The 69746-nt window shown below is 42.8% G+C and overlaps 4 protein-coding genes across 5 annotated transcripts; 1 reads left to right on the plus strand and 3 right to left on the minus strand.

Annotated features, from left to right (window-relative positions):
- Positions 1-1396: 1396 nt before the first annotated feature.
- On the minus strand, positions 1397-21663 carry ints1 (integrator complex subunit 1). Of its 2 annotated transcripts, none has more exons than XM_047572318.1 (48): positions 21503-21663; positions 21032-21148; positions 20661-20951; positions 20351-20547; positions 19996-20133; positions 19741-19900; positions 19535-19640; positions 19051-19237; positions 17733-17878; positions 17513-17654; positions 17242-17418; positions 17052-17160; positions 16843-16963; positions 16669-16746; positions 16413-16570; positions 16039-16135; positions 15857-15948; positions 15708-15768; positions 15438-15635; positions 14307-14436; positions 13726-13905; positions 13455-13604; positions 13188-13367; positions 13000-13104; positions 12695-12862; positions 12093-12204; positions 11862-12020; positions 11611-11757; positions 11415-11513; positions 11130-11254; positions 10796-11050; positions 10541-10700; positions 10328-10459; positions 9652-9820; positions 8172-8298; positions 7946-8061; positions 7777-7864; positions 7432-7682; positions 5989-6118; positions 3848-3981; positions 3564-3756; positions 3331-3455; positions 3139-3248; positions 2879-2992; positions 2697-2767; positions 2501-2592; positions 2281-2390; positions 1397-2185 (listed from the first exon to the last, which is right to left on the minus strand). In XM_047572318.1, the coding sequence occupies exons 2-48, from the start codon at positions 21084-21086 to the stop codon at positions 2070-2072; spliced, it is 6561 nt and encodes a 2186-aa protein (XP_047428274.1). In that variant the 5' UTR covers positions 21087-21148; positions 21503-21663; the 3' UTR covers positions 1397-2069. The 2 variants fall into 2 exon arrangements, with proteins under 2 accessions (XP_047428274.1, XP_047428273.1); XM_047572317.1 differs by having other exon boundaries at positions 12991-13104.
- Positions 21664-27928: 6265 nt separating this feature from the next.
- Positions 27929-38293, plus strand: mafk (v-maf avian musculoaponeurotic fibrosarcoma oncogene homolog K). Its single transcript, XM_047571374.1, has 3 exons — positions 27929-28103; positions 33764-33842; positions 33928-38293. The coding sequence occupies exons 2-3, from the start codon at positions 33807-33809 to the stop codon at positions 34363-34365; spliced, it is 474 nt and encodes a 157-aa protein (XP_047427330.1). The 5' UTR covers positions 27929-28103; positions 33764-33806; the 3' UTR covers positions 34366-38293.
- Positions 38294-38398: 105 nt separating this feature from the next.
- Positions 38399-55969, minus strand: tmem184a (transmembrane protein 184a). Its single transcript, XM_047571373.1, has 9 exons — positions 55543-55969; positions 55086-55307; positions 50074-50239; positions 49155-49245; positions 46780-46855; positions 43085-43176; positions 41725-41894; positions 41440-41637; positions 38399-39805 (listed from the first exon to the last, which is right to left on the minus strand). The coding sequence occupies exons 2-9, from the start codon at positions 55305-55307 to the stop codon at positions 39576-39578; spliced, it is 1245 nt and encodes a 414-aa protein (XP_047427329.1). The 5' UTR covers positions 55543-55969; the 3' UTR covers positions 38399-39575.
- Positions 55970-57360: 1391 nt separating this feature from the next.
- psmg3 (proteasome (prosome, macropain) assembly chaperone 3) lies at positions 57361-59828 on the minus strand. Its single transcript, XM_047571966.1, has 3 exons — positions 59677-59828; positions 58691-58913; positions 57361-57901 (listed from the first exon to the last, which is right to left on the minus strand). The coding sequence occupies exons 2-3, from the start codon at positions 58901-58903 to the stop codon at positions 57749-57751; spliced, it is 366 nt and encodes a 121-aa protein (XP_047427922.1). The 5' UTR covers positions 58904-58913; positions 59677-59828; the 3' UTR covers positions 57361-57748.
- Between the last annotated feature and the right edge of the window lie 9918 nt (positions 59829-69746).

Raw genomic sequence — 69746 nt, forward strand, 5'->3', positions numbered from 1 at the left:
CCTTTTGTGGTAACTCTTAATTTTAAGAATGCCACGGCAGCTCAAACCACGCGGCGGAGCGTTCAGCGCGGACAAATAAGCAGTTGGTCTTCAGCAGCTGCGTTTATGGGCATCCAGCCTGGTACGATGAATAAAGGCAGCGGCTGTTAACTTGTCAGTGGTCCATCACGCCATTCAGCAGCGGGCCGAGGCCCCCGCTCTCGCTCCCACCACTTCCTCGTTAGCTGTCACTCATCTCTGTTCCGCCTCACCGCTGCCCGGCCAATGGGATGCTGGCGCCCGACCAAGAGCCCAAGCTGCTGGGACTTGTGTCGTAAGCTGATTGATAACCGTAAACAGTGCTTTTGGGGTAGTTATAGGACACCATACAGGTGCAATTAACACATCAAACAGAAACGGCATTGAGAGATGAGCAGGAGCGGCCGCTTGATGGGTAGGACGTGGTTCTGCAGACGCATTATGTATTAGCGTGAATTCTATCTTTTGTTTTTTCTGGTTTGCAGTGATTTTATTCAATAAATCCACCTTAAGTTGGCAGTTGTGGCTAAAATTTAGAGGCGCTTCAACTTCTACACTCATTTGCTTTAACTGAAAACCATAGTATGGAGCGTTTTAAGGCGTCCTGGCCGTGCATCTCACTGAGTGTCTGTTATTTCTGAGTGACAGATTCCACTGACCCACCAGTGTGGACATGCCTTCCCACCGGTTGAGGATCCTCAGCCGTGCCATGGCTCCATAAGCATGTCCTCCTATGTAACAAAACACCAGCAGCCGCCTGCGCTTCGAGACGCCCTACCCGCACCGCATCTTCAAACAGCCCTTTGGTCTGCGTGATTGAACAATTATCGCCACGGTTAATTTGGCGTCAACGGGGACGTTCACTTTCCCGGGTTTTACGAGCGCGCCTACACATTGTTTAGCTTATCCCTCTGACTCCATCAAGAGCCTTTCAGGTTTCAGTCACTGGCACCGGGGCAAAACAACTCGCACTTTCATGGCAAAATGGTTTCCATCACAGCGTGCGCATCGCGCCTTTAATTTGTCTGTTACACCCCAGTGAAGAGCGAGCGTACCTGTGACAGCCGTTTCCAGTTTTATCAGGATCCAAGAATTATTGGAATGAAATGAAACCTTTCACCGTTTATTTCCCCCTCCTTCAATCTTTTTTTTTTTTTTTTTTGAGGTTTCAACAAGGTTTATTTTGAAAGGTAATTATGTGTTTGCTAAATTTCATTTTTTTTTTTTTTTATAATTTCAACATTAAACTGCAGCAAAACTTGTGCACTGAGCATAAAGACGATAATAGTAGAGTGATGAAATGTTATGGAGCTCATTTTCTGTCGGGGTCAATTTGAAGAAAAAAAAAATATATATATGTATATATAAAAAAACAAACATGTTCCAAAATGTATTTTATTAAGTTTACACTAAGGCTGATGCGATGGTGTCCAGGTATTCAAAGAATTTAGATTATTGGTTTGAAGTTTGGGATTTTTGGCTTCGTAAATTTAATACTGAAAAACGAGTGGTTACTCACAGACAAATGACCAGTGACCACTCGACTCGTTAGAAAATAAATCTTATTCTTTCTCAATAATTTGTGATGGAGAAGAGAGGATGACATGGCACGCTATAAGACAAAAGCCTCTGTCTCTTAGATAAAAATAAACTACGACAAATGTTGCGTGAAGTCTTCAAGCTATTAAAAATACGAAGCCAAAAGCTGTGTTGAAAACATTTTTCTCTTGGAGCTCTGGGAGAATAACGCAGCTGGTGATAATTCACTGACTCCAAAAAATGCAAAAATACCACCAAAATAAAGAAGAATTAAGAAGAATGTCAAAACTATTTCCATAATTATTATGTAACATTTAATATACATATTTGCGTTTTAATTTGTTTCAGATTCCAACTCATTTAGGGGGAGTTTTGAAAGCGTTCTTTGAAGTCACTAAATTACCCCAGAGTTATTGCTGCACCGGCCGCTGTGTTAATCTGAGAAACGTTTGAACTAAAACCATCGAGGTCCGGAATGTGGAGAACGCTACTTTGGGTGAGACGTGGAGCCGCTACGTCGTCGCTTCCATGTGAAGGACCTTCATGGACTCTGCAATCATTGAACTGGTATCGATCTGCCCGTAGATACCCACCAAAAACGCCTTGTGGAGCAAGATGTCTGCGTGTTCTGGAGAGAGAGAAGAGTATTTTAAGTATGTGACGCAAAATATTTCACGGCCATGTTTTTGTAAAAGAAAAAAAAAACTTGATGTGGCGTCTGACCCTGGCAGAGAAGCACGTATTCGGGGAGGTTCCTTAGAGCCGTCTGCACCACGTCGAAGTTGCCGCTGCCCATGCAGTACATGAAAGTGGGCAGGAAGTCTGTGGCCAGGCTGCGGCACAAAAAAAACAAGCTCTCATACAATGTCAATACAAAGCTGACCTGTTCTTTTCTTCTCAGGTATCCAGCATGCTTTCTGAGCTCCTCACGTTCCACACTTACCAGGGATTGTTCTGGATGCAGCGCAGGGCCAGGCTGAAGGCCATGTTCCGACACAACTCCTCAGACGAAGTCATGAGTCTCTGCAGGTCGTTCTAGAAACAACACAACAAGGCGACGACCGACTCGTTACGTGACGACACAATCCTTGGCTGTTTTTCGTGTGTGTGTGTGTGTCTCTCTGTCGTCTGTGACTCACAGTGAAGTACTGTATGATCTCCGGGCTCCTCCTCGACTTCTCATCCACCTCCGTCAACACCTCCAACACATCTATAGCAGATCGGCATATTACTCATTACGGGTTAAGATAACAAACGGCGCATTCGTCAGGGTGATTCTGGAGGTAAACAAATGAACGTGCCGCACAGGTATGTTACTTACCTTCCACTGCCTCTCCTCTCGACATCTTCTTCAGGTACATTGTCATGTCTGCGGCGCTCAGGGAAAATGAGGCAGATATGTTGACTAAGGGCAGGGAACCAGTGGACAAGTCATCTGGTGAAGAGAAAAGGGAAAAGCGAGTGCCTCTTTATAACGTGTAATTTGAAAGAAAAGAAAACGGGACCCTGTCTTCAGACATGCACTGGGTTTATTTTTGATTTACAAGGCCTGTGTGAGAGCTCTCAAACAACTGCACTTACCGTCTCTCTCTTCTGCTGGAACCTCTGAAGATGAGCTTTTCACTGGCAAAGTGAGTCCAGCCAGCAAAGATTTTAGCTGCACCAAGTCTGGATTTTCTGCAGACATACACCTGAAAAGAGGAAAAAGAAAATAAAACTTTAGCCATCGCTGCGTTCAAACCGTCAGAAACGCATTCAAACGTTTCCACTTACTGTAAGATGTCCGAGTGCTTCTGTAGGTAAGGAATGGCGGCCGCTGCGTCGTGCGTTATGTACTTCTGCGTGAACTGCAGAAACTTGTTGATGAAGACCAGCGGAGACCGAGTCCTCTGAAAGTTCTACGGGACGACAGATGCACGCACACACATGAACACGAGCAAAACCCTCAATGAAAACGTGTCTGATCTCGACCCCGAATCCTCCAGCGAAGCACCTGAGCTGCCCACCTGAAGGATCCTCATGAAGGACAGAAGGCAGTCCTGAAGCGCCCTCTGGTGGTCGCCGTGGAAAACGAGCGGCTGCAGCAGCTCCAGGATGGCCAGCACGTTGCTGAAGAACGTCATGTGGTTCTGCTGCCGGAACTCGTGGATGTTCAGGTGCATGCGGCCGTGCAGGAGACCCGCAATCATGGGCAGGTGCCTGGGGACGAAAAAGAAACACGGGCGCTCGTCTTTTGCTGCTCCACTGCGGCAGATAATCTTTAAAGCATTTTCTTTTTTTTTAAATCCACCTGAGTAAAAGGACGGGGTGCGACACGGCCAGCTTCCTGCAGGCGAGGTTGGCATCAGACACGCGGCCCTCTGCGGACTTCGAGTCTCCTATGTCGGCAAGCAGCGTGACCAGGCGGTGGACCAGGACGTCCAGCTGATAATGAGAATAATTAAACAGTTTATCCTGTAGCATTGTGGTGACATAGGGGTTAAAAAAAATAAATAAAAATCACAGAAATACCATGTGAGTTGACTGAGACCTAAAAAACTAATTTAATGAACACAAGACGGATTAGGAAACTAGCCCAATTTTTGGCCCTATAAGGGAACGTGAAACACTGTATGAAGGTATGTGACCTATTTTGTGAGACACGGTGTAATATGTCAGTGTGTACTGCTGCTTGTACGTAATTTATTACACTTTAGAAAATCATTTTTTTCACTTAGTAAAATTTCAGGCTAAACTAAATTTAGCCTGAGGTATAGCCTCTGGTCTAAGCATGACATCTACATGACTATTATATATACAGTGGGGGAAATAAGTATTTGATCCCCTGCTGAATTTGTAAGTTTGCCCACTTCCATAGAAATGATCAGACTCTGGTTTTTATGGTTGTTTACTGGTTATGGGTATAGACAGAATATCAGTCGAAAATGCATAAAAAACACCAATCTAAAAGTTATAAATTGTTATGTATTTTATTAAGGGAAATAAGTATTTGATCCCCAACAATTCACTTAGAATTCAGGCTCCTACAGATTGGCTGGTGCGCATGTGGCACACAGCTGTGCTCAGTCAACTAATTACCAATACTCCTGATCTTAACTCGTCATGTATATAAAGCACACCTGCTCTAAGAATCAGTTTCTTACATTCCAACTTCTACAGCACCATGGGCAAGACCAAAGAGCTGTCAAAAGATGTCAGGGACAAGATTGTAGACCTGCACAAGGCTTGTATAGGTTACAAAACCATCAGCAAAAGGCTTGGTGAGAAGGTGACAACTATTGGTGCCATTATTCGCAAGTGGAAGACCCATAAAAGGATCATCAACTGTCCTCGGTCTGGAGCTCCCCGCAAAATCTCGCCTCATGGAGTGAGGATGATGATGAGAAAGGTGAGGGAGCAGCCTAAAACAACACGGCAGGAGCTTGTTAATGATCTGGAAGCAGTTGGGACCTCCGTCACCAAGAAAACAGTTGGCAACACACTGCGCCGTTATGGATTGAACTCTTGCAGTGCCCGCAAGGTCCCCCTGCTCAAGAAGGCACATGTACAGGCCCGCCTTAAGTTTGCCAGTGAACATCTAAATGACTCAGAGAAGGCTTGGGAGAAAGTGCTGTGGTCTGACGAAACCAAAGTTGAGCTATTTGGCATTAACTCGACCCGCCGTGTTTGGAGGATGAAAAAACGTGAGTATGACCCAAAGAACACCATACCCACGGTTAAGCATGGAGGTGGAAAATCATGTTTTGGGGCTGTTTTTCAGCAAAGGGTACAGGGCAACTTCACCGCATTATGGGGCCAATGAATGCAGCCATGTTCTGTAACATCTTGGACAAAAACCTTCTTTCCTCAGCAAGAACACTGAAGATGCCTCGTGGGTGGGTTTTCCAACATGACAATGACCCAAAACATACTGCCAGGACAACAAAGGAGTGGCTCAAGAAGAAGCATATTAAGGTCATGGAGTGGCCTAGTCAGTCTCCAGACCTTAACCCGATCGAAAACCTGTGGAGGGAGCTGAAGCTCCGAGTTTCCAAGAGGCAGCCAAGAAACTTGAAGGATTTAGAGACTGTCTGTAAAGATGAATGGGCCAAAATCCCTCCTGCGCTGTGTGCAAACCTGGTGACCAACTACAAGTAACGTCTCATCGCTGTGCTTGCCAACAAAGGTTTCTCTACAAAGTACTGACTTGTGTTGTGCTTGGGGATCAAATACTTATTTCCCTTAATAAAATACATAACAATTTATAACTTTTAGATTGTGTGTTTTTTATGCATTTTCGACTGATATTCTGTCTATACCCATAACCAGTAAACAACCATAAAAACCAGAGTCTGATCATTTCTATGGAAGTGGGCAAACTTACAAATTCAGCAGGGGATCAAATACTTATTTCCCCCACTGTATATATATATATGTATGTAGGTATATTACCTTGCAGCTGATGCCGTCTGATGCCCCTCCACTGCTCAACGTGCCTTCGGGCAGAGTGACGTGCTGGATGACCTCAGGGAAGTGCAGATAGATCTGCAGCAGCAAGTTCTGGCAGCGCTTGCTCATCGCACTGAAAGCCAAAAGAAACAAAAAGCTAAGTGTTCTGTGTTGTGCAGTTTAGGCGACCAAAGCGTGTGCCATTCACTTCAGGGGAAACAAACTTTCTTATTGTCTTAGGACGGTTCGGCCGTCCGTCGCAGACAGTAATCCCTGTCGTTATTGAGTCGTGTAGCCGGAGGCTATCGAGCTGGTGGACCAGTATTGTGCTGCCACCGAGCGCTTGTCCTCGCTCCTCCGGTCAAATGAGCGTCTCCGAGCGGCCGTGCTAACAATTCGAAGCAGTTCCACTCACTTTTGTTTCACTTTCTCCATTTCCTTCGACGGATTATACACACAGCCGATGCGAGATCAGAGATTAGGGATTACTTCTCAGTTATTTCAACAATAATTATTGTTCATTAACACAAACCGGGGACGTGACTGGCATAATGTGATCCAGAGGTATTTCCGTCAAGTCACTGCAGTTTTTTGTAAAATCCTCTTACTGGCTAAGGCTCTCGCCAAAGGTTACACTCTCCACCGACTGGAGTTTATTACAGCAGCACATTAATCAAATCAGAGCGACCTTGACCGAGAGTGAGACTCCGCGCGTCGTTCAATAGTATGTGCGCAATTGGAATAAAACACCGGCTTATCTGACAACAAGCGCTCGCGAGAAGAATGCTTAATACACAATCAAGTGTTTACTCAACACAAGGCCGGAGCCCTTTACTTTCAACGCGTTTTCATCCCGCCACGTTTTCACCAGTGACTATTTCACCAGACAGCTTAGCTGCGCTTAAAACACGGTAATTCTGAAGCTAATTTTTGCTTGACCTTGGCCGAAGTTTCCTCATTAAAGCGGTTTAATAACCAAAGACACATTCATGAAAGGAGGGTTTGCCTCCACAAAGAGCTGCACCCTGATCTCTGACAGCCCGAGTCAGAGCAGGAACTCACAACACAGGCGAGTTTGGAGCTTCAGCCGTAATCCTCTTGCCTTCATTAAAACACACTGAGCTTTTAAAGAGATCACGGTACAGACGACTTCTGCTGGTTTTAATTTCACACCAATAGACCTAATTATCGAGCTTTCCCCGGCCCCGCAGCATTGTGGCTGACAGAGGAAGTCTGAAAAGTTCATCTGCACCGAGAGGGGAAAATCTTGTGCGATTTACTCCGAGTTTATCGTCGCACAATAACGGGAAGAAAAATGACGTTCAGAATTCGGGCTAATTAGGGAGAATGTTTCCAAATAGAGTGGTCGGGCACGTGAGAAACTACGGCTGGATGGGCAAAATGAAAAATAAAAACGTTCAGATATTTAACGAATGCACGTCCCACCTGTCCTCCCACTTCTTTGTGCAGTTGATGAGATAATCTGCTACTTTCTTGATGTTCTCCAGGTCTCCGTTGCAGTAAGAGTGAAGGAGCGGCAGCCTGGACTGGATGAGGGAGCTGGAGGCCTGGTCCACGCTGCCTCTGTCGTCGTGGGGCGAGTCGCGGCTGTTGAGGTCGGACTCCGACAGGATCAGGTCCACCAGGCTGATGAGCTCCTCCGAACTGAGCCGCAGCACAAGCTTCTCCGTTTTCTTCTGCAAAAAATCGAAACGGAAAACGGTCTCCCTCTGATTTTTTATTATAAATGCGGGAGAAAATGGGTTTCATATGCAGGTTTTTTGCTCCTACTTGAGGGATCTTCTGGTCGCGCCCTTGCCAAATACGAGGTATGTGACTGCACGCCCACAGGAAGTCCAGAGCTGACGATGGATCAAGTCTGAAAAACAATTAAACGGAGTAAGAAAATTCTATCAAGACAGTGTGTGGTGAAGGCAAGGTCTAAATTAAAATGACGTACTTGTAGTCTCTGCGCTTGCTGAGGAGAGCGCTGATACACTGCAGCAGCGTGGACCAGTTCGACTGATGCGTAAGCAAGGCCAGGAGATAAGGTCTGTAAGCCGGGGTGCCTCGCGCCTGAGACAGATAAACAGCAAGAGAGGACGCATCACTAATACCGAGCAAACACCTACTCTGGGCCGATAAGACAAGAGGAGAACTCTATCTGCGGGCCGCGCTTATCGTACCTTGTTGAGGGCGAACAGCAGCTTCTGCTGTAAGTCCGGACAAACCGAAGTGACCTCGGGGTCGAGGTGCTCGAGCCAGTCGACCAGCAGGCCGGAGCTCAGGCCTGACTTCGTCACCTCAGAACCACTGGCAGAAAAAAAGGGAAAGGTTACCCCAATAGAAATGCTGGCTTGGAACAGCCTCAGTCAAAGCTTCACGTAAAAATAAGGCGTGATACGTCACAAAGCGGCAAGATTCAAGCTATGAGGTGTAGACAATCTACAGTGTAAGTTCTATGAGGAACTAAAGACGAGATCAACTGATTTTTTTTTGCTGATTTGTTTGAGCTGATGCTTTTTCCTCCCTCTATTTACATGATAAAAATGATAACAAATGTTACAAGTCTCAATCTACCACGCGCAAATATCGTCCGGCTGATGGATCTCTAAGGGCACGATTTAGCTGTGACAATAGTCTATGGTAAGAACAATACACCTTTAACCTTTTAAGTAATTCTGAACACAAATACACGGTTCTAAATAAAAAGATATAAGACAGGAGTGTTTACATGGCTAAACCGTCTGCTGTGGAGCTTTGAATCTGCCTGGAATATGACAACAGAAGATCTGGTTTTTGAAGATGACAGACACGTTGATTCCAGCTTCGCTCATCTTTTTTAAGAACTAGTTTGACCACCTCGATGCGCTTCCATGTGTCTGTGATTTGTGGAAACTCTTCACACTACATGATGTTCACGGCATGTTGGACAAACACGCGCGCGGACGTGATGCGTTTTCTACCCAGAGAGAAACTATTAGATTAAACGTCTACATGCTTATTAGGCACTCGTGTTTTGCCGCTGAAAGGATTATCACAGGTTTACACCACCCCATCAATCCCTCCACACGGGGCCAGTGTGTTCTCATTGAGGTGATTACATGGGGCATTTTGATTATGATTATTAGTGGATATCAGAGTCTTTGCAAACACAGTAGCTTTCAAAGCTCCTCGGACTGAGCCGAGCGTCGGGTTTATCCGACTGGAACTTGTCTTTGTCGCCTTCGATGCTGATTTCAGTCGTCAAGAATAACGTGAAACTAAATGTTTCAGTAGTAACAAGGCCTGTATAGTTAATTCACTCCATTTGCTAAAACCATAGACATTGTTCTACGTATATAAGGGCCATCACACCATCTAGTAGTGCTCCTCAGATAAGATGCTGAGATGAGACAGTGAGTAAGTTCTCATTAGGTATTGCTGCCTCACTGGTTGGTGATGTCAATATGTTTTTTTTATGATTTCAAAATTACCATAAAGCTGCAGAAAAGCTGCAAAACCAATTAAACCTTCTTAAAGGGAATCCAGCAGCTGTTTACAAGTGCGAGGCAGCAGACAGTGGGCGCCGTCGGGCTATTTTTGTCGCCTTGTTTGTCATTTAGTCCTGTCGGATATAAACGTTTCTTGCATGACCTGAGATGGAAATGGAACTGCAGCGCTCACTTGTTAGAATCCACTTCCTTTTTCACAGCTCGCTCCTCGCTTTCCTGGAGGAGCAGGGAGATCACCATGGCAACAGGCCCGGCGGTCCCATTCTGTGTACCAACAGTCATCAGCAGAGAGAGCAGCTCCTCCAGATAGGGCGACTTCACCTCCATCAGTCCTTGCAACACTGAGAAATGAGTCAAAAGTAGCACATTTATCCGTTACTGTTTTCTCTTTTTGTATTTATTTGTTTATTTACCTTTAAAATCATATTTTAAAATGTGACGCTGCACTTTCGTCGCGAGATTTGTCCCCAGTTCAAGTTGTTTTTTTAACACAGCTTTTTTTCTTTTTATTGTAAAGTACTCATTTTGCCTTACTACATGTGTAAAAACAGTGTCACTAAAGGGCTTTCATATAACTGATTGAAAACAAAATCCGCAGAACAATTGAAATCCACTAATTAAAAATGTGAAAACTGAATGACTACATTTGCTGTACATTCAAAAACCCCTGACGACCACAGTTAATCTATCCAAGTTGGAGGCACTGAGGACCCTAGGTTCTGGGAGGGGCCTCTGATAATACTTGGTTTGCGTGTCCTGGTGATGCCTCTGGTTGGAGAGTTGATTAATATCGTTTCAATCACTCTCCTGACCAGTCTTTTGAACACCAGATCAACCAGGGTTAATACCTTTGCCAATGAGCTCGGCTTCTGCGTTACATCTCTCTCCGGCTCTCAGCATCGCCATGACGGCTCTCAGCGGCACCTCGGTGTCCGTGCGATAAGCCAGAGCCTCGGCCAGGTGAATGAAACCCGTGCGCACTGCGGAGCAGGAAACGGTTATTGCCCGCGCATGAAATGAATTAACAGCATCCAGGAGGACAAATGGTTGGGAGTGCTCACCGTCGTTGTGTCTGTGTTTGTGAGAGTTCTGACCAGCAAAGGATTTCAGCAGCGTCTTCAACGGTCCTGCATCCACAGTCGGGTTGTCCAACCAGATTAACATCTCAACGATGACTTTGAGGAACAGAGAGGAGAAAGCGATGTCCTGGGACACGAGGCGCTGGAAAACACAAAGCGGAACAATTGTTTTAATGATTTTTAATTTCTTTTTAAAGTGGGTCACGGAACAATGCGGCGATGTTCGGCGTGTCGCACCTGGTAGAGGTGAAGCTGGCGCATTAGAGGACACGAGAGCGCATGGCTGTGATGCATCGACATAACAATGGGCCCAGCGTGAGCAGAGGTGAGCAGGGCTGCGATGGCCTGCAGCAGGCGAAACGCCAAACCGCCCTGCTGGATGTGCCCCTGCTTGGCTCGCATCAGCTCTTTAGCCAAGGCCTGCTGCAGGGCCAGGGACAGCTGACTGGGAGGGGGGCCGTGCCAGCGAGGGTCCACTTTCAAGGGGAAGATCTGCGGGAGTGAAAGGAAAACACTTGTAGCATTTCACTACCTTAAACCCGTATCATCCGAAGTAAAACGGCTAGTTTACCTGAAGCAACATGCCGGTGAGATCGTCCTCAGGCCCGACCGCAGGCAGCTGGCTGGCTGCTCTCATCTTCAGAGAGCTGTGGGCCGTTTCCACAGTGACTTTGGCCTTACTTGTTTCTGGTGAATCTGCCAAGAGAAATGTAATAATTCAGATAACATGCATATAATCCTTGTGCACAATTTTAATATTATTAAATTAGAAATAAAAAACAAATTTGCTAGAACACTTATGTGTCACATTAGTTTAAATCGCACATTAAAAAAATCAAAGCATATAGTCACTGACCTCTGTGCGGAGGAAGAGAAGAACTCAATAAAGCGTGGAAAGTGTGCCCCCCGGTGGCACCTCGCTCATGCTGCACCTCAACTAAGTGAGCCATGTAGTCTGTTGAACAGGCAATAAAGAGTCGAATTAATCACAAAGAGCTAAGCAAAATTAAAATAACTGCACTGCTTTACTGTAATGTAGTGGAAACTCTTACGCTTGTCCATGATGTTCTGCTCCAGCGACTGTGGATCATGAGAGACGGCCTGATCGAGGTACTGCAGGAGTTTGCTCATGCTGGAGACCGGAATCCCGAAGGACTGGACAAACAGCAGCAGCTGCTGAGGCTCCAGGTCTTGTAAAGCTGAGGGGAACATGTGCGTCAGTCAGTTAAAAATTAAAAACAAATTACTCGGCGCCCTGCACGCATTTTCTTTTTTTTTTGCGTGCAACAAAAAGCTGCTGTACCTGCATCAACCAATCGAGAGACCTCAGATCGGATCATCCTCAGTTTCAACCAATCGGGAAGCAGGAGGGCCTCCTCTGAGGTGTCGACCAGGAAGGCCGTGGGGAGAGGCTTCTTGTCGGGGAACCAAATGTCCAAAAGAGCGTAGAAATCACTCTCTCCTGTAAAAATACACGCAACAGTCAACACACTCTTATAACCCTGTCTAACAATGCCCCTTATAGTAGAACTACCTTTGGGTGGGCCGAGAGTCAGCAAGATAACCATAGCATGTACTACAAGGATGTGCATCGTAGCCGTCTCTCCTGTAGTCCAGCGCAGAAACACCTGGTCCTGGGATTCTGACTGGAGAAATAAACAATGTCTGTTATAATAAACAATGGAAACAGAAAGCTTGTCATGTACACATGTTCCTGGTAACTGCTTACAGTTGTAACGCGCAAATTAATCATGAGTAAAAAGTTGGCCACTCACCATTTAATTGTTCTCATCTAACCAATCAAGACTTCAACTTTTGACATAAACAACACATTTTTTTAGGATGTACAGAACTTCAAAATGTAAATCTCTGTGAGACAGTGAGAAGATAAACAAGGCCCAACCAAAAACTGTTAAAGAAAGGCAACTGGACCTGTAGAGTGATGAATAACAGATGTGCCAATTTAAACCCAACTTCTCACCAGTGCGGTAAGTGGGGAAACGTCTTTAAGAAACTCAACAAGACCAGTTGCGTTTCTTAATGATTTTGGATTTACCATTATCTGGACGACTGAGAACCTTCACAGAGATAAATTAGTTTTATTAAACTGTAAACACAACTGGCACCGGCGCTCACCCAGCTGTACAGATCCTCGCCCTCCTTGGTCTTCCTCATCCTCCTGATGTAGGTAGAGAAGATGGTGAGGAAAGCAGAGAGCACGGCGTCCGACTCCGGCCGGGTGGAGTGTTTGGAAAAGAGGTTGTTCATGATGGTGGAGCGCTCGACGATCAGCCGGGCAATGTCCTAGAGAGAGAGAGAGAGAGAAGGAGCGGGGAGGAGGGGTCGATTGTAAGCACATCTCTCAAAAGTCAAACTTGAGCTGTCTTTGAACTTAAAGAAAATAATGTAATGCTGGAATTTAAATAACTCGCCGTGATTACCAGGGCCAGGTCATTGTGAGAAGCCTGCTCCTCCACTGGTGCATGCTGGGACAGGTAGATGAGATAGGCGCTGATCGTCTGCGGGTCCGTCTCCATGTGAATGGCCTTGAAAGGAGCCGAGACGGACACGACGTTCAAACTCATGTTTATATAAAAAGCTCATCTCCGGCGGCGGCCGAGACACTGACCTGCTGCAGGGCGGTGGACGTCATGCCCCTGACGCTGTCGAACAAGGGCAGCTTCGGGAGGTCCTGAAGCAGCCACTGGTACCCGGGCAAGAGCTCAGCGTCCGCAGAGTCCTCTTCCATGGGCTGATCTCGCTCCTCTCCGTCTTTCAGGCCTCCTTCACTCAGCACCAGTGACAAACCCTGCACACAAATACGCATTCTATGTATAAATGCTCTTTTTTTCCACCACTAAACAAACTACTAAAGATTTTTTTCTGCTTTCAATACCTTCATAGCTAGAACTCTTGATGCCACCTGAGAAGAGCTGAGGCGACGCAGGAAGTAATCCAGCACTTCGCACGTTGTTTGTTCATCAGCCTTAGGACCCAATAAAAGGTCCTGGAGGCGTCCAAGTAGCTGCCTTTGCTTTTGTTGCCTCTAAGAGGAAAAACAAATAAGAAATCAGTCTGTGTCAAGACCATGCAAGTCTGATCTTGTACCCAGCACACCGATTGGAGACGATGCTCTCTAGGTCCAAAATCGTATATGTTCAGCATACTTGTCTCTTCTTGGCCCTCTGCTCTTTGCTCTCTCCTTCCTCGTCGTCCTCTATCGGCAGGCTGTCATCTGCAGCGTCGTGCAGCAGGAATTCGCACAGACACTGCACTGGAAGCACGTCCAAGGAGCCTTCGCTGGACTGGACCAAGTCGGCCAACCATGGCATGGACTGCGAGGAAGCCTGTCGGGGATCGAAAACGTGTTAGAGGTCAAGCGCCCTCGCCGACGCCGAGAGCAAATGCCATGTTTGGATTTCCACATAGGACTTTAGGCTCAATCTAAGCGTTCTTGGACAACGTTTTACACTAGCAAAATTCCTGGGCTCCATGTTAGCATGAAAGCGTGTCTCTGTTTAGACGTAATTACCATTACAAAGACGATGTAACGGTCAGTTTAGAGAGACTAAGAGAGAAAATCTGACACAGTCAGAGCGCAGACAGACATCTTTACACGTGGTTCAGTGATAAATAAAGACACTGACATTGAAGAAGATGAGCAGGAACATATCCAGCTCATTAACCAATTAACCGGGGCTGAGCTACTCGGATGAAAAAGTCAGGAAGGTGTGTACGTGGCCTTTACCTGTCTCTGAATGATGTTGAGGAGAAAGTCTGGGTTGCGGCTGCGGCAGAGGAGGTGACCGAGGCGCAGGGACTGGTTGAGAGTCTTCACCTGCTCCTGGACCTGAGGGGGAGGTCGACGAGGAGGACCCCTACACACAAACAACAGCACATTCATCAGGACTTTAAAAACTCAGAAGAGTTCATACACAGGTGTTTTTTTTTAGTATTTTCTATGAGCTCCCTGTGGTGGATAGAACTGTGTAGGTGAACTGTGGCCCTTCTCATTTACTCATTTATTTAATTGGGACAATGCACATTAATCAACATTGGTGCATTAGGCATCAGTGTAAATGGATCAAACTTAGTACAAATTTTCAGTCGTAGTCCCAGGCAGGTACTGAAACGAATCATACAATAGACAATTACAAAACCAGACGACAGTCTCCACAATAAAAGAATCGACTACATTCTCCTGAAGTCAGACCCCTTGATTTGCCATCCTACAGCATTTCTCTCTAAACTCCCTCATTCAATGCCATTCAATTATATTTCTTGGTCATTTTGAGTAAATGACATCTCCTTTCCCTGCTTTGTGGGCATCAGTCATTTCTGCTGGGCAGCTCAATCACCACTGACTGTGGGGGCAAAGCTCGGAAAAGTTAGGTTTGGGATTTTCAACACCTGGCCTGTTCGAATAATGACCGACAGCCGGACATAACCACGGCCCTAATAATTAACCTCTGAGACCGGAGTAAAAGTTATTTGAGTTCAAATCTCTCGGGGTGCAGGAAGTTTGCATGGTGCTCCTTTTAATTTTTACAAAAAGTGGTCATCACATGGAGGTCATCGTGGGGAGGTGGTGGGTGATGGGAAAACCAATCGCCTGCGCTGTGCGGTGGAGCTCCACCTTCTTTCCACCAAGCAAGCCTGCTCCCAGCAGACCACATACATAGAACCACTATTGTGTTTTATTTTTGGATTCTATTTCATGACTATTTTTATCTCCTGTGCTGCTGCCAACGCGGCAAGTTTCCCCATTGTGATATAAATAAAATGCTGATCTTATCTTACTCACTCCACTACTGAATATGACACAAATTGAATAACATTATATCACAGCAGAGCAGATTTCCACTGCTAAGTGTCTTACTGAGGATCCAGGCTGGTGAGCTGAGACAAAAGCAAACTGTTGCTCTCGGTGATGGTCTGTTTGGTGGACGCCGCTGCCAGGTGGCTCTCAAAGGCCAGGATCTCTTGTTTCTCTCTCTGGGAGATCTGCAGCTCCCTGTTGATCATCTCCGTCTTCGTGTCCTCATCCGCAATAGTGCAGGGAGGGTATGTGTAGTTACTATGAAAACAGAAGGAGAAGTTAGCAGCTATGCATATCATTACGTTTTAATAATTTGATAACCTCCCTTACTTTGTCATAACCATCTCCATGAGCATTTTCAGCGTAGGGTATCCATCCCAAGCTGCCAAACCTAAAAGATAAATGTTTGCATATTTATATATATAAAAAAAAGACATGTATTAACTGACTGTATGCATATATGTGTGTGATTTTTATACCTATCTTCTGAGGATTAAATGCAGCCACCACAAGCAACAAGAGCCAAGCCTTCCAGTACAGAGTGGATATCGCCAAATTTGGCGGTTGGTACCTTAAACATTAGGAGTGGTTTGTTATTTCAGCCCGTCAAGCCGACGTCCCGTACGCGTTTCTTAAAAGCCATTAAAGACAGCTGACGTACCCCGCCGGCAGCTGGATGTTCTCCGGGTGGTGGTACGTGCACAGATTCAGCACCGCATCGATGAGCTGGATCCTCTCCACTCTCAGGACCTCCAGATCTGTTTAACGAGAAACAGTCAGGCGGGGGTTACGGCCGGGACAACTACAACAATGAAAAGCATATTTCCTTTGTTCATACTTTCCTAACATTATTTAGTCAACTTGAAAAGACGGGGACCTCTTGAATGGCTGAAGGCGACTCATTAAAGTGAAGCGCAAGTGTTTAACAAATGTCCAAACATTCTGTCAGCATCTTTAACCGGGACCCTAAACATTTATAGTCTTAATGGATCTTCACACACACACACACACACACACACACACACACACACACACCGTCGGACTGGACTCCGGCGGCTCTCTTAACCAGGTGATCCGCGAGCTCCATGGCGTCCGCCGGGCCCAGAGGCAGGTCACGTGACAGCCCGATCACGAGAATGCGCATCAGCGTGTCCTCCAACAAAGGCACCTCCGAGCAAAGGCGAAGGAAGAAACTGAGGGATGGGAAAAAAAAAAAAAATGGCTCAATAAAGTGACAGAGGGGGGAAAAAAAAAAATCGAAAAATCTGAGGAGGCTGCAGGGAAGGCTCACTTTCTGTCGCTCTCGGGAGGCCAGTTGTCCCACTTGTAGTACGTCTCAGGCTGCTCTGTGAAGAGCACCTTGTGAAGGCTGCAGATACGCATAAAGAAAAATCATGAATAACCAAGCAGAAGCCACAAGCAGCTGTTTGGATGATAAACACATCAGCTAAATGAAGGTAGTCACCAGTGAACGTAGTCTTTCGCGCCCACTTTGCTGATGGTAGGAACCACGGAGTGAAGCCACCACACAGCGTCCCTTTGGATGGCGGCGATCTGATTCTGAAACGACCTCAGGACCTCCAGATCTGAAACGAAAACCAGAGACGCGTCCAACCCAAGGCAAAACAAATCACCACAAACCCACCACTAGAACTAGAAATGCAAGGCACCCACTCTTCTTCTCTCCTTTGTCCCACGCGATGCCAGCTTCCTTAACCTGAGCGGTGATGCCCAGCATCATGGAGACGGTCAGTAAATCTGTCACCTGGATGACGAAGCGCTCCTACAGCAGAGAGGGCAACAAGTGGTTCAGATTAAATCCATGAAGAAAAGAGCTGAAAGGAGGCAGGAGCGGAGGACTCACTTTGAACTCCATGTCCACGTAGCTGGACTCTTTTCTCTCCTGCATCAGACCGAAGCAAAAGGACTGGAAGTTGATCTCATGCTTGGTCTGCTTGATAATCTCTCTCAGCAAAGCTCGGGAGGCGCGGAGGTAATCGTCCTTATTGGTCAGCAAGTCTTGGAACACCATCGCCAAGAACTACGGACATAAAGAAACAAGGCGATTATTAAGAAACCGAGTGAATGTAAAGACAGAGGGGAAAAAAACAAAGGAAATGAAGTTGTGGTTTGACCTTTGGAGCCTGCTCTGGACTGTGCTGCAGCACCGTGTGGAGCACTTGCATGTTGTTGGGATTTCTGGCGTTGGACAGCTCATTAAAGATGACCAGCTTCACCATCGTGCCCAGGTTGTCTTTGTGAGCATTTAGCAGCTCCCTGGAGAATCCAAAGCACCGGTTAGCGACAGCGTGACAACGAGATGAAGGCACGGACAAAAAGTACAACTCCACAGACCTGACACAGAGCATGTAGTGGTTGAGGAGGACTTTCGGTTTGAGTCGTATCTTGATCAGGTTGGAGACCACCTCCATGTCGTCTGTTCCGTGGGTGTTGCAGTTCATGCACAGAGACATGAGGAGGTCCTGAGCGGGACGAGTCAGCTGAACGCGCAAAGACAAAAAAAAGGTAATAAATATAAATAGTGACCCATTAGAGAAGAAAATGTATCGTGATACAGGTGCAAAAGCCAGATACTGTGTAATTAGGTAGGGATTCAGCATCATCAGATGTAAGTAGTGCACCAGAGATTAGAGAAATCTTTTATTTCTAGAAGACAATGAAACCGTCACAATGAATGACCATGTATTGCCTTCTGTTATTCACAGGTGCAGAAAGTAAGCTCCCCAGAAATAATCAGGGTAACTCACATCTTGGGTTAACTCCACAAACCAAGCTTTCATCACATAGTTTCCAGTGTCCAACACTAACAAGATTGTCAAGCAGTTCATATCTAGGCCCAAATCTTCCCAATGACCGTTAGTACTCAGTTAAGGAGAGTAGAATCAGTAGCACCTGTTGCTACGACCACTAGCATGTGTTACTGACGTTAAATACCCAACCAGAGGGCCGTTCGTCTTATACTGACTGGTTAAACTGTAACTGCATGTCTTCCAGACAGACACAATGTTTAAGTTCCCAGCTGACCCTGCATCTGCAACTCTTGCTGAAAGGGCCACATTAACGACCAGCTTAAGTGCACTTATCGCCACAGTTAAAGAGAGGTCAACATTGCGTTGTGATGAAGTGATAGCTCTCAGAATTATGAGTACCACAACATGAGCGCAGTATGACAACACTGGTATGTGTGCATCTCCCAACACTCCCAACGCATGTTTCAGTCAGTGCGTTTACATGCACGTGAAAAAAACTAATTATTGCCTTAATCAATCTGTTGCATGAACGACTCTTGTTTATTGATAAATCCCCCGGAAATCGGGCCGTATTAACGTGGTATTATCCCGCTAAAAAGACACGTATCGCCACCTAGTGTGGAAGAGGAGAACAGTTATTCGATTTTCTTGCGCTGCATGTAAACTGGGACAAGGACTGTAGTGAGAAAGTCGAATTTTGGTGACTCTAAATTGACCCTAGGTGTGTGTGTGTGAGTGCGAACGGTTGTTTGTCTCTGTGTTATCCCTGCGACAGGCTGGCGACCTGTCCAGGGTTTACCCCGCCTCTAAACCCAATGGCAGCTTGGATAGACTCCAGCAACCCGCGTGACCCTGGTGAGGATTAAGCGGTATGGAAGATGAGATGAGACGGGACTTTTCACCTTTGGATTTTGGAGCCACATCTCCAGCCTCTGCACGGCCATGAGTCGTGCCTCTTTGTAGCCACACGTGGCTGTGAGCAGACGCAGCAAGTTTCGGGACACGTTGTCCATCGGCTGCCTGCGGTTCAGCTGATCCTTGAGGACGTCGAGCACGTAGTCCTCGACGCTCTCTGCGAGCTCCTCATACCTAAAGATCAGAATCAGATTTGTTGCCACTTGTGCTCTCACATACAAGTTATTTGTCTCAGTGTTTGGTGCAATAAACGTAATCATAAGTCTAACTAACGAATGAGAACGAAATAAAATACAAGAAATATAAAAATAATATGTAAAAAGACTGGATTTAAAAAAAGAAAGAATTATTTTAAATAGAAACAGAACTGTACACATGAATGTCAGCGGAGCAGAAACACAGTCCTTGACACTTTGCAACATGTGAACTGTACATTCTAGCTGTTGTCACGTTTACATGGAGATTTCATACCTGGGCATAACCTGCCCTTCATCCTCAGGGCTGAGTTTCTCTTCAGCTATCAGCAACTCAGTCTGGCTGTCGTCCTCGTCTGGAGTTGAGGGATGAGGGCTGCTGCCTTAAAAACCCACAAGCAACATGCAGCAATTCAGAACGTGTTTCCAATATCAGCATTTATATAACATATAAAGCCAGTGTGCTTTAAGAACATACTATACCTGCACTGAGATCTCCACCAGTGCGTCCAGTATCAGCCTGCAGCAACATACTCTTTGGGGGCATCTTTGTGCCAAAAGCAGTTTGGATGTTGTCAACAAAATTTTTACAGTGAGAACTGTCCACCCAAATCCTTTCCCCCAGCGAGTCCTCAATGTACACCTGAAAATACATTGTACAGTGGAAATTACAATTAGAACAAAATCTCTTTGGAAATGACAACATATAAAGTTTGCTTGACATTTCTGGAGACTCACTTTGACAAAGATCTCTGGCCAGTTCTCGTCCTCCTCGTACGCGGCCATGAGCAGATTGCAAGCCAGCACAGACACCAGGCTGTTGCCTTTTGCTTTAAAGTTGATGGAGGCGTCCCGCCGCAGGAGGCTGCACAAGGCCTGGAAACAACAGTGAGACATGTGTGGTTTAGTAGAAGAAAACATATCAAGGTCCGAATACTTCCACTTTGCAAGATTAAAACCGTACTGCAGCACATATTTAATGTAAAAACAAGTGTATATAGTATAATTGCATGACTAATAAGCTATCAATTAATAGCTCTACATCAAAATTTCTTCCTCTGCTCCTCCTTTATGAGTGCATCCTGACTCTCACCTCAATAATTCCTTCAGTTGCAAAAACGTTGGGCTTGATTTTGGCCAGAAACATGAGACTGAGGTACAGTGTGATATCAGGTTTGGCTCTGTTCATCTTTAGCTGCTTCACCGCTCCACACAGCAATCCCTCGATGCGATCATCGTTTCCCTCTGACTCTGCAGCTTCGATCTCATCCAGCAGCACCGCTGGAGACACTGCCAACCACAAGGGGAGAATTATTTTACTTCCCCAATCAGTCACAAACTCAGCGTTTGCACATCTATGCAATTTTTGAATTTATTATAAGAAACAGACACCACTGATTTACCTTCAATGGGTACCACTGACGGTTCTTTTATTGAGGGTGATATAGCCCTCTTGTCCACAGCTGCGACATCAGCGAGTCGTCCCAGCGCACTGACCGGAGGAGTGGTGGAGAGCTTGGGCCGTTTGGCTAGGTTGGAGAGACTGGACGAGGAAGGGAGAGCCGAGGTGGTCTCCCTCTTACGGTCTGCAGGTAAACCTGTGGATGCTGGCTTCAAGAGGACAGCTGGGGCTTTGGGCTCTCCTCCCTGGTTCTTAGAGCCAAGAGCAATGAAGTCCCCTGGTGGAGGATGGCCTGGGTGAGGCAGATGTCTCAGTTAGATTTTTGTAAAGACAAAACACTGAAGTGACACTTGCCTGTGTAACTAGTCGTACCTGAGGGCTTTGCAGCGCTGGGGCGCCTGAGAGTTGTAGGCTTTGGGCGATTCATCTTTATGGTCAGAAAGTCACAGCAGGTTGAACCGGTGACATTACCTTGAGTTTCGTAGTAGCCTGTGTACGACAGAAACACATAAGGATACACAGCTATTTACCTGAGAATGAAAATCATTCAGCTTTCTCGTGAATCTAAACAGTTACTTAGTTGGCTAAGCAAATAATATTAGTATTACAACCGAAAGTCACAGAAAATATGTTTAATCTCATTTAAGAGACAGTGTTGGTTAATTTCTACAACACACATGACAAAAAGTGCTAGGCTAACAACAAACTAAATGGCTAAAGCTAAAAGATATTAGCAACATTCGCTATCTTATATGTGTCAAGCGTTAGCATTGGAGCGATAGATATTTCAATTAAACTAAGTTCAGAGTGATTAACATGTCATATATGTTTCATAAAACTGACCGTTTTAAACCAGGAACGACGCAAAGATTAATAACATAAAGAGCATCAAAGCTATCAAACGAACGGAGCCACGGCTTCTTCTTCGTCGGCGTGAATTGAAGTTGCTCATTAGGAAGTGTAGTCGCGCACACCGCCATCACGCGCCATGGAGGACTGTCTAATCAGGATACACACAAATAAAAAAAAAAAACAAAAAAAAACAATGTACTTATGAGCTAGTTTCTCTAAAATTGTGTACGGTTCATTATCTGGCGTGGGTTTGTGTAATTAGTTATAACCGAATAAAGGTCTGAGAGTGGTAAAATATTTCGATTTGGAAGTATTTACCGGAAGTATCGTTTAAGTTGTAACTGCGCAGAATGACCAGCAGAGGGGGGTCATATGCAATGTGACGTTTTGTACCATAGAAAAACCAGTGATGTCAAAGTCATTTTAGTTTGGGGACCACATAGAACCCAATTTGATCTCAAACGAGCCGGACGAGTAACATAACAGCATAATAACCTGTGATTTTTACATTTATTTAGTGCAAATAAGGATAAGTTAATTAGGACAATGTTTACCTTTAATAAACTGTTGTGTGTTGTGTGATTATCCGCCTAGAGATAGAGTGTATGTGTGTGGTCTGGGGTGTCAAGTTAATGGCATAGTGTAACTTCCGATCACCACCTGGAAAGTTCAATGTCAATTTAGAGCTAGGCCTCACTTTAGACATTAACACATCATGACTAATAGCACAGAGTCTAATATATTATTGCCGGCTCAAATCGTTCTTGAAAATTAGACTTGCATTAGTAAATGCACTACTTTCAAAACTGAAATGTACCTTCAACACATAATCAATTGCTCCCTTGCTTTCCGGATGGTTTACCTCTCCATCACAATTTCATCATAAGGTCTCTCCTCAAACTCATGCGTGGACCAGTGCAAGAATAAGAGCTGTCCAGCAGATGTCACCGCTTCGCATCAGAACGCTTGAACAGGAACAGGAATCCCTTTTAAGCACAGATGCTGACAAATGACGCTGAGTTAGTTCTTGCGAAAGGCCTGGGCCCACAACAGCGTCAGCGCCTGCAGATATTTTGCCATCTCACGACCATTATGTTGTTTTTAGCTCCTGCCCGAGAACTATCACCCAGTCTTAGACTTAAGTACTTGTGTTGCATATTACTATTTGAATAATGTCAGTAAACTACCTGATCAAATCCTCTGACGGTAAGACAAAAGTAAAGACAAAGTGTGTGGAGCATTTCCGACACCTGTGTCGTGAATAACACAACATTCCTGTCAGGTAGCACAAGGTGGCAGCAGCCTCCATTCTACTGAATTATTTACACGTGCTACCGACTGTGTCACCGAATCCTACACACACACATATTGTATCTTGTGTATTTGCAGATTAAATAAACATGAGTAAACCCCTAACCAATCTGAATTGCATAATCTGTCATGATTAAAGAACACGTTTGAGCAAAAGCAGATTCATTCAACCGCACAGCATCCACAGATCCAGCAGATCACACGGAAAACGGAGCAGATTCTCTTTTTTTATGTTAAAGTTGAGCATCTTGTGTCAATTCAGTGTTCTGCTGGGAAACTCTTGGGCCTGGCATTTATGTGCATGTTACTTAGACGTGTACCACCCACCCAGACCAGACCAGACACCCCCACCCCATAGCGATGACACTCAGGATGCAGTCTGACGCAGGCAAACACACACAAAAACAGTTTAGCAACAACTCAAAATAAAAAAAAAAACATGAAAAACAGCACAAGGTGTCAACCCGGCCTCCAAACTCAGCAGATCCCAAACTGATCAAGTATCTGTGGGGTGATCCAGAGAGGACCCAGACACCGCAGGACACCCTCTCAGAAGGCCCGTGTCCAATTCTCTGTTGAGTCACAACTGTTTTTTGGGGGCACAAGGGAGAGCTACACAATATTAGGAAGGTGGTCATAATGTTATGTCTGATCAGTGTATGATGGTGGGCCTAAAATGTCAAAGTAAAGGCAGCTTCCAAGATTTTTTTTTTTCAATCTTTCGTTTATTCCCGACGTTCCGTGGCCCGAAGCAAACAAAATCAGAACATCAAAGCTTCGCCGCCCTTATTAATGTCCTTATTTAGTCCCTCCCTTGGTCAGCAACAGGGATGTGTTCATTCCTGGAGCATTACTCAGAGGTTACCGTCTACTTCCATGTTTTACAGGAGTGTTCCGTAAAAATTCAGCACTGCGCTTCTCGTCTCCGAAAGTCAAATCTCTGATTAGTGTGATAATCAAGGACTTTCCAGCGTGATAGCGCTGCATGCAAGTCAGTCTTTCCGAGCCCTTTTCAAACCCTCCACTACGGCTCGCTCCAGCTGCCACCACCACTACTGTAACCCCACCACGTTCATCTCCACGCAACTCTGAGCAGCCAGCTGGTTACGTAAAGTGTTTTCATATGAAACACATTTCGGTGAAGTCAGTGGAATGTTCAGTAACTGCTCCGAATTAAATCTTGTGTCATTTGGGAAGCCTACGACTCTGCAAAAACAATTCCTTAACTTTTGAAATTACGTACGGCTCTGACTGCGCCAGACGCAGCTGTCTAATGCGCGGGGTATTTTCTCCAGGCTGTTCCTGAACAGCGTGGAAAAATCCAGCAGGAGAAAATGTGGTTTTAGAATGTAATATTGGTACCTAGGGGTGAGTTATTTAGCTGGTTGGCGATACTTTAAAAAAAATCCTGTATGGTAAATATCAGGCTTTGGCTCGCTAATAATATGAAGCATTTGGAAGGAAAGAAAAGATCCCTTTACAACAGGGGGCCTCTTTGTGCAAGATCAGATTTCTGAGTTCAACAGTCTGAGTCAGAAAGAAGCAAGATTAGTGACTCAATGTTACTTCCTGTAATCCAAAACTGCCTGCAAGAACCCGGACCCCACAGCTCGTTGGTCTAACAAGGACCCTGACAAGTCTGCTGCTCGCGGTCGGCTGTTTGCGTCCTGCTCGGTGCAGCGGGTGTACTCCAGGTCACATCCATACGCTGCTGCCGGACGGACAGTAATTGGGTGGTACGGCGTTGGAGAGTAGCTGGATGTCAGACGGATGGAGAGTATCAGTGGTGGTTGTTGTTGTTGTCTGTGACCGGTGGCGGATTCTGCAGGAAACAGACCACAGATCACATGTACCGTAGCCTGGTTTCTGTTTTATTTGTTATCTCCTGCTGTGTATCCTGCCTACCTCTCACCACCTCAACACAGTCATCCAAGCAGAGATTAGATTAGAGATTCATCCGACCTCTAATCAAACAGTCATCTCCTTTATTCTGATCTCATCTCATGGCGTCAAGCGTTTAATGCAGTTTCCTCACCTGGTCCAATGCCACGAGGATCTAAACCCATGAACTCATGGAATCTGAGCTCATCTCCTCTTCGATTTAATGTGATGCCCCGTTTTTCGCCTCATCTTTAATTTGACGTAATATATAGTCTGATCTCATGTCTTCCGTTCGACATGTACAAATTGTCTGATCCCATTTAAGGTCAACTCTGCGTTCTTTTATCTCGTCTAACTCTCGTCCACCATAATCCCATTTTACTTTGAAATCCACTCTAATCTGATGTCATTCTCCTCTGAGTCTGTTAATCAAATCCTAATGTAACTAATTTATCTCATTTCATCCGATGACACGTCATCTAATCTCAGTCTCTTTTTCATCAAAATGCATCAGTCATTTCATCTAATCTCTTCTCTTGTGTGATCTCATTCTCATCTCATAAATCTATTTTACCCAAATGCCATCCTCAGTATAAACCAGTCTCACCTCTTATCTTGTGTAATGCAGCCTTATCGCATCTCTGTCACCTGTATTTTAGTCTTTATTCTAATCTCATGTAACCCAGTGTCATCTCAGTCTCTGCTTTATTCCACTTTAACGTAGCCTAATCCGGTGACGTCTACTCTCCATCTCCTACCAAACCCTATCTCATTTAATCTAACCCCATCCCTTTACATTTCTAATCTGATGCGCGTCCTCTCATTTAATCTCATCATCGCATCATCTACTCTAATTTAATGTAATCTCATGTAATGAACTGCAAAAGAATCTAATGTGGTCCCATTGACTATGTATTAATTCATTTTGAACCAGGCTTTATTTATTAACCACTTTAATTCCATTTAATGTTTTGCTGTTTTCTAATCTAGTGTAATCTAATAGAATGTAATCTCACCTGTAAATCGAAAAAAATAAATTAAAAAATAAAGTTCCTGAGGGGGAAAAAAAGCTTCCCAGAGGAAATGAGGTGTCCTACTTTGCGGTTGGTGTGATGGTGCTACAATCTAAGCAGAACACAGAGCATCTGGTTTACTTGTGTTTCTTTTTTACTCTAAACATGCTCCAGAGCAGATGAAAGAATCAGGCCCACCTTCTCCGGCGAACAATTGATTCCACATGCGACTGAGGGGAGGTGGGGATGATCTCCTGATGAGTCATCACATCCTAAAAATTACCGTAAAAATAAATCTGCGTCAGTCTTTGCTTTATCGCCACAAAGCCTGGGTGAAAGATATGATTCACTGCAAAAGCGAAGTAAAGGAGCGCTCCTCCTGTGACCCCGAGTGATCAGATTTTACCGTTTTTTGCTAAACAGTAGAAGTAAATAATATGCACCACAGAGCGCTGCCCAAACAAAATCCAACTCACATTAATCACGCGTTTACTATTTCAACATAGTTTGAAAGCTGAACATCACACATCACGCATCCAACAGTGTGTGTTTGGTTTGTTTCCTCTTTTAAGTGTCTATATATAACTCTGTGAGGCCATCATGGAACAAAAATGATTCAATAATGGGGCCACTTTTGGCCTCCAGTAGTCAGTGACATATATATATATATATATATATATATGTGTGTGTGGGAGTGCCCAGTTAATGCAATAGTGCAATTCAGCTTCTGGCAAGGTTGCAGTTATTCAAGACGCTTGACAAGTTGGTTCACAGAACAGGTGGTATTTGTTCCATGAACACGAATCAGGGGGCACAAATAAACAAGTTGCCGGTCTTGGAAAATGGACTTTCAACATCAAAACCGGGCTCTGCATCTTCGTTTCATCAGTGCTGCTGCTTCCAGATGTTTAGCTGAGGACGCTCACGTTCTTGATCTGAACGCTCAATTGCCACCAGACGCACACCGTACGTTACACTGTACTCTGCTAAAATAACTGCCCACCTTCATACATTATTAGTCTACTGCTGTACACCGATCAGGCACAACATTATGACCACCTTCCTAATATTGTGTAGGTTTCTCTTGTGCCTCCAAAACAGTTGTGGCCCATCAGAGAGTTGACACGGACCTTCTGAGGGTGTCCTCTGGTGTCTGGCAATACAATGTTACATCCTCCGGTTTTTTGAGTTGTTCACAGGGGTTCCTCTTGTGGTTTAGGTGGGAGGTAAAAGTGTAAGTAACATCCACACGAATGACAGTGACATTGTGTTGTCACAAGCTGGTCAGTGTCACTGACTTCTCCTGTCAGTGGTCATAATGTTATGCCTGATCAGGGGTATATATGTTAACACTGTGTTGGGCCAATGCAACAAAATATCGTTCCGTGTGCACTTGGACTTGAATGGCAATAACCTCTATCTGTGTCTAAGTCTGTGATGAGGACTGAAAGTATTGTCGTTCATAAGCTATAAACCCAGACAACCGTTGCAGTGAGCAGAAAAAGAGATATATATGAAAGTGCATTTTCCTCTTCTTTCCTTGCGTTGTTTGAACTGTGTAGCCCTCAGTGTTTATAGTGCAAACACACGGCGCCTGTTTTTAACAGGCCCCACAGACGGAGACAACCTGGAGGTCTCCTTGTATCCGTTAACCGAAGCCCAGGGAAGTCCATACAAGCGGAGGCCTTTAAAAGGCTACAGACTTAACATATTTACACTGGGTGCTTAATTACCCAGAATAACCTGTGACGTTACTGGCGGCAGCGCAGTTAAAATAAGAGAAATCCTGTGACTGCTGGACTACTACACCACATACTTTCCTCAGGAATGGAATGCTGCTCCCAGAGGCAGACGGAGGGAGGAGGTCGCTGTTTTCCCTCAGTAACTGCACATTTGTGAAAAAAAAAAACACAACCTTGTAGTGTGTGAGAGAGAGGGGAGATCAGAGTCTAGTCGTGGGATGATACATTGAGAGAGTTCAAGATTCAGTAACTCAAAGTTTGTGTTTTGTAATGCTGGCAACGAGAACGGGCTTTGATTCGTTTTGTAAAGTAAGCAAAAGCAGCCCGGTATCTATCTTCTATTTATGGCCTCCCCCCTCCCCCCACAGACCCCCCTTCCCAGACTGACGTCAGCAGAAAGTTATTTTCATGAATGGAGGGGGCGGTCACGAGGAATCGGTGACGTGAGTGCTTGCGGAAGCAGAGCGTGGAATGTTGGTACATTGTTGTTGTTTTGTAGTTAATTTAGTACGAGGATACGCCGCGGCCCCGCTGGACGCCTCTTTACACCAACTGCGTAAACTTTCTTCTTCGTCGCCTCTATCGGGAGTCTACCCCGTTACTTCTTCTACGCATTCCGCTTCACATATACCCGCGTCCACAGAGGTGAGTTTATCTATTGTTGTTATTATTATTTCAATTTTTTTTTTTTTTTCGTTCGTGGACATGTTCTGACGTTCCTCTGTAAATTGCTTAAGTTCTCGCGGTGACATATTGTGGCGCGCGGGTCTGGGTCGTGTCGGGCACGCACGCTCGCGGTGTATGATAAGATTTGATCCCAGTTATTAAAGTTGACTTTCTAGATCGTTGGAGTCGCGCGGACACGTGTAGTGTTAGAGAAACATAACACAATGCAGCCCCCACTCTCCCCCCTAAAAAGCGCCTCAGACGTCCGATTAGTCGCGCGAAATAATAATAATTGTTTTTTTTTTTGTTTTGTTTTTTTTAGTTTAGTTTGTTATTAGTTGCCGTTTTGCGTTTTGTTTGTTGGATATTGTAACAGTCAAAAGACTAGGTAATTGTGCTACCAGGCTAACGATATATATATATATATAATGTCTTTACGTTAATTGTGTCGTCGATAAAATAACTAGACTAAATTAAAAAAAGTCGAAATACAAATAGTCTACATCTACAATGAGGTGGAAGCGCAACATATGGCGTAGTCTATTCGCTACATTTAACGACAAATATATTATAAAATAAAATGTTACTATTTCGCCGAAGCCGAAATACAAGTTATTACCAATGTCATGGTTAGCTGTTTATTATTATTATTTTATTTTTATGGGCCATATTCACAGAATCACATGTCTTATTATTGTTTTTAATTGTTATTGCTGTTTCTCGTTGTTTATTTATAGGCGACGTGGTTCGGGTAATCTTTTTTTGCGGGGGGGAAATGGAAGTGAAATGACTGACCTATTGAAGGAATTTCGCGTGAAACATGTTCACATCCTCCTTTGATTATGACACAGTTCGACGCTGCGCTTCATATGGACGCCGACGCTGCTAAATACCAGCCTGCTTTTGACATTGAAATCAACACGTGGTCTGCATTTTAGACATGTGGGACAAAGGGCACGATGTGAGGCTGGACCACCAGGGCTGCAATCCTCTAAACGGCAGGAGGAGCGCATATTTCCTCATGCGATAAATCACATATTGGAGGGTAGAATACGTCTGTATCTTATCATTGTGTTTAGCCACAATCTGTGGCAAATCTCTTCATCTTGGTGAAGATAAAGAAAACATGACCTGAAAGTATGATCTATTTCCTTTTTTTTTAGCATTAATAATGCCTCATAGTTGTCACTGCTTCACAGTCTTGGTTTCTATTTGTCCTTGTTCGTCCTTTCCCGAATGAGTCTGACCTCTTGAATGCCTCTGCGATTGATAAATGGAAAATATCCGCCCTTTGAGTAACTTGTTCCACTTAGATGGTCGCAGATTTGCGTCCAGGAGGCTTTTTTTTCTGATTCACCGTCGTTCCTGGTGGGTGCAGAGTGTCTCCCAGCACAGAGAGAGGCAGTGGGAGCAGGCGCACTTCTCTGTCATGAGGTTAACATGTGCCTCAATCACCAAAGTGATGATGTCTTTTTTGGATGGAGAAGCTGCAGCAGCTGACTCATTTCCTTCCCCCCAAAGGCACGGCGATGCAGTTGAGTCGTCATGCTTGGTTCTCCTTCTCCTTTTTTTTTTTTTTTTTTTTTTTTGCTGGACAGTGGTGATGGATGAAAGCGTTGTGCAGGGTGAAAAACATTTCGTGGCGTGTGTATTGTGAAAGTGAACTGCTTGTGGTTTGGTGATGCGGTGACTCACAGGGAACACGTTGGCCGTGGTGCGCGTTGCTCCTCTTTCTGGAAAAAAAGATGTCATTTTGATTATTGACTTAGGAGGCCGGTGATTTTACACTCGGCTGAACGTGCCAAACGGAGCGTAAACGGGTTCTGTGAACAGGTCTGCCTTGCATCTGTTTAAAGTGACTCCTTGAGAGGGCTCGCTCTGCCACCCATGGCTATTTGCATTGTGCTTCTCTTGCGAGAAGGTCTTGATCTGAAACGGCTGCTTTCACCTCATTATGGTCAGATGTGTGGAAAGCATCACGTTTGGTCTTCTGTTTACTTTGCGAGACAGTGTTATTGGGAATTCCTTGTTAATGGGGATGAGGGCAACTTGCTGATTCAACTCAATTCGCTTGTTGGCAGCAGTATGACCACTTCACAGCTCCAAAAAACTCAAAACACATGCTTCGCTGTCACATTTTGAAGTTTCTTGGGAACATATTGTTAGCATTTCTCATACTATCCACTTATTATTGGTTAGAATATAAAAAAAAAAACGGGACCGGTATGTTCCTTTATTTTTTTGCATTCTTGACATTTCTACGAATCCCACAGTCTGGGGGAATATCTTTTCTCAGATATTTGAGTTCTCCTCCCTTTCCGCACAAACGTTCCGCCGGTCATGCCAGCCATCTCCAAGGTCCTCTGTACTTTTCCTTCCTCACCATGAAACAACGGGATTTTCCAGGAAACGTCAGATCAGGAGGGTGTGATTCCCTGCCGCTGGTCGTCGCTTTTACCAGTAAACAGCGTGACTCACCGCTCAGCTATGCTCTCCATTTCCTTCACATAATATCCCACCAAATGTGCTGCGCTGGAGAAAGAGCAGAGCGCTGAATTCTCTCCGCCTCGCCTGGAAGAAAGCGAGGGAGGGAGGGGGGGCAAAAAAGTGCAAGAAAAGCTTTCTCGGAGGAGTGTAGTAGACTGTCAAGGGCAGCGAGGAGTCTGCTTTCTGGTGAAAAAAGAAGGAAAAACAACAAAAAAAAAAGAGTCCAGACGAGCCAGCTCTGCATTTATCACCTTTGATATGCTGTTTATTTTAGGAGAACGCTGGGCCCCACGGGTACCTGCTGTAACTGAAGAGCAACCATGAACTTGAGCGGATCTTCGACTTAACAAACATTACCCTTAGGCATCAGTCAACACGGGGTGAATAGGTTGATTAGACTGGTTTTGTCCTCTTAGGCTCAGGCTGATTTGTGCTTTTGAACATGACTGGTTCTGAACTTTCTTTTCTTGGATGAGTCGAAAGAACGTGTCACCCAAAAAAAAACGAAAAACTAAGGAGGCAGCGTTTTCTTCTGCTCTGGCCGACTGTTAAACATGACAGAGCTTAAGAAACGTGCTAGCGAAACATGGAGCGTTTCTTCCCCCATAGAAAGACTCCTGGCACCCAGAAACGTGCACGCGCGCCGCCTTTTGATTTGTTCGGGCGAGTGATAGACGTGAGACACTTGTGAATTCCAGACATTTTGTGAATTTTGCAGCCATTGTTTTACAAGTGGGATTGTCTGAACTCCACCCCCCTTTCGTCCGAAAGAAGAAGAAGAAGAAAAAAAAGAGAAAAGCCGAGTGCATCGCGGGACATATTCAGGCCTCTGTGAGCGAAGATCTGCCTTTGTGCATGTGAGGGTTTGCACATGTGTGTTCACTCAGGAATGCGGTTTTTTGTTCTTCTCCCGCCATCTGTGGCTTCTCTTTGAGGCATTTTCTCTTTCTTCCCAGACTCCTTTACTCGCCGTTATGAAAAAAAAAGAAAAATAGGAGCTGTTTTCTCGACTATATCGAGCGGGGCCGCAACAGTCTGTCTGGCCTGTGAGGTGTCGTGCAGTCGCTTTTGTTTTTCCTCTGAGGAAACTTTTTGATCAAGAAAACATTGTCCCCGTGCAACTTCCAAAAACACAAGCACATGCCTGAAGAATTTCAGGAAAACAGTCTCTTGGTTCGGGACGGAGGCCTCTTGTGTGAGGAGAGGGAGGCCTCCCGCGCACACTTTCCCGTGATCTTCGCGAGGAATATACCCAGGGACCCCCCCTCTGACGCAACACCAAATAAATTAAGTTGTTTTGGCCGACTTGCCGTCAAGGAATGTTTCATTTTTAGTCCCCCATCTTCACTTAATGCCGCTCGTATATCCATTATGCAATTCTCTTCTGCAAATGAACCAAGAGCATCGGGGAGCTCCACAGATGTTCCCCCGCTCCGTAAACAGACGAGTTGTGTGGCTCTAGGTTTAGCTGTTTGCTCCCTGTTTCTCAGCGGTTTATTTTTTTTTCCAAACCTGGAGATATTTTAGGGGCAGACGTTCGCGAGTTGTTTTTCAGTTTCGCTATTGCTTCCAGTCAGTCAGCAAAGCCCTGCACCGGCAGCATTTACAGGCAAATATGTGAAAACAGGATAAACATCAGAAAGCGAGCAGCCACACCCGGCGTGTTTTCTTCCATGAAAGCCGCTGCTAACGGGGCTGCTGGGCTGGAATATTTGCCCTCTTACCGAGGTATCACTTATCGCGCGCTCACTTAAATTGTTTAGTTGGCAGAAATTTGTGTCAGCACTGTGGGCTAAATATACCCGCCAGAGTTAAATAAGGGCATGGAGCTGCTCAGGAAAGCCCAGTGTAAGAGGATCCAGCGAGAGAGAGGGGGAGAGAGAGAGAGAGGGACACACACAGCACCGAATCGATAGGCTGCATTGTCTCCTAGTAAAAATACATCAGTGACTATAAAGGAAACTATTTCTCTGTGACACTCTATCTCCAGGAATTTTCCACATGCGCACCTACTGCCCTGTAAAGTTCAGCATAACTGTAAATGTTATACTGATGTGGTGATCCGTTTAAACGCGTGATGAGGAGGCCGACTGCGTCCCCGTGGAGCCCCGGAGACATCAGATTAGATGATCTGATGTTCTGAGAGCCCATCAAAGCGAGCGATGAGACAAAGGGACAGAAAAACCCAATCCCATACGCAGGATGTTTTAGATTTATTAGGACGAGTCGACGCTTGTTGTTCCTACTATGTATGGGCCGTATTGCGGTCATGAATGAGACTTGTTTACCCTATTTCGGTGACCATGTGACTCACACTCCCACGCCCATTTGCAGGGCGTTTCCATGGTAGCCGTGGAGCATGGAACAGTGCACTTGTAGTCAAGCTGGTCTGCAGGTCCTGAAATGGAGCCTCGGGAGGGTGGAGGGGTGGGTGGGGGGATGGGAGGGGGGGGGGGGCGCTGTGTACCTCTCCCAGGATCACAGCTCAGCGCCCTCGCTTTTTTTGGCCATGGCAGCCGTCTGGAAAGCATGTGGCTCGCTGTAATGAGCACAGAGAGGCTTTTCTGAATTCGTTTAGGCCGTAGGCTTAGAGGCGAAGTCCTGAGCGGAGCAGGAGAGAGGTTGCCTGTTTCTAATTTTGCTTGGTCTAGTGAACTACATTGTCAGGGCCCTCCCTCCTCTAATAGGTAAACACAGGCGCTCAAGTGCGGGTAATTAATAGAGTCATGCTGCCCTCTGCTGGTCGTCAACCGAGCCGACACTACAGTAGTATTGACATATGACGCAACCCTGGAATGTTGTTGTGATGTCTGTAAATTGTGCTCAGAGTGAGTAGTGACAGAGGATTGTCGTATTCTCTTATCAGCTGTAAACCATATCTACAAATATTGCAGGAAGACAAAATGTAAATCCAGCAGAAATGTTTTATGAGCACTTGAGTGTGTGATTGTCACTCATCTACGCCTGTTTGAGTTTTCTTGTAGAAGTTTTACCACACGTCTAAGCAGCAGCTCTGAACTGAACAAGACCCTCAAACGAGTGGTGAAATGTCCTTGAGAAAACTCCAACAAGCTTTAGTTTACGATGCAGTACTTTATTAAATCTACCTTCAACCATGGATAGTAACTGACATCTTTCTTTTCACTTCTCAGTGTGTCTTCTGTGAGATTCTGGTCCGTTGCGTGCCTGCAGGGAATGACGACTCATTTTAAGACGAGCAAAGCTTTAAAGGTGAGTGTGAGAAAGTCCGGGACTTGCTCTTGTCCAAAACGCGTTCTGTTCTTCATGTTTTTCACCCATTTCCCACATCCTGCAGGTCAAGAAGGAGGCCGGTGAGAATGCCCCGACGCTCAGCGACGACGAGCTGGTGGCCATGTCCGTGCGGGAGCTCAACCAGCACCTGCGCGGGCTGACGAAGGAGGACGTCGTGAGGCTGAAGCAGAGGCGGCGGACCCTGAAGAATCGCGGCTACGCCGCCAGCTGCCGCATCAAGCGCGTCACCCAGAAGGAGGAGCTGGAGAGGCAAAAGACAGAGCTGCAGCAGGAGGTGGACAAGCTCGCCCGGGAAAACGCCAGCATGAGGTTGGAGCTGGAGGCCCTGCGGGCCAAGTATGAGACCCTGCAGTGTTTTGCCCGGACTGTGACCCGAGGGCCCCTGTCGCCGGGCAAGGTAGCCACCACCAGCGTCATCACCATCGTCAAGTCCGCCAACCACAACAACTCCAGCCCCACCCCGTTCTCAGCCACTTCCTAGTGTTGACAGGACTGGGCTCTCTGTCTCCTGCCTGGTCCTTCCTGGTCCCGACTCGGCCTGAACCCACTCATCCTGTACTGAGGCGGACGCTCAGTAGTTAGACTGAGGGATGGAATGGGGTGGCATGCTCTATGTGATGATGTGCTGCATTCACAGCTCTGTCTCCCTCCTTCTGTCGCTCTTACACAATCTACATTGTCTGTGCACTGTGCAAACTCCCCCCTCCTCCCCGATCCCCAGCACCGGCAGGGTATAGGGCCTCTGTGACCCTACCTCCACGACTAACAGCAGAGATTTGCTTTTACTCCAGTGTAAAGTATCTGACATAGCTTCACGAGGCAGCACGGTCTAGGACAAATCTGATACTTGATGCTACAAAGTGGAAAACAGGCGCATGATATGTGACAGTACAGCTATTTGTAAAGCCAAATCCTTTTCCTCTTCTTTTTTTTTTCTGTGCCTCAATGTAAATTGAGTTTGAAGCCATCGCCTTAAGTAGATCCACGATTGAACACATCGACGTGTTGACGTTAGGTGGACACCTTTTCGCAGCAGCACTCGGCAGCACTTTCCAGCCAGGCATCCTTGAGAGGCAGCCAAGCACAACACCAGATGTTTTCGCTGATATGTTCGGCTTCTCTTTTAGGAGGCGCTAAGCAGTAAAAAAAAAATCACCAGTTTCACTGTTTGGTTAAAGTGAAAACTTGGCACCGTGTGGCTCTCCGCAGTGTGTTTGCGGTTGATAACCGACCAGTGTGTCAAATAAGTATTTAGGAAGCGACGCCAGGGAATAGCAGACAGTATACTAGTTGTAATTCCTATAGCTGCTGATGGTCATCTAATTTGGCTGCTTTAAAGTGCTATTTGAAAAGCTTCAGGACTGCATGCGAGCCTTTGCTCGTCTGTTAAAAGATTATTTAAGATGGACACATGTGCCTTTTTCTCCCATTGGCATCCGCACAAAGACAAAGGGCACGTCTCAAACCTACGAGGTGTCCCCGTCGGCACATGGGATGCATCAAGTAGCCGAGAAGTCCGTCACGCTGCGTGCGATCGCGGTGATCCCCGGTCAGTCGCCATTTCTTCGTACATATTATATTTGTTTTAAGAGAACGAGCGGATCTATTTTCATCATATAGCACTTATAAAGGAAACTGTCAAGATACAGTATAAAACCGTACGTTTCCCGGGGCAACTCGTGATAGAGTTAGATGAACCGACGGAAGCTATTCTCGCTCGTTCTTGGGTTCGGTTGTAGCCGGGGCTCGGCCGCGCGATGACTGAATGTGGTGTGACCACTTACTGCGAGGTCAGGCCTAATAAGAGTAACGGAGGCTACTCTCTGATAACGTGTACTGCAGCACTCACTGCCTGACGTTTGTGCCTCTCTCCTTTTCTACGCCACTCTTTGGTAGGTAATCCATATTGGATATGGTGGTAATGAGAGCGCTCCTGATTAAGCACGACGCAATTCACCTTACTTCCTGTATATTACAGCTTAGAGACGACGAAGCTCCCGCCGCTCCTGTCGTCACTTTTACGTTGAGGGCTCCGTCCAAATAGAAATCATTCCTACTGCTGGGTCACGAGACGCGCTGCTGCCGGTGTTGGTAACTCTGAAACAGTAGCTCTTCACCTTGCTTTTGACACACTCTTCTGCAAGAGAACTCCTGACGCCCATCTCTAGAAACTGAGGTGTCATGACAACTAAACGCAGTAAACACCTTCGCTCTTGTTGTACGTTTTGTTAATATTTAAATCTGAGATTCACTTGAAATCAAGCCGTTCTTACCGAGGATCCATTCCTAATTTGGAGTGAATAGAGATTGTTCATGTCAGGATTTTCTCTTGGCTAAGAGGACATGACTGTTCTTCCCCTGTTCCATAGCTGCAAAGAACAGTATGGGGAACTTTGCTGCTGTACTACCTGCTGTGATTTTGAAGCAGGGGCATTGCTGTGTTCTTACTCTGATTTTGTATTTTCACTTGGTTTCTATGTCGATACATCCTATGTTCCTTTTCTGTTACTTAGTTTTATATGCATATACAATATATAAATATATATATATATATATTACATATTTTTCTATATTTATGTCTTTTACTATCTGGGGAGTGGTGTGATTATGTAATCAGTCTTCAAAGTCTAATTATATTGATGCTGGCCTTTTATCTGAAGTTGTATTCACATTTACAATGAGACAACTGTTCTCGTAACTTAAGTCTTCTCTGTGAGTTTATTTATAACCCCTGAATAGGTCTTCTCTGCACATTTCCTATATTTGTCTGACACACAGTTTTTGGACAGACGGCGACTAGGCTTCCACACAGGTCACAGCTCTGTGACGGCGAGCGGTAAACAGACGTCTAGCCGAGACGTGAAATGATAACAGATTAAAACGGAATCAGAGGAGAGGCTGCAAAGCAATTTGAACTAAAATAATAATTCACCAGTGGTAAATATTAGCCACATGTGCACTTTGCAGTCGGATATTTCGGGCTCTTTTAGGTGAAGCCTTAATTTTTAATTTAGAAAATTTGCTCTTAATATTAAAAAATAAAAAGATTTAACCTGCATGTAAACCTAGTCAGTCGTTGCAGACGTTAAGGTGTACTTGGTGTAGTTTTTTTGTTGTTTTTTTAAAAAAAAAAAAAAAAACTCCTGGTAATGCTTATTGTAACTGTTACAAAGCCTTACCTGTAAATAATTCCAGAGCTGTTAAAGACTGTCCTCAAAAAAAACCTCTCCTGGTTAAGGTGTAGCCTGAAACAAAATGAGGACAAACGTGTGTGTTTACGTGAAGTTCAACATTTTTCAGCGAAAAAGCGTGACAGCGACCTCTTGTCGTGAGGTTTAAAAGCATTAGAGACTTTAAACGAGGCCTTGTTGAATGAATTTTAGCACTTACTGCTGCAGTTGAGTCCGAGGCGGCCGCTCTTCACGGGCGCGCCTCAGTGATAGAAAATACCATTTTAAATGTTAAAGTTTATATATATATATCTCCGTCTGTGCCAAATCCAAGACAAACCTTTCTCTGGGTGAATTAAACGCTCTGGTGTTAAGTGTGACACGGCAGAGGTCCATTCATGCTCTTGAACAGATGTCGCTCTTAAGCTTACGAAACATCATTTACATTTTATTTCCTCTATGAGCCACTTGTTTTTTTTTTTTTTTGTTTTTTTCTAAAATAAATTTGCTGAAAACTATTTTAGGATCCATAAATGTTTTTTTTTTTTAAAAAAAAGAGGCATAAACCTTACCTGGATGCTTGCCACACTTGGTCTGGATATTTTGTTTTCAGGAGCTGTAACGGAACTCTTAAGATGGATATTTTACATTTTCACATGAAACATAACAATGCAAATGTATTTATACAATGAGCTTTTTTTTTTTTTTGTGTACCTTGACTAAATATTCAAGGTTATTAATTTAAAAGTTTCTTCCTGAAAACGTGTCTTTGAATTGAATAAGCTTTCACACGACGCAAGCTCTGCCAGTCCTACAAGCTAAAGTAGTGTGAACTCCGTAGAAAGTCTGTTTTAGCATTGTCGAAGGAGCGCAGCATGTAAATATAGTGTTTGGGTAACACGGTTGTGGGTGAATTAATGGATGAAACGCATTGAATGTTCAACAGCAGCAATTTCCACGGCAAATTTGCATGTTTGAGGTAAATGGCTCTTTGTTCTAGGCTCATGTAAACGTGTTGAGGCTTAATGACGGTAAAAAGGCAGCATAAACTGTATGTACCCTTCACGAGTTTTCATTACTCATTTATATATTTTATATTTATTTCATTGATTTGTGTAATTTTATTAAAAAAAAAAGCAAACAAACTAAATTATTTTTTTTTGTTTTACATTCATTTATTTACATGTTTCCTCAATGAACTACCCTCATGTACAAATAAAATCTTTATTTGTTTCTGCACTGATTTTCTGGTAAATTTTTCCTAGAAATAGTTCTACTGTGTTTTAATAGCTTTAAATATGTGTAGTTTTTTCCCTCTTACTACAAACTTCAGCATGTGAGTGATTAACGCAAAACAGTTATTTTATTGGGAGTTATTGCCAAACAAGACAAAAACACGCAACTTTTTTTTCCTTGAATATCTTTGTACCCAACCGTAAAATAATTTCTGTTTTCTCAGAAAGACAGCTATCATTGGCACAAGAGGGCATAAAAATTAAACAAACTGGGACCTGAAATATAAAAAAAATTACACAACATCTCTAGTGGAAAAACAAAAGATGAGAAACTGCCAAAAGTTTCTTCAAAGTGTTTTGGTCTAACTAGGCCTGAGCAACAATAAATAAGATCTTCCCAATTAACAATCTAAATCTTTACACAAATACAACGTATCATACACCACAATTTACACCAGTCAAATTTTGTACATATTTCATAATCCCTGGAAGACGGGACTCATAATATTAATAGGGATGTGACATGTTAATCACAAAGAGCTCTGAAAAAAAAAAAAAAAAGATTTTCAATGTGCAAAGAAAAAGCAAAAAAAATGAGTAGTTAGAATGTGTTTCATTGCACTGCTTTACACTCGTCAGCATGTTGGGAAAATGAATGAGAACCACAGAAGTCCGACTTTGCAGGAGACAGTTTATGCTCCCGTAGGTACGAAGGATTGTGAAGTGCAGTCTGCGGTTTGAAACTCTTGCTCCAAAACGAATGCGTCTTTGAGCAGATCCTTCCATCCGTCAGGTAGCTTTGCAGAGCGGTGATCAGCAAATACTTCAAACAAGAAAAAGCGAAGTGGCGTTCCTCGTCGTCGCTGGCTTCCCTGCTTCCTACCTGGAGTCTCGCATTAATCATCTCCTTTCTGAAAGTGGCATGAATCAAAGGGACCGCACTTCAGAGAGCGCGCGCGGTGGCGGAATCGGCATCAGGACCACAGCAGAACATTCCAGCAGCTTGATTTAGAGAAACTCCAGCGAATGTGAAATGTATTTTCGTGAAATTATTACAGCCAAGATGGAGGACTGATCAGTTCTCTGACTGCTGAGCTATCGATTTTAACTTTCATCTTCCTCTTTCGGCTTAATTTATCAACAGAACAAGACAGAAGAGAGCAGTTCGTCTTAAATACTGGGGAAATAAAATGAATCCAGCTCTGTAAAGCTATAAAGCTGCTTCCCCAGAGGGTCAGAGATAAAGCGGTGAGGCCACAAACACCTGGGTCCCGCTGGAAACGAGCCTAGAACTCATCGTCAGATGTGATCAGCATGATTTTGTCAGACTTGCGGGAGGTCTTGTTGCCTGTGGCCACTTTCCCGTTGGTGGCGGGCTGGGACACCTCCTGCGTGGACTGCTGCGTGTACTGCTGGTAGGCTGGGGAGAAGTTGTGGATGGCGTCCTGCACCATGTCCCCCGGGTTTATGGTTTCCTTCAGGCCGCTGGAGATGCTGTGCATCGGGGGGATGTTCTCTGCACGAACGACACAGAAACAAAAGCACGGTGGTGGTCAGACAGAAACATGAATGCAGCTTTTAATCCCTCAAAACAAAACAGGGGATTTAACGTGAAGACTACAAAGAATTATTTATTGAAAGTTAAGTTTAAATTAAGACTGTTAACACATATTCCTTTTTACTGCCTGGCTCTAACCACAGTTTTTGAAATCAAGAAGTGAACGCAGTGGAAATCAAGTAGAAACTAAAATATGATCACAGTAAAAACGACACTTTTCCAGGAGACGTCGAGTGTTTTCAAGGCAGTTAAATGGTCAATATGGTTTCTTCCCACTAAGGCTTTAGTTAAAATGCGATAGTGATGTGATAGTAACATAGAAAAAAGAAAAAAAAAAAAAACCCTGGCGTGATATATCCTTTTATCGTTGCTCAATAAATGGACTGAAAAGAATTACGATGCTCTTTCTGCCGATGTTCCCTGAGAGCCCAGCTGTGAGCGAGGCCGAATTTACTCCAGAACTAAACTTACGTCCGAAGCAAGCAAAGCGAGAAAAATGAAAAAAAAAAAAAAGGGGAGAGAGATAGAGGGAGCCAGCAGACGTCCACAGCCTCCTTTTTCAGGGTCACTGGCGGTGCTGTCTGGATCGGCTTATGGAGGCGGCGGAGAGAAGGGCAAGGTGGGGTCGGGGAGGCTGCAGGGCAGTTAGACATGGTCTAGTGAGCTCCTCCTCTCAGCGTGCTGCTCCACAGGAACATTAAACCAAAGGTGAAGCAGCCTCTGCTATGACACATATCAACACCCGAGGGGACGTTAATGTACTGGGCAAACGTTCACTTACAAGAGGGAACTAGGTGACTGGGGCAATAAAGACATACACAAAAGGAAATTTCGGACTTGACGTTCACTTTGGAGGAGAAGATGATTAATGGTTTGTTTGAACATCTGTTCACACGTTCTGACGTGACTCCTCCACCATCAGTTCAGGCTGCTTCAGCTGCTGCACGCTTCTCATCACCTCCACTTTCCCACGCTGTCAAAATGAATTCACTCTCAGCTTCAGCGTCACCTCTCGGATCCAATCATCTTTTATAGTTCTCGGAGGCAATCAGTCCCAAATTTATTGAACTTCTTTCACTCAGCACTTCACAGTGTCTGCACTCCTCTGTCCTGGTCGTACAGGAGGTCTCAACCCAAGTCTCCACCAGCTCCAGCGTCTAGAACTATCACCTTCATCCAAGACTCCACTCTGTGATCTTACCTGTCATCTGAATTGACTGCCAAAATACTTCCTCTCACAAGCTTTTGTTACATAATTAAATCTCCTCTTTTCTTCTAAATGATCTCTTTATGTTTCCTCAAACCAACACTGCGCTGCGTTGAAGTTCAAATGAGTAAATATACAGACATTTCAATAGAGGAGCTGCATGGAAAAAAAAAAAAATCGAACTTGTCTAAATGGTTGGTCTACAGCTACGGGGCAGTGCAATTACTGCGAGTCTAACACTTTCAAGCCCCGTGTCAGTGCTTATTCTACAGGGGAGAAGGGCAATTAGCCTCAGAGCAGGTCAACAGATTTCCAAGGCGAGGACGAAAGCTAACGATGAGTTCAGCTGCTTGTCGGGGCTCTCGGCGCCGACCGCATCGCTCACCTGGCACTTCATTTTTCTTCTCCTGGTAGACGGTGCAGGGGAAGGCGTACAGGAGGGCTATGGCGGCGAAGAACATTTCAATGCAGATGATGAAGTTCTGCCAGCCCGCCGCCACGGTGCCCGCGCCGACCTCCTGCCCGTCGATGAAGAGGGCGTTGGGAATGACGCCGCAGCGCTCCAAGATGGCGAGGACCATCCCTACAAAAGAAGACGCAGTTTCACTATCGATTTTACGCTGCGGGAATGAAGAGGGGGGGAAAAAAAAAAGAAGAGGGATGAGCTTACCTTGCCAGAAAGATAGGAAGATGACAGACTTGATCGTGAGGAATTTGAGCACCGGCTCGTACGGCCTGAGCAGGTCGCTTGTCGCGAAGTAGAACAGGAAGAGGGCGTAGAGGGCCAGGCTGACTGAGAAGTTGTAGATGATTGTGATGTACAGGTATCCTCCGTTAACACTGCACGGAAATAAAGATTCACAAACTTATGTCATCCACATTTCCATGTAAAGGCTTTTGATTACTTGTTCTTGTTTTGACTCCAAGAAAGCGCGCAGCGTAAACATGACGACGCTTCCGCCAGCCTTTTCGTCGTCTCCTTTGAACGAGAAGTTCAAGCTTGTTTGTGCGTGGCCTTCTTATTTCCAGGATGCATCCACAGACATCTCTATTTGATTGTCAGCCTGCCTTTATCCCCTTTTTGCATTCCAGAGAGCCTCTCTGAGGACTCAGCTGTGACTACACTAATTACTCCGGTGCCGTATGGAGTACATGGTTGGCTGAAAGCGTATAAGTAAACAATCTCATCGCGGTCTCGCCGCAGCGCTTAAATAAAGACATGAAAAATGACAGTAATTTCTGCCTGCTAATTTTCCTCTTGAAGCATATGGAGAAATAAGAGGAAGAATCGCATTAAGTCGATCCTTTAGCGTGACAATAAGGGGGTGACGATACAAAGGCGAACGGAAACGTCTGCGTGAGGACCTCGTTGAACTTGAAGCGTCGCCGCAGCTGAATCTTCAGAAACTAATCGGACACGCGGAGAAGGGCACCTGAAAATAAGTCAGGCAGATTTTATTTTTATGAGCTGTAGATTTTAACAGCTTTTCATTACACACTAAAGTCAATTTTATTGAACAACCCTCTCCTTATTCTGGTGAGACACTTGCAGACTCATCCGGAGCACAGAAATAACACCTTGATTTAATTTGTCAGCCTGCAATTTCTCCTGAAGCTCCGTAGCACTTCACATACAAAACCCTCAGAATAATGATCTTCACCAAGTGGAACATAATAAGAATTAAGAGGCCTCATTTTTAAACCTTTGCTACATTTGGGGAAAGTTCTAAGCGAATTCTTTTTAACTCTGTACTTTTGAATTACTAGTTGCAATACAAACAGCACCCAGGACGCTGTTATAGTAGCTATGGCAGTGACACAACTGGGACGATATGCAATAGAGAACTTGCGAGGTTCGAACCCTTCGCATGCCGCCTGAAATAAATCCCAACATTTTCATCACGCAGACTGCGAGGAGGTGATATAATTATCTCCGTCTCCAAATTGTTTCCATGTGCACATAAACGGCAAACAAGCCTCATGGCAATGACATGTAGCGAATGAAATGCAAAGAGAGGTGCGCTGCTCACTTGAAATCTCCGTCGTGATATTTGCCAAAGGCCTGCAGGATGATGGTGATGACTGCCATGATGGGCTTGACAACGCAGAACTGGAGCGTCGCCTGGAGAAGACATAACAATTCAGAGGGAGACAACAGGCGGGGGGTCACTGCGGGGGATGTCGGAATCTGTTTGTGCGTGGAATTAGACGGAAAAGATCACAGACTGCAAGGTGCCGCGATATCTTTGTGATTTGTCACCTTGATTATCAGAGCTGTTAACTGTGTGACACTGCACACCAACTTGTTACTTAATAGAATGGTTTGACAACATGGCCAGCTAGCCTGTCTAAAAATATCAAACCGCACCTTCCAGTTCGACTAAAGGTCACTAATAAGTAATTTGCAATTTTATGAGGAGTTATCGGTTGGACTGTGGTTGGCGGTGAGCAGTGACTTCCTGGAATCTCTCAGGTTGCCCGGCAATTGGCCAAAGGCAAACAGCCGTCCAGGACAAAGCCCTCATGGAGCAGCAAAACGATTTTTTTAAAATTTCTGTGCAACTTAAACGTTTTCAGCCTTCAAGCTAAGCTAGGTCAGCAAGAAACCCAAATTTATTGTTGAAATGTCTTAGGTTAAGTAGCTGTATGCAGGCAATGTATCCCTCAGACAATTAAAGTAAATGACAGGATATTGATGTCGTCATACTGATGTGGGTGGGGACAGGGTAGAAGACTGGAGGACAGGTGTCCTCTGTGTTGTGTACTGAAGCCTGAAAGAACCAGTCTGACATAGTCTGCTCTGAACTCCTGTCACTACCGCATTTGAAAGCAACAGAGCAGAAGTGTTAAACTCAATTAGCCAGAGGGCAGCTCTTTAGAAAGACCTGGGGTGGTGGTGGGCTTGGCAAAAAAAAGGCATCGGTGATCATTTAGAAAACGACTGATTTGCTTGGAAGCTCTCAGTACTGACAGTCTTTACTCGGCCCGTGCCTGTTCTGGTGCCAGCTCAGTCACTCTGAATATCCTCACAGAAACTCATCTGGCATCGTACTTCCTGATATTCAACACAATGCACGTCTGTAGTGGCAGTGGATTAGAAGTCAGTGTGGTTTCCGCCTCAAATTCATTTAGTCGGTAACTGCCTCCGCGCAACCTAGACTCTCTAGCCACAGACTTTAACACCATGTGTCAGAGTACACCGCATGATGCAAACAAAAGATAAGAGGATGAGCGTCACCAGAATTCTTTATCAGCAGCTTGACTCCAAGCAAATCCAAGGTCTTGGTTTTGTGAAAGTACAAAAATCTGTGATTTGACTTTTCTAACTTTGTAGTTTTCTAGGAGATTATTAAATGATGTTTTACAGAAACTCACAGCTTGAGGTGACCTGAAGCATTTTCCTGTTACTTCACTCTTGCATTTATGCTCAACATCAAGAATATTTTTCCTGTAAACACTGTCTGTTCTTCCCGCTCTAAATTTCTTCTTCCTGGTTTTGAATTTCTTCCTCTTTCTACCCCACTGGGGCGGTTCAGTAAAAGAAAAATGTGAACACACCACTGACAACACTCCAACATCCAACAGTAATGGAGCAACATCAGCATACAGTTGGTGTGTAAATATTCAGTCTTCAGTTTTAAGTTGCTATAAATATTTTCTTATTCTAATCAGTTAATCCCTGTGTCTGCTTGCTGTAGTGTGATTGTTGCAGTGTGAAAGTATAAGATATCAAAGTAAAAAGTAGAAGAAGTAATAAAGCTCCAAAGAGTGAAGGGAAGCTGCAGATTGATCTAAGAATTCTCCATAAAGTCATCATCAAAAGAGAGACTATTGACTCTGTAACATTACATTGTCTTTTCATATATACTGCTGTGATAAAAATATAATATAATATAAAATAATCCACATTCTCATTCTCTGATTCTAGTTGCTATTGCTGTATTATTGTTTATTAATTTGGATACAATACAGGTGTCAGCAACACGACAGCTACACTTTAGGTCCACAGGAATTTACATGTGTCCTGTTGTAAGAAAATGACTTGGTAAATTGGTAAACTGCTTAAATCTAAAATGTCAAAAGATTGTTGAGGATCTTTATCATCAAGAACCACCATAACTCAAGACTATTTTCCCATATCGGCGAAATGTTTGTTAAGCCCTCTTCTAATGACACACTGAAGCTCTGTAATGTGCGAAGACTTTTAATGTTTTTACCTCCCTCTCACCAACTAAAAATGACCCAATAATACATACCTATGAGGTGTAAACTAAGTGCACCTCATTTTAAGGCTAAATTAGAGTCCCTCTGCTCAGAAATGTTTTCAGTCAAAAAAATATATTGGCTAATGAGTCCACTGTCAGGAGATCATTGAACAGCCACGGTGTTTGCATCAGAGTGGAAAGGATAGAGACATTGCTCTCCTAAAATTTCTGCCTGTCTGCAGCATCTTTGATGAACATGTTTGGAGATTAAACAACTGCATCCTAGCATCAGAACGTGGGGGTGGTAATGTCTTTACAGGCAGGTCAGGACGGCTTGCAGTCATTGATGGACCAATGAATTCTAACTTATACCAACAAATTCCTAAACAAATTGTCAGGACATCTAAGAGTTTGCTAAATCTTAACAGAAACTCGTTAATGGAGCGAGAGAACAACACCAAGCACTCAAGTGGTTCTACAAAAGAAGAACAAAACACATATTTTGGAATGGCCAAGTCACCCTGACCTTAATCCAATAGAAAGTTTGCTAATACTGCTGCGCAGTATTCTGTACCTCACAGATATGTACACATGGTTCATTTTCTTGAGCAGACAAACACCAAAGTAAATTATTTCCATTTCATTAGATTCTGCAAATATTTTGAATCATTTTTATGCAGAAATGTAGAAAACTCAATGCAAATACTGCTAAGCAGCGCTGTATATGGAGCGCTATGGTTATTCAGATGAAATCCATTAACATGTATTGCAGCAGTTCATCATTTGGAAATCAGTTGCCCCTCCCTTCATTTCAGCCTCTACCTGCGAAATAACATTTAAGAATTCCTGAAGTGTTTGACATACTGACTCCTAAAAAGTTATCTTCAGCGAATGCTAATACGGATTTTTAAAAGGGGAAAACTTTGTGATTAGAACTTTTGCTACATAAACCCAATAAATAAATAAATAAAAACACATCCATTTAAAATCTTTAATAGTTCTGTCATAGAAAAATCTAATTTATTCCTTACAGATATGCCAGCAAAGGAAACTCGCGAGGTTTTCCTTTTAAAACGCGTAGGGTTCCTGTCAAGACACATAGTGTTTATCACTTGCCTCTTGCGAGAAGAAATTGTTCATTTCGCCATGTATTTTGTTTTGAAGCCATAACTCTCACTTCCAATATCCATCAGTGTTAGACTGGGAGCTTGTGCAGCGTCCCAAGACACTGGGAGGAAGCTGTGCGCTGACAGCTCATATCATCTCTCTGTGTTTATTATCAAGCTGCTTTCACCTGGCCTCAATTGCTTTTTGTGTTGGATGTTATCCCCAGAAAAGCACACAGCCAATTATAACAGCTGTCATTTTATAACCGCTGTAATTTTTAAGCAGTCTAGAGATCTGGGCCGAATAGCAAGTATAGTTTGTTTTTAATTTGATGTATTTTAAATGCTCATGAGGAATTCAGTGGTCAGGGTGAGCAACTCTGGAGCAGAGATAAGAGGATGACTGGCACTCACCTGCTTGCAGAATCTCAAAAAGCCGATGGAGTAGCTCATCCCACTGAGGCAGCAGGTACCATACAGACAGCTTGACCTGTGAAGGCAACAGGAAGTGATGAGTCACATGTCTGCCGGATCAGAAAGTTATATTTAGCAACGGAAACACCATATGTGGAAGGAGTGACAGGAAAAATAGGATGATGAGTGAGAGAAATGTCAAATGGCTGATGAATTAAACAGTCCAACAACATTAATCAGCGAATATTATGACAACCTATTTATTATCTGAGTAATTATTCAAGCACAAATTCAATTCGCGTGTTGATGATTATCTTTGGGTTTGAAGATGACGCCTAAAACTCTGGGAAACGGAGCTTTGCTTTCCTTCTTGACGTTTAATTGGACCCGACAGGCAGAAAATAAGATGGGATAATTCATTCACAGCTTAAAATCTCAAAAGCCAGTTACACTTATTATACTGTAAAATGCTGTTGAGCCCTGCACGTTTCTTTTGCTCAACTTCTTTTCTCGTTGAGAATGATAATACTTTGATCACTGATGGAAAATATGGCAGGTTGGACAATAATAAGAAGAGCTTTTCTGGAAGAGGTTCTTGTTTCAGTGTATACAGGTGAATCACTGGTAATTATTAGTATTATCATCATATTGCATGGTGGTGGTGGTGTTTAGGTGACATTTTAAGGTGCAGGAAAAGCAGATGGAATAAATACAACTGTTGAGCAAGACTGGGCTCTGTATGGCTGAACATTATCAGCAGCAGAGAGAGAGAGAGAGATTAGGACTGAACTCATCCCTGTTCAAGACACAATCAGCCCCAGCTACAGAGCACCCTTCAGCCTGACACCCCGGGGGTGCTGTTCAGAGCACTTTAGCCGCTCCTCATGCTCTCAACCATCAGGCTGTTGCGCAAGTTTATTTATAGCAATTTAATAATACAGCAAGATTACTCAGTGCTTTACAGGCGAAAGTTTCAGTTCGACGTTGTAGACTAAGGAACGACTGGCACAAATCTTAACCCTTACAAAGGTACGGCACCAACATTATCTGGATATTTTTTATTGTGTCCGCAATTGTCTTTGTACTTTTTAAACTCTGCCAACACATGTCCAGTCAATAAAATGCAACCTGATCACTTGCAAATAAGAGGACGGACATTCAGTCACAACAAATTCAAATAGGGAATAGGGAATAGGGTGATTTGCATGCTGAGTGAAAGCAGCCTTCACCGTGCTCTGCTGTGACTCCTGACTCCATCTGAGAAGCATTTTAAAGCACTTCACATTTAATGTAGTTTATTAATCAGAACATGGCACATTACATGTGTGTAGTACAAAGCTGCCACATTAATAAGGTTCAATGCGTCACTGTAATATTTTAAACGACTTTTAAACGAAGTAGACTATAGACCATGGTTCATACTCAAACTGAACTTTAGTAGCATCAGTTAAGTTTGTACTTGGTAAAAATAGGCTTTGTGTTATTGTTGAGATAAAGTAAAAAGAATTTGTTGAGTCTTCCAGACTCCAGACTAAATAAACTGGATGTCTATAAACATCCCAAAGGACCTGCAAAAATGAAGAACAATATGTCTCATCTCCACATTAGAGCCTAACATAAGGGGTCTTCAACATTTTTCAGGCCAAGGAGCCCAAACTGATGCAGAGATAAGGTAGGGACCCCCTACCTACTATATGTGTTCTATATTAAACTAGTTCTATTCATAAACACACATTATTATTATTATTGTTTTGCATTCAAAAGTAACCTATTCAAATAAAACACAGGTTCAAATATATATATAATATATAAATATATTTTTTATTTATTCAATCAAAGCCTCTGTTTAAAGTTAAAACCTGCTTATCTGTCAATTTTATATATATATAAAATAATTTTCTGAACAGTTTTAACTTTAAACATAGTTAAATACTAACGTACTAAAATATGTTAGGATTTTTGTTAATGTGTATTCAAAGAAATGTAAATTTTATGGGGCAAAATTGTGGGGGGAAATAAAAAAAAAAAAAAAAAAAAATGTCTAATCAACCAAAGACTTTGCCACCCCCCTGCGGGGGTCGTGGGCCCCCAGTTGAAGACCTGTGGCCTCATGTCTTATGGACCTGGCAAAGAATACTTGTTCTGTCAGTAAGCTGTTAAACAAAGCCTATAAACACTGGGCAAAAGATCAGAGATAAAGGAAACTTTCACCTATGAACAACACAATGGTTTAATGGCAGCACTTTCACAGTTATGTTCAAACTGAATGCTAACTAAATGCTGCAAAATGTACCTTGCAAATTTTATGATCACAAATAAAATATATTTAGGCAATCTGAGTCAGTACATGCATTCACTGGACCAGGAGTACTCACTGTATGGGCTTCCCTCGAATCTCTGACATGATCGCACTCTCTCCTCCCAGATACTCAAAGGACAGGCTCAGGAAATTGTAAATGACAAAGGCTGGAAAACAATAAGGAAGACACATTTTATAGCAAGGATTTAACTGTAGAATAAAGTATAACTTCACCTATAAGTTCAAACTATTTAAGGGAAAAAAACTCATGTGCGATAAAAAAATAATTAGTCCTACATTTTGGAACATTAACTGTTTCAGTCTTTACATTAAGGCGCTTCTGAGGGTTCTGTGTCTTGGAAATCCCTGCCTAATCCTCTGTCGCTATTTAAGGAAGGATTAAATAGAGCTAATGCAGATGGTGGCCAGTCAAGAGAAGGTTCATTATGTTTTAGCCGTAGCCGCTGGTGGTGGTATTCCAGTCTCGCTGCTTTCTGATGCACAGCGCTATCAATCAGCCACTAAATTGGCCCGCAAACTGGAAACTAATCTCCTGAATAATGTATTTCCTATTTTCTCCTTTCTCAAACGACTTGTAATCCATTTTGCATATTCACCTTTGCCACTAGTGAAGTGCTTTAGTCTTAAAACTTACACTGAGCAAAAGCAATTAAACCACATTCTAGACAACAAGGTTTACATTCAATTTAAAGACTGAAAACTGCTGTAAAAAAATACATTTTGCATGTTTTTTTGTTTTTTTTCTTTCCTCAAAGCAAACACTATGAACACGAGCATGAAAAATAGATGCTTCTAGAAACGTAACACCTCGAATAATGAGGTCTACATACACGGGAACAAATGACTGGTGCGGAGAAACTAGTTCGGTCACTTTCTTGTCTTTCGGTTGCTCGCAGTAATCTAAAGAATGGGGGCAGGGGGAAACTAGGGCCGCTACCAGACTACCAGGGCTTGCGAGAGGGGTCTTCACTTACCTTCATAACAGTCTCGCACTGAATCAAAATACACGTAGTACTGGTTGTTGCTGATGAAAAGGAGGCTGAGCCAGGAATCAAAGGCATAAACTGGAACAATGAACAGGATGCGGATGATGTAGCGCTGCTCGTTGGGGATACTGTAGGACCGAAGGTGCGTGTAGATCTAAGACGAAAACAGTACAAGAAGAAAAATGAGCCAGCGATGATACAGAAGCATATGGTTATAAATTAAATAGCCATTAAACTTCACTTCTACTTATGAGATTGAAATGATGCACTGTTGCCTACGTGTTAATGCCAGAGAAAGAGGAGCCTGCTTTTACTGAGTAACAAAAGAAGAGACAGACAAGAAAGAGGTAATATGACTTCAGTAAGGCCTTAATGATCACTTTTATTAGTCATTAACATGCACATTATTTCCTAGAAGTGTTATTCGAGATGTCTATAAATTATAGAACCACCCACAGTGATATCTTCAGATGTTTTAACAGTCCAAAACAAAAGATTTTCAACCTACACAGACATAAAACTAGACAGAAAATGCTGCAAAGACAGAAGCAGAATACATTTGAATTTCAATTAATTGCTTCTCAGATATAGTATTGATTAATGAAAAAGAATAAAAACCTCTAACGTCAAAAAAATCAAACATTCACGGTGCATATTGGAAAAAGCGTGTGAATCTCAAAGCTCATAACTTCAACACCAGCACAGTGGAGTCAGCACTTGGCAAACCTGGAGTCCAGTCAATGAAACGAGATTGGAGACGACTCACGGGGACAATCCGCTCATAAAAAAAACACATTCACAAGACCTATGATGGAAAACTGCATTTCCATAAATAAAGCTGGGAAGCTTCGCAAAGTAATCTCGAGGACTTTATACACCGATGAATCCACATGTTAAACAGGTTGTCTATAAATGCATACGATTTAGAACGGACGTTACTCTCCCTAAACCTGGGCTCTCACCTTCGAAAGCTTAACTTCAATATAATTCCTTGTTTTTCATTAGCTTAAGCACGTTGTGTTCCTCCACACTTGTTACTTGGATGAAGGTCAGATCCCAATTTATGGTCAAGTACAAAGGAAAACAAGGCAATTGACTTGCCACAGTATACTGATAACAAACATAATACAACTCGCCCTCATGAAATGGCTTTATAATGTGCAGCTTTTTGGTTAAGCATCAGCTCTTTCCATTCATCAGACACCCTTGGTAAAGTTAGAAAAAATATGAGTAATAATTTATCTCCACGTTTTATCCTGCAATGACTGTTCTGCCTGCCACTATGAAAGGCGGTGGCGATCTTTCTACAATAAAGAGAGATTACCCAACTCCCACTGTAACAGCCTCCCAGAACATTCATGCTTCTAATTTCGCGACCACACCTTATCTTGTAACAGCTCTGACTTGACATACCGAGGCAGACTATGAGAGCGGCGAGTAGACTTGTGCGCACTGACAAAAGGTCTTAACCTTCAGTTTGAACACACAGAGGCACGTATACAACCATCCCATGTGGAAAAGGAAAAGTAGCACACCTGACAACATTACCCTCCTTTTCAGTGACCTTTAGTATTTGTTTGCACCAATATGTCACATACAAACTGTTGAATTAACACCAAAAGGTACAACACTACAAATCGGGCTGAGAAATGACCGGTTTTTCTATTTTAACAATAAAAAACAAAACAAAAATAGAACAAAACAAATAAGCACAATCTATATCTTATCTATACATCAGTACACAGAAACTTGTTTGTAGGCTCTATTGAACTGGTTCATTCAGGGCATCTCCGGGAACGTAACGTTATCACAATGAGTAATACAACCAAAGTTAACAAGACAACAACAACACAACAACAACAAAGCCATTAGGAAATATGGAGGAGCCGTTTGTTACTCAAAGTCAAAGTCTCACCAAGATAACAACATTCATAGGATCTCTTCAACACTTAGCAGATGATGCCAATCCTTTTCTAGTAACACCTGATGACTCATTCTTCATAAGACTATCCAACCAAATGTTTCTCAATCCACAAAGATGCTTATGACACACTGATCAAATAACCGTCTAATCCAAGGAATCACTCCCAGCTCAACTGTGCAACGTAATAATTACGACACTTTAAGAACCAATCCAACCATCAACTACATGTAATACGAGTTTGTAATATTAATAAAAGCTGGCTAAAATTAACCAGCTGAGGCAAGAGCTGACAGTAAATATGCTAAATGTGATTCACGTTTTTTTAAATAAATAAATAAACTATCAATTATCCAGTTAATTTAAAGAATAACTTACATATTAACTAATTATTAAAATGATGGCCGTTTCCCCAACAAGTGTGTTCCCCGCATAAAATTACCCAAAACATCCTGCAAGCAATATAAATCCGGTTCCGTCATTGTGTTACACATCTATGAAAACTTAAATAATGGCACTGCACTAGGTTAAAGTTGTTATTATTTTGTAGTTAAAAATGTTGTTTATAGTAACATATTCCTGCGGTAGCATGTCATCGTGCAACATTTTAAATGTGAAACAGCCTCAAAGTGTCAGAAATGTTGTTAAATTTTATAAATATCCGCGGGCTACAACTACATCCAGACCCCATACTTGACAGATGCGCCCTATTTAAATGCCCATGACACTACGCACATTAAAGTGTGATTACTGTGAGATTGGGGTGTGATGTGTTTGGTCTTTTTGTAGATTGTAGCTTAAAGGAGAGAAAAAACAATGTCCCCCCTGACTCCGTAACGATGACCTGACAGTAAATCATAGCTGAATAATGAATTATTTCTACTCTGACAGTAGATTTAAGAGCACACGAACACAAAACATTGAAAACCAAACCCAGAAATCAATTTGAAAGCATCGTGTGCACAACATAACAGAGACCAGTCTGCTGCTCTTAATCCCTAATGCTTCAAGTTGCAAAGGGACCAATAAGCCCACAAAATTGAGCCACACTCCACCGACTGCTAGCTTGCAAAGCATTGGCAATATTACAGCAAAGAGGATCTGAGGTCATTGTCTGTCTTTGTTTAGTATTCACACTGTGAGTTTAAGAGTCTATAGCAATCCTCCAGAGCCGAGTCAGATGAAACACCGGCAGCATTGCAACACTAGTCCTGCAGACCATTTCATTCCCTGTGTGGCGCAAAAGATGCCTGTTGCAAATGCGCTCCGCGCCCCCTGCGGAGTACTTTCCATTTATTTGTTCAATTAAAATGTCTTGCAGAGACAAGTGTTTCGCCAAAGTATATTAAAAAGATAGAAACCAATTTGCTGGATATTGAGTCACAAATCCCCAAACAGGGGTTGGTTTTGGATTACTGGATGCAACATGTTTGTGAGTAGCAGTATGTCAATAAAGTTTCTTAGGCCAACTCTTTAATTAATTACACCATGTACTGCCGGATAAATTCAAGTGTTTTTCATTCAGTTGTTTGTCTTTACATCACGTCCATGAAGGAACACATATGGGGATATGTGGTAAACAATAAAGTATTAGACACACCAGTCTTAGATTCACCTTTTGCTCTGATAACAGCTTTGATAACACACTCTTGGCATTACCTCAATCAGCCTCATGAGGTAGTCACCTGGGATTGTTTTCCAAAAGTATTGAATAAATTCGCGGAGCTGTTGAGCACCCTGCTGTCTCTCTGCAGTCTAACTCATCCCAAACTATCTCAATTTGGTTTAGGTCAGGAGATTATGCTTATCCTCTGCAGCACAGGCAACTCCGGGTCTTTCTTTCCTCGTGAGAGCGAGTTTCATCGTGGCGCTGGTCGGTTTTCGTGAATGCACTTGCGAACGCAACCAAAGTTCGTGAGATTTACTGATTTTCTTGGAGCAATGATGGTCTGTTGTTTCCGTGAAACCAAGACCTGTGTGCAAATCCTAACCTCTGCACAACACAACCGATGGCGTCAAGCACATTCAGAGGTCAAGTAATCCCGCAAATTCACTCTCGGCAGGGCACACCTAATAACGAAAACCGCCTCATGAAGCCAGGGTGTGAAGGGTGTGCAAAGCTGCCACTGAAGCAATAGGTTGCCACTTTGAAGAAGCTCTAGTATAAAAAATATTCTGGTCTGGTTAACACTTAGTTGTTTACTAGAAAATTCCACATGTGTTCCTTCAAAGTTCTGATGTATTTTGATGTACACAATGATGATTAAAATAAAGGAAAAACATTGAGGTACTGTAATATGACAAAGTGGTGTGGAAAGCCTTTCATGCACGCTGAATTAATGCATATTCAATATTTGGTAATACAATCATAAACTAAATCAGAGGACTCTGCCAGCCACATTAAAACCACAGCGAGCAAGGACAACATCTCAATATCAACCGATCTCCCCGCTGATAGCAAACAGCGTCCTTCTGCATTCTCTGCAAATGATAAAAAGCGTGATGATAAGCTATCATTTATCACAGCGGGCGACTCCCCTACACAAGAGGAAACGCTAAATTACAGCAGTGATGAAATGGTTTCAGGGCGAAGGTGGTATGTGATGAGACATTTACACTTCCCGGCCGCGTTCTTCCCCCCGTACTGAGACGGCTTGCTGCGTATTCACTGTCCTGCAATCAGCTGGAGAATTTTAGTTGATTTTAATCTGATAGTCACTGTCAAAGGAACAAAACACTCACAGCGCAGTGCGGGAGTGCGTGCGAGGAAGGGACGTGAAAACGTGCCTGGAAAATAAAGTAATACTTTCAAACTAGATTATGAAGTGTGAACAAAACACTGTGAGGCACTTGTTTCAGTGTGCCAGGTTGTAAGGTAATAAACTTTTATGACTTTAAGAATAGGTTTCTGTCCTCTGGCATGGGAGGTGCGATAGCCCTGTCCGCGACATCTCTGATAACACATTTACATCACAGAGCGTGCTGGGTTACACCCTCGTGCTACCTGATGCAGTGATTTTGGTTCTTCGGGGATCCGGTTTTAAACATTTAAGGCTTTTGTGAAGTAGCGCAAACTCACCTGGTGGCACGTTATGAGTAAAGCTGACCAGACAAAGATGCCCGAGAGGGCCTGGGCGGTCATCGTGTTTAAAAACATCTCGTCCTCGATGATGGACCCGTTGCTTGTCCGAATGATGGTCATGTTGGAGATGTCCGACTTGTCTGGGAGTATCGGCGCATCCAGATGAACAATTGAACTATTTTCAGCTGAGGGGTCCATGTCCTCGAAAGAAGCATTCATCTGAAAACAGACAAGATTAAAGTCAGTGTAAAACAAGCAGGTTAAAATGTACAAGTCCCCCCTTTCCTGTGAGCTCTGTCGAATTTTCACAAAAGTTTGGATGATTTTGTCCTTGAAACACGGTAAAATATACTTTTACTAACATTACCCTCGGGCAAAAAATTCTTTAAATGCGGAAATCCACTCAAAGTGGATTACCGTTGTGCACCCTCTTCACTGTCAACAAACAGCTCACCTTGTCGAGAGGGAGGAAGCAGCTTTATCCAGTTTAAATGACACTGTCCTCAAACAGTCCAGGTTTGTTAAAAGGCAACGTTAAGGGTCCAGCATGGAGAATAAAATCGCTTTCTTTAACAACAGACAACGGGTGTGTGCTGTTTACAAACGGTCCGTCGAATTCATTAGCGTCGCACTCAACAGGAGACACTTCCTTGTTTGAGGCAGGTGCCCCAGCGAGGTCGAAGTCTACTCAGTACAAACAAGCAAAAAAGTTAAGCAAAAACCGTTACAATTAACCGCAAAAAGGACTATATCCCGTAGCGTTTGCTTTGGGGAGCAAATAAAAAAAAGTCAAGCTTTCAGAGTAAACAGTGGAGACTGGCTTGAATGTATCCTTGAGCAGCGAGGCGGACGCGCAGCGGAGATAAACAGGTTGGTAACAGGTGAAGGAGTCACGTGGCCTTGCCTCCACGTATGCCGTCATCACGTTGCCTCGTGACAAGACAATATTCAATCATTGGGATAGCGCTGAGTAAAACGAGATAAAATAACCCTTTTATTGTTCCGGACGTGGGGAAAGTTGAGATTACAGCAGCATATAGTTAAGGACAGTAAGCAAGTCAAGGAAATGTAAAAAAATAAAAAAATAATATATATATATATATATTATATATAAAATAGAATAGAATCGATAGAATCAAATCACAGATCATTTAAGAAAGTATTCACATTAATTAATAGTTATGTCACCTAGTACACTCCAGTAGTTTGTTGTCACATGAACAAATGAGAAAACTTCCTTAAAATCCACTATCAGCCTTAAAAAGTGTATATGTACACAAGGTGATAGAAGACCTGAATAAAAAGGACTGCTACATTATATAATTGCTTGTGTAATAGAGAGGAGATCCAGCACCTACCAGAGGGGTGCAGACAACAACCTTATTTTGAACACCAGTAAGACCATGGAGGTTACTGTGAACTATAGGAGGTCCAGGAAGACAGAGCATGCTCCCCTCTTCATATGAGAGGCGGTTGAGCGTGTCAGTGACATCAAATTCCAGGATATCCACATCACATCTGACCCGACTAGGTCTGTGAACACTGCACACATGGTGAAAAAAAGCCCAACAGAGGCTCTTCTTCCTGGACTGTCGACGATTCACTTCTACAGGACCACAATAGAACCTGTCCTCTGTCTTGATGTGACAGTAGTGGTATGGGAGCTGCACGGCACAGGACAGGAAGTACTTAGCCCGGGTGTTAAGAACTGCACAGGGGATTGTGTGTGTGTGGGTGGGTCCTCTCCCAGAATTGGACTCAGGATTGCTGTAGATTCCACCCACCCTGGCCATGGACTGTACGTCTCCCTTCATGGAGAAGGCACAGAAATATCAAAACCACGACCAGCAGACTGAGAGACAACTTCTTCCACATAGCTGTGAAATGAATTACCCCAACTCCCTTACATACACACACCCTCCCTCTTGACACAGACACACAGCTCCCCCACCCCCTGCCATGCTGACTTACTCATATGTATCTGTACAGCTCTTTTTTAAATTTATTTTATTTTATAGTGCTTATTCTACTGTTTTTATATGTGCACTTTAGCCAGGAGCTACCAGCCCAAAATTTTGTTATCTACACACATAATGACAATTCTTGAATCTTGAATATAAATGACGAATAATGCAGGTCTTAGGATCTCAGCAGAGTGTGATGGGAATATTAGAGACACTTGAAAAATATGTCCTAAACCCAAACCATACTTCACTGTAGATGAAATGAGTGTGCCACAAAGGAAAAAGAAGTTTCAGATGTGAACAGTTCAAGGCTATGTTATGAATTTTATTTCTACATTTTCACAAAGTAGGCTTGAATATTTGAATTCTAAAATATAAAAATAATGAACAGAAGACAGAAATTAAAGGTCAATACATACAGTGATACAGGAACAGGAACTGGAGGACATAATTTAGTGAATTGTAACTCAGCACACATTCTTCAGCATTTGAGAGCACACTGGCATGCAAAAAAAGCCTTCTTTACAGGCAGATACACCGAATTACGGTTCTGTGAACATATTTGAACTGTCTGAAGTAACAAGAAATGAATTTATGTATTTCTGTCTTGAATTATTTTTAGGAAAGACTTTCAGTATAAAAACACACAGAGGAAAACCGTGTCACCGAGGGCTTCGTGTCCATTTCCCTGACCTCCTACCAGACTTTACAACTTCTGACGATCTCTTTGATTTGTTTTATTGAATCTAATGAAGAATCCTTTAGCGCGAGTCCCAGTAAGACGGGCCTGTTGCCAGCTTCTTGAGACACGAACATCGCCAGGTTTTTGGCACAGACGTGTGTCAGTGGCTGAAAACAGAAACACAAATCAGGTATTAATGAAAATTGAACACAACAGGTATCGCCTCGGTTTCACGCGAGGTTTTATCAAGAATTATCTTCAAATCACAGCCAGAAAAACAGAAGGCAACGATGTTGTGTTGCCACTGCAAATAAATTAATGTGACTTTTCTGCTTAGCCGAATTACTGGAAAAGCTCCCTCACCCCAAAAATCAAGACAAGACAAATTCATTTTTGAAGCTCTATTAAAGAACGCAGCATTTGCACATCTAACAATATCACTTGATGTCATTTTAATTAAATCAGTGATTTTTTTTTTTTTTTTGAGAAGGTTATCTGGCTACTGTGTAATTGAATAACCAAGACAATAACAGAGCTTCGTGTAATGATGACTCTCTACTGTCTCATTCCTTTTGAAGCAATTATTCAACTTACATGAGAATACAGGTAGTGTCTGTTAAAATAACAAATCTTGTCAACTTGTCAAAGCAAACTTTCTATTAATCCACCCCTCTGTTGATGATACTTCCCCGGCACTGTATGCCTGTTAGGGAATGACATGCTCGTGCAGAGATGAGATAGGTTTCCTTGTGTAAATTTTATCAGACCACTGAACTCTACAACTGCACACATCTAATTTCTCCACAGTCTGCCAGCACAGTTCAGAACCAATCTCATCTGCCATTTCACAGCATGAAATGAGTTACCCTGCGTTCCAACAAGCCCGTCTGACGTCCTGTGAATAAGTCTATATCACACCGACACAATATTTATCTGAACGAAATCATCCAGCGTACCTCGTCTTTGCCCAGCAGTACTTTAGTGGAGAACGTCGGGGTGCTGATGTCATTAGATCTGGAGTCAGGTGTGACGGATATCAGTGTCCCAACTTTGCCGTACTGAGTGAGAACTATGAATATGTAATTACTGAACTCTGTACACACGACTTCTGTCGAGATTCCATTAACTTCTTTCCGTGCTTGTCTCGATTTGATGACGGTGTCAGACATTTTTTCAGTCCTGGGAAGAAGAACAAAACACTTAAAACTGCACATGTAGACTATTAATTAGACACGACAGACACATTCGTTGCCTCAGTGTTGAAATGTGATGATAAATGAACTGATAACAATTTAAAAAGTATAGTTTTCTATCAACTGTGGTAAACCTGAAGATATTACACATAGCAAGACAAACATGGGGATTTTATAATAGCTTTCTCAGGCTTTAATTAACAGCAGGTTAATTTTCTGTAGATCAAGTCATTGATAAATCAGTACATATACTTGGTGCTGATGCTCTCCAAACACTCACGCTACAATTTTCCTTCTAGTTAAAAATGTATGGTGCTCTGCGTTAGATTCAGCTGGTCAAAAGTAATCTCAACTGAATATATTTGTGTTTGTTTTGGATTGCAGGTGGAACAAAACAACACACGAGAGATCACTTTAACAGTTCAAAACCACCTGCAAATGTTAAGTCTACAAAGCTATTAATGAAATCCCTGACTCACTCGCACACTGTTGTAAGAGTGAGAGCGAACGCCTGGTGGATCTGAGAACCGTGTCCTCAATAAAATCCATATCCCACCACCCACAGAGTGATTTTCAAACCTATTATTTCCCCTGGTTTCCAGCAGAGATGACAAAGAGAACCTCTCGCAGACCTAACGCTGTTCACGTAGAAGCTAACGCTGGCTACTCGGCTACAGCGTGCTCCGGTGGTAAACTCAACATCTGAAATAGCACCTATTTTTTCTGCGTATGTGTTGACAAGTCCTCACCCCGTGCCTTCGCCTCTCCACAGTTTGAACCTTATTGTGCACAAAATCTGAATAATTTCAGAAACTGCCTGCTGTCATCCACGCTCCACCATGAAAACAAACCGAAACAAATGCTTCTTAGGGGACGCGCGCTGCGTGATGACGTACATCGACGTGTCGCTCAACTTCCTGGTTTGTTTCCGACTGAAAATAAAATAAAATAAAATAAAATAAAATAAAATAAAATAAAATAAAATAATGCATGCTATAACTATGAATATTTCTTGATTTATTTAAAGTAAAATGGGACATCAATTCAAATAATTCATACAGTACACCCTGGCTGAAAAGGAAAATACAGCCTAAATAAACAACATACATACGCTAAAACCAAATTTTCTATGTGACTATGTTTCAGGACGAAACGCTAATGCCGCGTGGTAATTTCCCAGAAATTACTCTAATGAAGTGAGGAAGATTTAAGTGAACCTTCACACAGTATGATTAAGAGTGACTTTTCTTGAGTCTAAATTAATCTGGTCCTCTAGCCTGGTACATTTCAATCAATATTAGGTACCATAAACAGCTCTTCCAAAGCAAGAAACCATGGAGGCAGTGTGGTTTTTAATTAGCTGTCAATGGAGCTTTAAAGGAAAAGATAAAGTCCCTTTTTTATTCCATTAATTTATTTATGATACAGTGGTGTATTTAAAAAAGTTTATTGAGAAGAGTTACTTTTCACTCCTTACTAAACAAACTCTTTGTTTCCGTTGAGGTTGTAAAGTAAATGTCCATGGCACTATGTGAGTCAAAAAGAATAGATAGTGGGGGGCAGTAGAATAATCAAAGGCGCATCTTCTCTCTGGTGGAGTTTATTGCATGGAAATAGACTGCAAATATTATTCCACGGCATTCAAATCAGATTCTAATACTATGTAAGACACACAAGGACACTTTAGTTGGCCCTTTCCATTTTTGGCTACAGACTGCCCAACCGCTTCAGTCACTTTTGCTTTTACAGTAAGTGGAGAGGCAGGCTGTTGAAGAAATTTCACTGTTAGCAAAAGTGCTTGCATGACTTTTTTTTTTTTCAGGTGGATATGAGGCTCCACTGAAGTCTGTGAGTGCTGCATCAGGCTGATTCGAAAGAAGCCATCCCTATGAACATGACACATTCACAATGTCAAATAGGACCGGCTCAGCGGAATTGTTATGCACTCTGAGTAGCCAGCAGTGGGTACGAAATTGGTTGGCCCGCTCCCTATACTCCCCGGCTGACCATCTGTGCCCTTGACTGATCATTCTGATCTAAACAAAATTGTAATGCAAATATCAATATACGATATCTCTGTATGGAATCGGATGGGTTTGTCTGTTGAATTTGTATGAGTTAGATTTCACCTGCTGCATATATATATATATATATATATATATATATAAACTACTAACTAAATTGCCAAAAGTATTTGCTCACCTGCCTTTACACGCTTATGAATTTAAGTGACATAACCTTTTTAATCCATAGGGTTTAATATGACATTGGCCCACTTTTTGTGGCTCTTCTGAGAAAACTTTCCATAAGGTTTAGGAGTGTGTTTATGGGAATTTTTGACCATTCTCCCTGAAGCGCTCATCTGAAACCGGGCTTTAGACTTTACCCAACACTGACGCCAAACCAGTACTCTGGAACAGTGCAGATGCATAAAGGTGCTCCAACCGGGACTTATCGTATGGAAAACATTCAAACTTTGTATAGAAATGGTGCCTTTTTATTTTTAAGGTATTTTGTGCAAGTTTAATATTAATTTAAATAATATACAACTAAGCAATCGTGGGGACACTGAGTAATCGTGGGCTTTGTGTGAGGGGTGGCTACAAGCCTCCTGGCTGCAACGGTGACTGTGGAAGATGGTAGTGATTCATATGAAGTGAGTATGAAAGTTCAGGCTGACACAAAGATGGAAAAACATTCTTGGACATTCGCAGATTATATTTTTGTTTGTCATACTTTATACAGTAAGAGAACACCTCTGTAAGAAATCCTGTCATGTTCTTCCGTTTAATTAAAGGTCATGTGCTCTGTGGACATATCCATATTCAGAATGGCAAAAATTAAATTCTGGTAAGAAACACGAAGAAAACCTTTGCACCAGCTACATGGCGCATTCATAAAGATTCAGCTTGTCTTTTTTTAGATTTTTCCAGTGCGTTTACCTTTTTCTATTTTTGCCTTCGACTGAACCGAGCTCCTTCAGCCAAGAGTGGGTTTGAATAAGTGCTTAGGGTCACTTGTGCATTGTATTAGTGATATCGGCTGAACATCTTCAAATTTTCAAACGGTAGCCGCTGCTCAGGGGACTAATAAGACGAGCGGGGGACGTTTTTATGATAGAAAACATACACATGCAGAGGCTTTGAAATGAGTTCTAGTCTCAGACTACTCTCGACCCATGTAATATTTCGCTGTGAATTACAGAGGCCATGCTTTGCATAATAAATTACTCACACTAATGGCTGCAGTGGCTGTTGCGGGGGTTCAAGGGTGCTTGCTGCTTCCAGGAAAATGAGGAATAGTTTAATTCATTCTAATGCGATTCATGTTTTTTTTTTTTTTCAAATCAGAGTTTTTTTTATCTCTATTTCTGCCATTATTCTATTCCAGCTGCTTCAGCCTTTTCCAAATCATCAGCCATGATAGCACGTGGACGTCTTGTAGTTGCAGTAAACGTTCCTGCTGTGCTGATGTGATCTTTTATTTTAATGTATGCCATAGTTGCAGGCTAATTTGGATCTGCTTTACATGTCAGATTTAGGAAGCAGATGCACTTTTAAACCGTCCTGAAAGAAACATCACTCTTTGGCCAATCACAATGCGACAGACGCAAGCTGCTGCCTCAAAGCCGAGCTTTAAAAAAAGAAAAGAAAAAAAAAAATTGACTGTCTGTGGCACATTTCTCAAAGAGTTGACGGTGTTTAAAGGTTTTCAGTTTTACAAACACATCCCATCCCTCTCTCTGTGTGACTAGTCAAGCGTTTAGTCTGTCTCTGTCCGTCTCACATGAAAATACATTTTTTTGTGTGTGTGTGTGTGATGAATGAAGCAGTTTCTGCCAAACACCACAGTGCATTTCATTTTCACTTTCATGTGTTTTTTTTTTTTTTTTTTTACTTTATCAAGTCGCTCCGACTCAGACTCCGTGCATATCACACGGGCTTATCTTTCCCTCTATTTACACTTTATGAATGTTAACTAGATTTACATTCAGTCATCAGTAATGCCACTTCCCTCACACCTAAGTTGCATTATCAGAAAAGATGGTAACGGAAGAATTGACACCTTCACATCTGGGTGTGTATGCCTCACACATTGTCGTGCGCTATAACTGTAGCGAGAAAACTAGTTGACATCAAGCATTAGCCATGGCAACACAACATCTGACTGAATTCAAACCTGAACCTTAAAAGTTTACCAAGCCTTCACACGGTGAGAAGAGGACCACGTCCCAAAGTGAGAAGACACACACACACACACACACACACACACACACACACACACACACACACACACACACACACACACACACACACACAATTATTACCGTGGTGGCCACTAGAGTGCTGTGCTGTATTACAGATAGATAGGAAGCGACTTTACCATGACATTTTAAACTTACCACATGGGGCAAGTTACCATTAAAGGTTACTGCAATACATACAATAAGAAAAGAGAAAAACAACAACACATGTTCGGGGTTTCCATGGACTGTGATTAACATCGTCTTGTCTGCAAGTCAACAAGTAACTTTTCTGATTCTTTTATAAGCCTATTTAATAAGGCCGCTGTGTGAAGTCAGCGTGAAAAAGGGCAGTTTGGACGATTTGTTTGCGTAACAAAGATGGCCATAATCAGGGAAGCTATGAATTGCCTGTTAATAATCAAGTATTATTTTACCAGCCACAGTGGATTTCCCATGCTAGAGCTGAGTCCACTTAACATTTATTTACCATTTCTCAATATCGCAGGGCATAAGAATAAGTTCAGCACAAAATTTTTAGTATAGGTATTTTAGTACATTAGATCATAAAAGAGTTTTTTTATTTTTTATTTTAATGTTGCACACATCCTGTCAAAAGCACCATGTCTCTTAGCTTCAATGGGTTATGACTGACAGCAGGGAGAGTGAAACATTCTGGAGAGGAGAGTAGGAATCAGAGACGCATTAAAGACACCTCCTACGCCGTCTCATCTCGGCTCCTCACTGTGCTCCAGATATGCACGCATTAAATTATGTCTGGAACACCTTTCAGTTAGTAAAGATTTTCGCCTCAGTGTTTGAATGCTGATAAATGACTATTCAAACGATGTTACGCAGAAGCACAAATGGCATCAGAAACTAGAAAAAAAGAGAGAAGATTTTCAACAACTGCGTGACAACGTGTCTCGTGGCTGATCTGAGTGTTGTTGTAGTGATCGTCTGTGTCACACAAGAGAGAGGGTGTGACTATAAAAGATGGATACAAGCTCCTGTATCTTCCTCCCATAGATCTACAGATGAAGAAGCTCTGGACCTGCACTTATGAATGTAACCCATAGCTAACTGCTAAAAGATGATGCACAGGCAATTGAAAAAAAAAAAAAAGATGAAAAATCTGCCTATTTTATTGCAGATGATATATAACTGAGTCTAATTGATTAAATGTTTTATTTTATCTGTTTTTGAAATTTACTTTTGAGTTTATTTTAAGGGACACAAAAGGGCAAGTTTTCGTGCAAGCAGACTCTTTGAAAGCACACAAGTGTAAATGTACAAGTTTGAAACTCCTTTTAAAACTTTTTGTTTTATTCCATTAATTCCATAACCTTTTTTCCTAGGCATGCAGCATTTTTCAGATTAACATTCATGTAGTTTTAGGCTTCAATCTGGAAATAAATTACAGCCCCCGGAGAACTGTGGCAAATTTGAAACTGAAAATGTGTTGGAGAAAAACAGTTTTTCTCACTTTCAAAATTTGACATTATATTTATCCTGTATAACCCTGTAACACATTGTGTATTATTAACTATTACAATCTAATTTTTCTTACGTATTTTGCTTCAACACTGTCAGATATTAGATGAAAACTGACAACCATGTGTTAGTATAAAAATGTGTTGATCCTGGCTGGATAACAAAAACCTACCAGTACTCCTGTAACACAGAGCTGCTTACTGTAGGGATATGAACCACGTGAGAGCAAAACACAGTGACTGTGTGTTTAAAGTGTTAGAAAAGAGAAGGACAAACACCTTTTCTTGCTCTGAGCTGTACAGTCTGGCTGAACATCTGGTTTTTGTGTCTTGTGTCTCATTGATTTCACTCAACATTGTATGTGATCTTCTTTATTCAGATTTATTACTGTCTGTTGTATATAGTGAGTCTATAGGACTGTATATCAATCATTTCCTCGGTAGTGCAGTAGTTGTACATATTCCTAAATAAAACTTGTTGTCTTGTAGATAGTTTATCAAATGTATTTAACAGGAGTCGTGTAAATTCATAAAATAAAATCTCTTGTCAGTGTTTCTCCTCCAGCTGTGTGTGGCAAAATGAAAATGTACGAGGCCAGTCCTTCATCAAGTTGCTCCCTCGAAAGTGACTCAAAATACTGCTACCAAATCACAAAGGACTATGAGGTTGTGCGTATCCTGGGACAAGGCAGCTTTGGGACGGTGCTGGCGTACGTGAAAGAGAACAGTGAGGAGGCTGTGGCAGTAAAGGTTTTTGCAAAGAAGTGGAGAGGCGCTGTTTACTTCTAACTTTTATGTTTAATGAAACTGTACGACATTTCTCCCCATTGCCTCAAGCTCAGTCTCCAACCACCTAAAAAAAAAGACTATTTTAAAAACTGGTGATTATACAACTGATAGAAAAATTGAAAACAATGTCATGTGTCCTCAGGCTCGTATGATGAGAACCCTCATGCAGTACGAGCTGGACTCCTGTAACATCATCAAATATCAGGGGGATTATTTTGACAGCGAATCAGTGAGTCTGATGTTTGAGTTGTTGGACATCAGTCTTGAGGACTATCTGAACATTTCTAGACCACCAATGCGACTGGAGGACGTTCGGATCATTGTTCAACAGGTTTGGCAAACTCTGTCTTGCACCTCTTTCAATCTTGTTCAATGATGGTATACTACCTTGTTTTGCTGCAGCTGTAGCTTTAGCTTACATTTTAATGCGAAAAAGGTTCCTTAAACAAGTTGTGACTTCCGTTACTTGAAGCTTTCGATGCCTTGAAGAGTGTTGGTGTAATTCTCAAGTTAATCATGATGGTGGATCATGTGAGACAAGCCTTAAGGCCTGAACTGATAGACTTTGGCTAAGCCATCTACAGGTGGCAAGCTAAGCCAGGAAGGACTCTCCAGATATCTCAATACAGGTAACAGTGGTCAGACTGAAAGGAGGAGATTGTCACTTCAGCACTCCTTGCATATTTTATACTGATGTAGTTGAAATATGACAATGTAACTGACTTCATTAAAAAAAAAAATTGTTGTTGTTTTTTAGTTTTTTTCCCACTCAGAGCACCAGAAATCATACTGTCGCTGCCATTTTCAGAGGCCATTGACATCTGGTCACTGGGCTGTATAATGGCTGTCTTGATGTTTGGTGTTAGACTCTTTCCAGCGCAGACTGAATACAACGTAGTAAGTAATGGATTGTAACTGCAACACAGTGGTAACACATGTATTTAGTGTAGATAGGACCTGTTTTTGATTGGAAGCTGATCGTTTCTGCTGAGTACAACTTGACTATTGCCTAACTAGGACGACAAACTGATTAGAAGGCAAGACAAGATCAGTCAAATCAGTGTTTTATTCCAGTGTATTTATTTTTAAGCTATTCTAATTAATGCTTTCTTTGTGCAGAATTAACATTAATAGGTGATCAGTGGCAGCTGAAGGTACAATACACAAGCTGTGACTTTTTTGGCAACGATTTTATCATTGACTTTTTTTTTTAAGTAATGAGACGAAGGTTTTAGTTGAGATGCATGTCTTCGGCCAAAGGCATACATCTTTGGCTTGGACCACATTTTTATTTATTTATTTACTTAATTTATTTGGCACCTTTTATCACATTCCACTTTGTGTCACGTGTCTTTTGTATTTTCTACAGTAACAACTGATTTATGAGTGTTGAGATTTCTGAGTATGTGTTTGCACATTTGAGAACAGCTCTTTTTGTACTTTTAATCCATGACATGTGGTGAATTGATGCCTCCAGCAACAACAGAACAATCGCATTAACCAGAGCATCACTGACATTAAACTAGAGAGAATAATTAGAGCTAAACTTGCACGTCTTTTTGTAGTAAAATATTTCTATTTTGTATTGACTGCAACTTTCAGTCATTTACAATCATTTAACTGATATATAATAATAATTTGCACATAATATAGCACATTTCTTAAAACAACAGACCGCTGAAGATGTATAGACCGCAAGGGTTTCCTTGCGTTGCATGACAATACCCAGCCTGTGTGTGCATGCATGGATAGACATTTCTATAACAAATAAGTTGTAAGGAATTACTGAAAATAACAGATCAGGGTGACCCAGCACACCAGGTACACCATGTACGCTGGGGGTGTCGAAGGCCATTGTGACCTCGTACAAACTGACCTGCATTTAAACCAAAATCTAATAGCTGTAACTGTTGTGTAAATCAGAGTCAGCAGACAACAGGATGAAGGGTTTGATACCACTGACTGGGCCCCATCCTGGCCTGAACTAGGGTCCTAGAGTATCCAATAGAACACCCGGAGACCTGCGGTCATGTTTTGGTGCATCCAACACCACCAGGTTGCACCTCACACAGTTCAGGAGGTCAGTGATGCTCTAGTTAAGACCTGGGAGGAGGTGGCCCAGGACGCCATCTGTCGTCTCATTAACAGCATGCCCCCGCCATTGTCAGGCATACATACAAGCACATGGGTGCTATATAACATGCTAAGCACCATTCTGAGTTACTAGTCTGCTGTATCGTTTTGTCACTTTGATTTCCGAGGCGCCTTTGACTTAATGGATAATTTTAATTTCCATCAAGCAATGTGGCATTTCATCCCTAACACATCACCCAGTCCATAGCATTGTATACGTGTAATATCTCATGCAATGCATGCAATTATAACAATGGCCCCATTTAATGTGACTTTTGATAGTCTCATGCTTTGTGGCATCAAACACTGTATCGACTCATTTATTTCATCTGGTTGGTATTTTGGGGGTATTTGTGCCTTTCTGATAAGTGGCAGTAGAGAGAGACGGAAAGTAATAAGGCAAGAGATGGGATCACACACAGCGCCTGCCCAACCATGTAAGGAACCCCCTGGTGCTCTATAATTTATATTTACAATCAGATAATTACACGGATGTGGCTTAAAATAACTGACAAATCTAACATTCAAACCTCTCATGATGCATTCAGCACCAAATTACATTTTCACTGAACCTGTAAAATAAAATATACCCAGATTTCAGACAACAGGTGACTCACTTGATGGTTTGCATGATATATTATGTTTGAGCATGTCCTGAATAAAATATTTATGCAACATATATTATATAGAAAATAAAAAATAGATGGAATTAACGTCATATTTAAATAATAAGCCCAGGAAATGGGCTTAAAGGACTCAATTGGCCATGTTGACATCAAGCTGCTGCTAACAATGATCATTTAACAACCCACAAAGAGACGTAATGTCAAATTACGCTGCTCAAACACTGCTGCTGTCATGGCATATAGGAACACATAGATTTGCATAAGGACATTATTTAGTGCAGGGGTCTTCAACATTTTTCAGGCCAAGGATCCCCAAACTGTTGGAGAGATGAAGTAGGGACCCCATACTTACTATATGTGTTGTGTGTTAAACTCGGTCTAGTGCTATTTATAAAAAATACCTTATTATTAACAGTTTGCATTAAAGATTAAGCTGCAAAAATAATACACAAGTTCAAATATTCATTTTTTTATATTAAACTTGTGCAACAGTAGGGCGGCTGTAAAACTGCCATATATATTTATCTGTCAACTGACAGATAAAGAAAATAAATGACAGATTCATTAACTTTAAACATAGCTAAATGCAGTAGGGATATTTTGGCCTCAGTTGGCTGTTAGCTTCGTTTCTGCAGCGTGTGTCTGGATTTCACCCGAGGACTGAATGGGCTCTTGGCCAATCGCAGAGAACCTGACAGAGTCAGCGTGCAAAATGCGGCCTCGTGATTGGCCCAGCAGTGATGGGGGCGGGTCTTACTGGGCCTTTACTAAGAATATGTTGGACTCACGTTAATGTGTATTAGGACATTTAAATTTGTGGTGGAAAATACATAAAAAACTCTAATCAACTAATCAACCAAAGACTTTGTGGCCGCCCTGCTGCAGTACCTCTATGGACCCCTAGGAGTCGCTTACCCCCTGTTGAAGACCAACGATTTAGTGTGCGTTTCAGTTGAGGAAATATCCATTCTGAAAAATAACAGTAGAATATAGACAGAGGAGCAAATAAATGACTCTGGGCTCTATTAATATTTCCATAATGTTGGCATGTTGGTGTTGGTCCTTTGTTTAAAATTCACACAGTGTTATATAACTGGTGACACTTCAGCACCATCAGATTCATGTCAGAAGACTGCTTTGACTGTCCTTGTGTGGAGATTACGCTAACAAACAGCCTTTTCAATTTCAATTGCATTACTTTGTAAATTTATCTTTATTACACGCAGAGTGGAACGATCTCATCCTCACCTTTTGAGATGGAATATTTGAGTAATTAGTTGCAAGGGCAACTTACTTTTAACAAATTGCTCTCATCTCAGGGGTACTTAACATATTAAGCGCTGCACGTTTTCTTTGTTCTCACGCATTAAGCTGCCGTATTTGCTCTTCAATCTTGTGTTTGTGATCATTAATCATTACTAATGACCTTCATTAGGTCTTAATTTACTTTATCTATGTCTGTGCACATTCTCTGCGTGAGCTTGTAGCAAGACTTGGACAATTATGAGAACATAATAGTCGCTACATGACGGAAT

The sequence above is a fragment of the Mugil cephalus genome, chromosome 20, assembly GCF_022458985.1.
Source record: "Mugil cephalus isolate CIBA_MC_2020 chromosome 20, CIBA_Mcephalus_1.1, whole genome shotgun sequence".
Classification (NCBI taxonomy): Eukaryota; Metazoa; Chordata; class Actinopteri; order Mugiliformes; family Mugilidae; genus Mugil; species Mugil cephalus.

Coding starts and splice junctions, on each gene's coding strand:
- mafk (XM_047571374.1), top strand. CDS start 33,807: ATGACGACTCATTTTAAGACGAGCAAAGCTTTAAAG. Junction 33,843..33,927: donor AGACGAGCAAAGCTTTAAAG/GTGAGTGTGAGA, acceptor CACATCCTGCAG/GTCAAGAAGGAGGCCGGTGA.
- ints1 (XM_047572317.1), bottom strand. CDS start 21,086: ATGAATCGCCCAAAGCCTACAACTCTCAGGCGCCCCAGCGCTGCAAAG. Junction 16,747..16,842: donor GCGAAAGACTACGTTCACTG/GTGACTACCTTC, acceptor GCGTATCTGCAG/CCTTCACAAGGTGCTCTTCA. Junction 3,249..3,330: donor AAGCACTCGGACATCTTACA/GTAAGTGGAAAC, acceptor TCCTCTTTTCAG/GTGTATGTCTGCAGAAAATC.
- tmem184a (XM_047571373.1), bottom strand. CDS start 55,307: ATGAATGCTTCTTTCGAGGACATGGACCCCTCAGCTGAAAATAGTTCA. Junction 49,246..50,073: donor AGTGCGAGACTGTTATGAAG/GTAAGTGAAGAC, acceptor ATTGTTTTCCAG/CCTTTGTCATTTACAATTTC. Junction 43,177..46,779: donor TTTTGAGATTCTGCAAGCAG/GTGAGTGCCAGT, acceptor TGTCTTCTCCAG/GCGACGCTCCAGTTCTGCGT.
- psmg3 (XM_047571966.1), bottom strand. CDS start 58,903: ATGTCTGACACCGTCATCAAATCGAGACAAGCACGGAAAGAAGTTAAT. Junction 57,902..58,690: donor TACTGCTGGGCAAAGACGAG/GTACGCTGGATG, acceptor TTCTGTTTTCAG/CCACTGACACACGTCTGTGC.